The sequence below is a fragment of the Periplaneta americana genome, chromosome 11 (assembly GCF_040183065.1).
Source record: "Periplaneta americana isolate PAMFEO1 chromosome 11, P.americana_PAMFEO1_priV1, whole genome shotgun sequence".
NCBI classification, from domain to species: domain Eukaryota; kingdom Metazoa; phylum Arthropoda; class Insecta; order Blattodea; family Blattidae; genus Periplaneta; species Periplaneta americana.
In genome coordinates this window covers 78720291-78773868 of record NC_091127.1, presented here as the reverse complement: position 1 = coordinate 78773868, position 53578 = coordinate 78720291, and the positions used below count along the sequence as shown (strand labels likewise).

The 53578-nt window shown below is 35.2% G+C and overlaps 1 protein-coding gene and 1 non-coding gene across 2 annotated transcripts; one reads left to right on the top strand and one right to left on the bottom strand.

The window, feature by feature from the left end:
* Nucleotides 1-1710: 1710 nt before the first annotated feature.
* knk (protein Skeletor knk) lies at nucleotides 1711-39646 on the bottom strand. The gene is made up of 13 exons (XM_069839646.1): nucleotides 39481-39646; nucleotides 34571-34799; nucleotides 32700-32974; nucleotides 31839-31911; nucleotides 30514-30688; nucleotides 22810-22915; nucleotides 22545-22681; nucleotides 19312-19447; nucleotides 14234-14423; nucleotides 13176-13276; nucleotides 7833-8087; nucleotides 4296-4403; nucleotides 1711-1939 (listed from the first exon to the last, which is right to left on the bottom strand). The coding sequence occupies exons 1-13, from the start codon at nucleotides 39533-39535 to the stop codon at nucleotides 1728-1730; spliced, it is 2052 nt and encodes a 683-aa protein (XP_069695747.1). The 5' UTR covers nucleotides 39536-39646; the 3' UTR covers nucleotides 1711-1727.
* TRNAY-AUA (transfer RNA tyrosine (anticodon AUA)) lies at nucleotides 6301-6377 on the top strand. Its single transcript has one exon. It is a non-coding gene; the product is annotated as a tRNA-Tyr (tRNA).
* Nucleotides 39647-53578: the final 13932 nt, after the last annotated feature.

The window sequence follows — 53578 nt, the reverse complement described above, 5'->3', positions numbered from 1 at the left end:
TAAGTGTCCCAATATTTTTGATCAGGTAGTTTATAACACGAAGTTCAAGTCCAGACTGCCTGCTTAGCAGACAGCTGTCTTTGCAGATCCTACAACATTGCTTAATCTCACAAAAATACAACAAATTAATGCCTATACCCTACTTGGTGTAACTTGTCTCAGAGGCAATAAAACGGAAGACTCAGAGAATGGGTGGAGATTGGGAAAGCTGGTTTAGTGAAGGGTTGAAAACACAAGTGGTCCCTTTTAAATGGTCGGTTCCTTTTTGTGTATGGTGCAGTCTTCCCTTCCCTTTAGTATTCTGAATGTTGTGGCCAGTGACGGAACTTTGGCAGTGTATGTTGCCGAGTTGATTTTTCGAAATATTTCTAAGTGTAGAGGATTGGTATATCATTATTTTTAATTTAATTATATTATATTTTGTGATTTTGATTTCGATGTTACTAGCTGTGTAGGCAAGCAAGCCAAGCCATTACAGTCTGATGCTAGGGAAATGTATGTAAAGCCCATACATTCTTTGAAGAAGAATTTGATACATTGTAGAATGGAAGAAAACCAATATCATTAGCAAATGTGCTGGAAAGAATGGCGTTTGCGACTGATGTGTCAAGGAGAACAGTTTATCGTATTTTAAATGAGGCAAAATTAGCAGAAGTGGAAATACTCTGTCAATCCTGGAAAAAGAGGCTTAACAGGTCACAACTTCAACGGTTATAGATTCGTTTACCGGCACTGCTGTTTGCCATACAATTTATAACTTATATAAATCGCTGTTCTTGCCAAGTCTCGATGATATGAGGAAGGCTCTGAAGAAAGCGGAATTATTTGATGGTAGCAAATGGGCTCTTTGTCAAATATAAAAAAATGTGCAATTTGGTTACATAAAAAATAACGTACCGAAACACAATATTCAATTCAAATGTAGTAAGACTATGGTATTGTTTACAGCTGCAGTGGAAAAGTGGTAGCAGAACGTTAGAAAAATGCTTGTGAACATGTTAAGAATATTGAGGGTTTTTATTGGAAGAAAGACGGTATCATAGATAATGTTATTATAAATTTAGAAAATCGGGCACAGATGAGTATGAGTGTGAAAATCTTTTTTCTACCGACACATTAACTCCAGTGAGTTCTGCCACTGTACGGATGGATGGTGTGACTCCCCTTTTGTCTTCACCATAACCATAGAGAGGGTGAGTACTATTTCTCTTTCTCTTCAGGCAGGAATTTACTCAGGCATCCCCATCTAGGAGTAATGTGCTGAAACTGTAGTTCTTTTTATCGCCACTATGCACTATGGGAGGCAAACTACATATTACTGCATGATGATGATGATGATGATGATGATGATGATGATGATGATGATGATTAATGAATCAATGGTTGAATGCTTGTAGGTAAAATGGGAGCATCCTGTCAAAACCTATCACTGCAACATCATCTTTATTCATAAATTTCACTTATACCCACCAGAATTCGAACCCAGGTTACTACATGAAAAGCCAATACTCTAGCTGACTATCACTTATGTAATCCCACCATTCTGTCTATCAGTCAAGTAGCCAACCTGCCTACCTACCTTTTGATTGTTTTGTTTGTATTTGCCACACAATCTGTTTTAAAACACAATCTTGCACTTCACATTATTTCATAACATATTCTGAACGAACTCAAGGCAGGTTTTAGCATTACAATGAAGAACTTTCACCATTTAGCTATAATATTATTTATTGTATCAAAAAATATGCTACAAGAATTGCAGCAAAGCACGAGAATATCACAGCAAGTGCAGACGGTTCAGTGGAATGGGAAGCTCTGTCCCTTGTGTAGCTATCAACGATATGGATCTTCCATCCCATATTTGCATGCGTGTAGCTGTTGTAGTAAACCACATCTGGCCACGTTGTATTTGGAGTTACTTCCAAAATAGCAGGTTCACCTGCAAAAGAAATGAAAATCAGTGTCCTTCTTGGTGTAGAATAGAATTTTGTTTTTGACGAATATTGACATCTTGTCCCAAGGAATCTGAATGTTTATGATTGTTCTCTTAGAATAGTAATATACATTGTTCTGAATGATAATTTAGTTTTCAACTTCACAAGTTTCTTTTGTAATAGTTTTATTAACCCTTTGCGGTCGGATTTAAATACCGGTACCACAGTCAGTCTGCGCGAGAAGTGTGTCGGATGCTGCCCGCCGTGGGACTGCAACGCGGATATTGCAGTGGCGGATGTCACCTGACATGGGACACGGATTTAAATATCGCAGTCACTTTGCACGAGAAATGTGTCGGATGCTGCCTGCCGTGGGACTGCAACGCGGATATTGCAGTGGCGGATGTCACCCGACATGGGACACGGATTTAAATATCGCAGTCACTTTGCGCGAGAAATATGTCGGATGCTGCCTGCCGTGGGACTGCAACGCGTATATTGCAGTGGCGGATGTCACCCGACATGGGACACGGATTTAAATATCGCAGTCACTTTGCAAGAGAAATGTGTCGGATGCTGCCTGCCGTGGGACTGCAACGCGGATATTGCAGTGGCGGATGTCACCCGACATGGGACATGGATTTAAATATCGCAGTCACTTTGTAAGAGAAATGTGTCGGATGCTGCCTGCCGTGGGACTGCAACGCGGATGGATTTAAATATCGCAGTCACTTTGCGCGAGAAATGTGTCGGATGCTGCCTGCCGTGGGACTGCAACGCGGATATTGCAGTGGCGGATGACACCCGACATGGGACATGGATTTAAATATCGCAGTCACTTTGCGCGAGAAATGTGTCGGATGCTGCCTGCCGTGGGACTGCAACGCGGATATTGCAGTGGCGGATGTCACCCGACATGGGACATGGATTTAAATATCATTCCTTACAAATAATCACTACATACTTCGTGTATAACAGTATATGTTTACTATGTTTAGGCCTGTTATATGTATGCTATTATTTTTCCTGTACTTAATTTCCCTTTTATGTTCATTCCCCACATTTCTCTATTGTGGTGTTTTCTTTTTTCTTTTTTTCACTCTGTGTGTTTGTTATGCTTTGTCACTGAGGCAGTCCCGTTATTGGGAAAGCTGAAAGAGTGTATTTCTTATTATTGTTACACAACTACGTCATAGTTTTGTCATTACTTCATTCCGAAAGGTAATAGAATATCTGAGGTTCTCTATTGCATCCAGTAGAGCGCTCTAGTGTGCCATGTTAAGTATTGATAGTATAACTGGCTCTGATCGATTACCACACTATATTTTGATCGAAGAGTACAAGCTACAGCAATATTATTCTAATTATTCTGTTCTCTTTTGTTCTTCTGTGGTTATAAGGCAACCATCATCATAAAATGCCAGTCGATACGAACAGCTGTTAGAGGGGCGGCCATTTTTTCTCTATATACAATGCTTAAACAAGGTGTTTCGTGTATATAACTACTGCAAAGCAATTCCCATTGTATAGTTACAGACTGTTCATAGGTCCATTGCTTATGCAAGGTTTATTAGTAACATTTTCTGTCCCAACTCTGCATAAGTCTCGTATAAAAACTATACACAGTTTATTAGTAAGACCGATAAAGTATATAATGATCACTACAACTCTGTCATTTCTTCAAATTGATAGTTTAGCAGGCATTGTCAACCTAGTGCTCGCGAGCACCATGTTGCTCTTTTAATAACATTTGGTGCTCTTGTCATGCAAGTAAAAAGTCCTCACGAGCACGAACTCTCCTGATGTCCATTTTTCAATTCAAACTTTGTTGTATCAGCCAGAACAAATGGCATTCTCATTTATCCATTATAATATGTTAGAGACCTGTTAGGCCTTCTCATATTTCATGGTCAGTGACGCCTTTTAATTTAGTGTGAACTAAATGAGAAAAATCAATATTATTCAAGAGAATATATAACCAATCTTGTTCTTATCAAACATAACAGCTGGAAATTTAATTAAACTGAATGAATATTTATATCGGAGGAACTGTCGATTCTTCTGGAACATACTCTTTTCCCATGAGGTTTTCTCATCATCATTAGCTATGTAACATCAGTAAAACCTAAATAACAAATTGAAACAGTTAAATAGTGCCGGTAATTAGTAAATTAGATGATAATTATAATTTGGAATTTATTGTTATATTTCCTTCAAAATTATGTAAAGGAAATAAAATATAATAATTAATGACAACATTTCAGTGTGTCAGTTAATGACTGTACTCCAAAATCCATTCTATATCGTTTCTACTGCTGGAGATACCAACTTGTGTCAGAAACACTCTTGTTGACAACTTACCTTCATCACATGAAAATACAAGGGAACGATTGAACTTTTTGAATGTTGGAAAGTCATCATCCAATCTTCTATCTCTACCATTATGACGAGCAATGCACAAAGGTCCAGCTAGAAAAGAATAAAACACCTTTAAATATCATCATTTGCTCTAATAGAGACTACATAGTTCATTGTAATATATATTACAACAAATAGTCGTTGTTTTTGCATTAACTCCTATGTGACATATTTATTGATTTTCAGATTTTTGCTCTGTTAAATAACTTAAATAGTGATACAGCAAATAATAAAATCTCCTATATGTAATTACATTTCTTTGTTTCGAAAATGTAAGAATTCACAATCTCATACGTACCACTGCCATAGAATGAATAAATGTGTTTTTTCTTGTTACTGAAAAATGTTATATTTTGCACATAGGAGTTATTGCAGAAACAACGACGATATGTAATAGTGCAAAGAATTTTGCGAAGAAGATTGAGAAAAAGAACAGTGAACAGTGTAAAAATTAATGTTGGAGAAATTGGAGGTGGATAATAATCAGTTATTTAACGATTTCACATCAATTTTGTGATAACATAGTGCCATCTGCTCCACATTTTTCTGTCTAGCATTATTTTCTCACTTTTTAGCATTGTACATTTAAATTTCAGATATTGGGATGCCAGTTGTCCTCTAGCATACCGTTTTAAGAGTCACTCTTGCTTTGACATGTTGATAGACTGTTCATTTCTGCAGTCTGGTTATAACTTCGAAATATACACTAGTCAGTATTATCAGTATTGTCCAATTTAAATAATTTTTTAATCTGGGTATGCAATGATTATTTTTTAAACTTAGTAACACTATGGTTAGTGTGTCTTTTTGTTTAAAAAAGTGCCAGTTTCTAACTTTATATAGTATCAGATCAGTTATGTTGGTTGATGTTGATTGTTTGAATCATCAGACATCACTTTGTAATATTGCATGTTTAAGGTGAGTTCTTTTTAAATATTGTCGAAGGATAAGGATATCATGGTACATGCTAGGAATAGCAAAACATACAAATTCAATAAGAAAACTCTTTTGTAAACAATAATTCAAGGTATGTAGTAGTTTAAATTAAAAAAATATATATATTAAAAGATATTAAATCCAGACATTTGAGATGGGCAGGGCATGTAGCACGTGTGGGCGAATCCAGAAATGCATATAGAGTGTTAATTGGGAGACCGGAGGGTAAAAGACCTTTGGAGAGGCCGAGACGTAGATGGGAGGATAATATTAAAATGGATCTGAGGGAGTGGGATATGATGATAGAGACTGGATTGATCTTGCACAGGATAGGGACCGATGGCGGGCTTATGTGAGGGTGGCAATGAACCTGTGGGTCCCTTAAAAGCCATTTGTAACAAGAACGAGGAAGAAATGTGTCCCTCAGAATTTGTCAGTATCCCTCTTTTTTCATCTTTGCAGTTGGCCACTCTATGAAAGAAAGAAAGGGAAGTTTTTATTCCCCACCACCCTCTTTAGTTAAATAATCCTATAATATATTTGAATTAATGCATAATTATCACCATTTAATACGAGAAAAATTCGTTCTGGCACCAGGAATCGAACCCGGGACCTCTCAGCTCTACGTGCTGAGTGCTCTTTCCAACTGAGCTATGCCGGGACACGATCCACGGTGCCGGCCGAACTCCTCTCGTAATGTTTTACGGCCTTACTACCTGCACTTTAGACTATGTAAGTCATACATGCAGGAGCGCATATTTAAATGACTTTTATGGCCATATTCAACATCAGTTTGTGACAACTGCTAACAGTTAATACATCACATATGAATGAGAATGAAAATGAATATGTGATGTATTAACTGTTAGCAGTTATCACAAACTGATGTTGAATATGGCCATAAAAGTAATTTAAATATGCGCTCCTGCATGTATGACTTACATTGTCTAAAGTGCAGGTAGTAAGGCCGTAAAACATTACGAGAGGAGTTCGGCCAGGACCGTGGATCGTGTCCCGGCATAGCTCAGTTGGAAAGAGCACTCAGCGCATAGAGCTGAGAGGTCCCGGGTTCGATTCCCGGTGCCGGAATGAATTATTGTCGTATTAAGTGGTGATAATACACATTGGCTACTTCATAGTAGTCGTGTAATATTCAGTGAGGTAGGCGAGACCTCATATATAATGAATATGTGATGTAATGCATAATTGGTATATGTGAAAAGTAAGCAGCTTGAAATGTAACTCGGCTTATTATGGTAATTACCAAATTGTTATAATATTTGTATAATTGTAGAATATTTCTACAGTTTTCCTCTATTTTTTATTTTTCTAAAGTACCTGTGGCATAATGCAAGAACTTCAAATAGAACCCATTATGCAGTTCATCGGCAAATATCAACTTCAGTGGAAGGGTCATCTCGAATGAATGGATCGATGCAGAATTCCAAAAGCACTGTTTCATTACCATCCACATGGCAAAAGATCTCTAAGTCGTCCGAAGAAGAGATGGACTGAAAATTCTAGTTTGAGACCATAACAGGCCACCCGGCCTAATACTTGTTAGGAAGACGACGACGACTAAAGTACCTGTGGCATTACATATACTAGAATAGCTGAATTAACATCTTACTGTGGTTTCCATTATTAATAGTCATTACAGATGACTGAAGTTTATTTCAACTTGCAACACTATATTAAAATAAGTTGAATAATTTAAGATGGCCACTTGGTGACAGCAAGTGCACTAGTCTATCGATCTGGAGCTCTGTTTGGGCTGAGTACATGGTTGGACTTTTTCGGATATTTTCTTCAATTGTAAGGCGAATATCAGGTAATCACATGACGAATCCTTGGCCTCTTCTCGTCAAATACAATTTCGCTGTTACCAATTATTCCATCAATGCTAAATTCCAGTACCTAGTAGTTAATACAGCGTCCCTAAAGAACTGACAAAATTAAAAATGTTATACCGGGTGTTTCAGACCACCCATATCAGCCTTTTTTTCTCGAAAACTATGTGTTACTGGTTGTTCATAAAACAATTTTGGTAACCAAAACCTATGTAAAGAATCAATTGGTGGTAGTTCCATTTCCCATAACAAACCGGAAGTAGGGGTAACTGTGGTCAACTTCGAAATTTCAAATGAGAACATTGAAGGTACCATTGGAAACTACTTTTAAAAAGAAACAACTTTTATTGTTTACTCACAAAGCAAAAGAAACGGTATCTTTTCAGAAATGCTGTATGTTGTTTATGTAAGTACACTTTTCATAGTAAGTGTTCAAAATGTATGCCACCCTATCAAAAGCCCTATGCTCTTCTAAAGAGTAAAAGGACATAAATCATGTAATCAAGTCACAACATTCATTGAGGATATAGTAAGACTACAATATTGAGGATATATCGAGACAGATTTACAATGAATATTAGTCAAATTTTATGCACATTCGCATGCAGTGATTCCAGGCTCTGATTAATTATCTTCATCAAGATTGAATAATTTCTCTAACTAAAATCCTCGTTAAATCATGAATCAACAGTACCTGCTGTAGGACGAGGCTGTCCTCTTCTTGTGAATTCCACTCCTGCCAACACTCTCACTTTTTTCTGGGCTTCTTCACTGAGTCTCTCAAATCCGCCGTGGGGTTCATCAGTTACAATGAAAGGGTGGTAAGTCTCAGCACTATGTGGATTGTTACCTCCATGAACTTTGAAGGCATATGTTAAACCTCGTCGCAGCCACAGTTCAGGTATCAGATAGCCATTAATATACCATGCCAGTCCAGTTGAAGTCATGCCTGTGGATTATCAATGAGTTATGAAATATTTCAATACAAATCAGTGATATCTGAAACATTGTCCAACACATGCAGTGGTGGCACAATAGTTGCTGCAACCCCTCCAGTTTGGAAGAATCTGGTTAGTAAAGACTCTGATTTAATTCCTCCCCCCCCTCCCATTCTCTGTGTTCTGACGTCAGGGTTGCATTTACGTATATAGGAACGGTCGCACGTCACTACTTTTGCTGCGCAACTTTTGTACTGCAGCTGCAAAAGTAGCACGCTGCATGCTACTTTTCGTGCAGTGCAACCCGAACACTGCAAAAGTTGCAACTGGAGGTTGCGACTCTGTTTACACACAAGGCGCTACTTTTGCAGCCACAGTCTAGCTGCAGGTTTCCATCTCCGTGTTGACTTTTCAATATATATTTTGTGGTTATATTCGCATTATTATGAAACTCGTGTGATAGCTTTCTTATGTATTATTTGCTTTTTCTGTCCTAACTAATATTCAGAAATTGGCATTATTTTTACTATAAAGCTATTAAAAACGCCTATATACTTAAATGATAACCAACAGCATATTAACGTAATCAATGTTGGCAACCCTCCTGTTTGAAACTATGCTATGGAAAATTAAAAAAATGAATTATGTCATCAGCAAATATACTCAGACTATGGTGTACATTTAATAACTGTTGCAAATAATTTATTTCCATCATATCTAACATTAAAATATACCCAAACAGTAAAAGTATCATTGGCACATTTGGGTGGCAACACTGGTCGCAACCACAGCAAAAGTTTCAACAAAACCGATATCAAACATGCTGCAGCTGGAACCCTGAGAACCCTGTTCACACGTTACTACTTATAAGCTGTGCGCAGCATGAAAAAGTAGCGGACAACAGGTTCGGCAGCCGCCACTTTTCGGGTTGCATCGTTGTTCACACGTCGCAGTACGAGAGTTGCACAGTTTTCTGTATTGCAGCGCTGCAAAAGTAGCGAGTTGACCGTACCTTATGGAGGTCTAAAGTAGCATGTACGTAGGAGACTTCAGAAACCATAAATGTCACAGTTCATCTGAAGAAATGTAAAACTTAAGCAACTGTTTGATTTTACACAAATGTAATAACAAAGTGAAAGAAATAGGCTGCATAGAGACAATAAAAACGCTAACTATATACAAACTTTTCTAGCTTTCTTTACAGTAAACACGTCAATAATGTCTTAAAGTCCATTTCACTTTTCATGTTAAGTACCAGTAAGGAAAGGTATGTTAGATGATTTTGGTTCATGGTTGTATGGAGCTGATTTTTTATTAATTTCATTTTTGAAAATAACCTTTCTGTATTACAGTTTGACACCATGACTATTAAATACATTCTTAAAAGTATTTCAATGTTGGAAAATATTGCTATAAACTTGTGTTCATTGAGGATTTCATAGAAGAACATTTTCTTCAAAAGACAGTCTTTGTAGTTTTCTTTCATGTTTGGAGGTATCACTAGTGCTTCAAACTGTTTTAGTTTATTCTCCAAGGACAGTTCGAGATCATCTTATCCTTGTATTCAGTGACAAGATTGGTAGCTGTAGGATAATATCACTGATGGATGTAAAACATGGAGCTGGCTCAGAAATGTAAACTGTTTTATGACAGTATCATAAGCAGATAGTCTGTCAAACAAAGATGATGAAAGTTTATAATTTACAAATATGAAAATTTCTTCCCGAAACAGCTCCCTTTGTGATAACTGGGTTTCTGGAGCTTTGCCATATTCTAGAGGATTAAGCCTAACATTTTTCATTTGCTGGCATGTATGTTCTTGAGCATAGTCTTTTTTGGCTAATTTCCTGAGCCTTTTCCTCATACTCTTCAAATAAATCTGTCTTAGATTTTACAAACGATTTAAGAGATTTAAACTGCTGGTACTGCAGAATGAAAAAAACAATTTTGGATCTTGAACCTTTTGTCTGTGGCATTGAACCTTTGTAATGTCATTCCATAACATACAGTGTGTTCCGAAATGATTACCCTGATTTTAGACTGTTATTGCTTTCCACTGATGTCACTGATTTCTAATTTTCCTTTGTAAGTGAGATGATGCACTCTTAAAGTTTTGGTGGCTATGTGCTTCAGTTCCCAATTCTGCTGCTAGAATCACTGTAGCTGTGGAATATGTGACATGGCTTTGCTATAGGAAAAGGCACAGTGTGTACTGTAGAAATTTCACGAAATGATCTCTGTGAGGGAAGTATAGTTACATTCCAGGAGAAGATCCGAGTAAGGAATGCGAGTTTTTCCCCCACTCTTATAACCAACCTCCAACACAGGATCAGCCGGCCAATGATACCACCACCATACACCTGCTCCTTCAGAAGTGCTGAGTTACTAGCTTACCGTCTCCTCTTACCCCGCAAGAACATTTCCATGGTTTTATTTTAACAGTATCGCATAATTCCATGGTTTTATTTTAATAGTATCGCACATTTCCATGATTTTATTTTAATAGTATCGCATATTTCCATGACTTTATTTTAATAGTGCCACACTCTTCCATGGTTTTATTTTAATAGTATCGTATACTTCCATAGTTTTATTTTAATACTATTGCACACTTCCATGGTTTTGTACTATCGCACATTTTCGTGGTTTTATTTTAACAGTATTGCACATATCCATGGTTTATTTTAACAGTACCGCACATTTGCATGGTTTTATTTTAACAGTATTGCAGATATCCATGCTTTTATTTTAACAGTACCGCACACTTCCATGGTTTTATTTTAATAGTACCGCACATTTCCATGGTTTTACTTTATTAGTATCGCACATTTCCATGGTTTTATTTTAACAGTATTGCACATATCCATGCTTTTATTTTAACAACACTGTACCGCACATTTCCATGCTTTTATTTTAATAGTACCGCACATTTCCATGGTTTTGTTTTAATGGTACCGCACGTTTCCATGGTTTTATTTTAACAGTATTGCACATATCCATGCTTTTATTTTAACAATCCTGTACCGCACATTTCCATGCTTTTATTTTAATAGTACCGCACATTTCCATGGTTTTATTTTAATAGTACCGCACATTTCCATGGTTTTGCTTTAATGGTACCATACGTTTCCACGGTTTTATTTTAACAGTATTGCACATATCCATGCTTTTATTTTAATAGTACCGCACATTTCCATGGTTTTGCTTTAATGGTACCGCACGTTTCCACAGTTTTATTGTAACAGTATTGCTCATTTCCATGCTTTTATTTTAATAGTACCGCACATTTCCATGGTTTTGCTTTAATGGTACCGTACGTTTTCACGGTTTTATTTTAACAGTATTGCACATATCCATGCTTTTATTTTAATAGTACCGCACATTTCCATGGTTTTGTTTTAATGGTACCGCACATTTCCATGGTTTTATTTTAACAGTATTGCACATATCCATGCTTTTATTTTAATAGTACCGCACATTTCCATGGTTTTGCTTTAATGGTACCGCACGTTTCCACGGTTTTATTTTAACAGTATTGCACATATCCATGCTTTTATTTTAATAGTACCACACATTTCCATGGTTTTGCTTTAATGGTACCGCACGTTTCCACAGTTTTATTTTAACAGTATTGCACATATCCATGCTTTTATTTTAATAGTACCGCACATTTCCATGATTTTGCTTTAATGGTACTGCACGTTTCCACGGTTTTATTGTAACAGTATTGCACATATCCATGCTTTTATTTTAATAGTACCGCACATTTCCATGGTTTTGCTTTAATGGTACCGCACGTTTCCACGGTTTTATTTTAACAGTATTGCACATATCCATGCTTTTATTTTAATAGTACCGCACATTTCCATGGTTTTGTTTTAATGGTACCGCACGTTTCCATGATTTTATTTTAACAGTATTGCACATATCCATGCTTTTATTTTAATAGTACCGCACATTTCCATGGTTTTGTTTTAATGGTACCGCACGTTTCCATGGTTTTATTTTAACAGTATTGCACATATCCATGCTTTTATTTTAATAGTACCGCACATTTCCATGCTTTTATTTTAATAGTACCGCACATTTCCATGGTTTTGTTTTAATGGTACGGCACATTTCCATGCTTTTATTTTAATAGTACCGCACATTTTCATGGTTTTGTTTTAACAGTATTGCACATATCCATGCTTTTATTTTAACAATACTGTACCGCACATTTCCATGCTTTTATTTTAATAGTACCGCACATTTCCATGGTTTTATTTTAATGGTACCGCACGTTTCCATGGTTTTATTTTAACAGTACCGCACATTTCCATGGTTTTATTTTAACAGTATCGCACATTTCCATGCTTTTATTTTAACAGTACCGCATATTTCCATGGTTTTATTTTAACAGTATTTCACATATCCATGCTTTTATTTTAACAGTACCGCACATTTCCATCGTTTTATTTTAACAGTATTTCACATATCCATGCTTTTATTTTAACAGTACCGCATATTTCCATGGTTTTATTTTAACAGTATTTCACATATCCATGCTTTTATTTTAACAGTACCGCACATTTCCATCGTTTTATTTTAACAGTATCGCACATTTCCGTACTTTTCCATGGTTTTATTTTAACAGTATTGCACATTTCCATGGTTTTATTTTAATAGTACCGCACATTTCCTTGGATTTATTTGAATAGTTTCGCACATTTCCATGGTTTTATTTTAATAGTACCGCACATTTCCTTAGATTTATTTGAATAGTTTCGCACATTTTCATGGTTTTATTTTAACAGTATTGCACATTTCCATGATTTTATTTTAATAGTACCGCATATTCCCATTATTCTATTTTAATAGTGACGCGCAATTTCAATGATTTCATATTAATATTATCGCACATTTCCATGGCTTTATTTTAATAGTTTCGTACATTCCCATGGATCTGAATATAATTTTTAAAAGCCAGGAAGCAGATGGAAATCTGTGGAATAAATTATAGATTTATACCTAATGTAGGAAGTATTTCAGCAAATAGATTTATTGATTTAATTATTTGAAATATAAACGAATCGAATGTTCGAGAAAGGAAAGCAAACCTGTAATGCCTTGATAACCCCTTTTTCCTCCAGAAGGTCCTAATGTCGCTGCAAATGTACGGATTGTTCGGTCAAAGATCTCACTTTTTTCCCAGGGTTCTCTGAAATGAAACAAAAAGTGAACATAGTATTTTATTTTGACTTTAGTTATCAGGTCATGCTTTAAAAATCTGCAATATCGACACTAAATGTACCTAATGTAAATGAATGTATACTTCCATTCTTTAGGACCATGGATATAGACTATGATATTACGTAAACTTCTTATTGACATTAACTGATTACTTTTTAATTCAATTTATTACCAATCACGTGTACTAATTTGACAGAAAATAAGTATCTTATATCTAATATCAATTAAATTTGAGAAGCCTATAAATTTTCTGTCAGTGGATAAAGGTTGTATTTGAATTTGAAACATTTCTATAATTTATAGAAGTTAGAAATTAAGAGTTGTCATTTGCATTAACAAGTGAATTATCTCTTAGTACATTATTACTGCATATATTTTACAACTATAAATAACCAAAGAATGACTTCAAAATGTACAATCTCGCGAAAGAGTAACATACTTTATATTTTAGTGGAGTTTACAATTTTCTGAGTTCTTTCTTATCACACAGTTCATTTTTAACTAATTATATTTTACCAGACTGCAATAAAAAAGCTGGAAGATGATACTGTACTTTATAGAATTTAATATGAATGAATGAAATTTAAGTGAAATTATATGGCGAGTTTTGAAGAAGTAATATTTTGTGCTTACAGTTTAATGTGAAAATACACGAGAATTAAATTTAAATAAAATTATATATTCAGTTTTGACAAAGTAATTATTTTATGTTTGGATGAAGTGAATACTGATTCTTTTTTAATATACTTCATAATCGCATTATAAGATCTCATTTCAGCTTTTCAGTACTTTATATAGGCTACACATACCATACATTTGGAAAAGTAAAAAATTCACACACAAAATCCAAATTACTGTAGCTGCAGTTCTGCTACAATCATTTTTAGAAGGAAGCATTATCATAGTATTACAATATGGTTAATACCTGAAACTCTCTTGGGAACGTGTGAAGGCAAAGCAATTGCTTTCTTTCTCCTTACGGTTCAGTTCTAGTTTCACATTGCCTTTTGGATAGATGTCATGGAACATAGGTTCCTTATGGTGATTAAGTCGTCCAATAGCCCATACCACATAAGATGATCCTTCTGTTGGGTACTCTTTGTCGCCAGGATCAGCTGTCGTCACGAAAAATTGGTCAGGTTCATGTAATAAATACGATTGTGAAATGTGATGGTGAAAAAACGGACAGTAATCAGAGTTTGAAGTGAAGTTTACATGGAGAAGAAGAAATGCTTTAATTTTGTTTAGAACATTTACATGTATTTTCTCTAAAAGAATATAATAATAAATAAGGCCAGGACTAGCTTTCGTCAAAGATGATATTTTTCTTTATTCTCCTTCTCCATATAATTTCAACTTTTATGACTCATGAGACGGACTTGTACACTGGTGGACAAAAATCTATTTAAATTGGCCAGTAAACAACAGAAAACGGAGGAAAGAATCTTTAACAGTATTGTAAATGAAAATGGGACATAATTGTCTTGCACCTTATACATTACAGATAGTTCTTTACTGATGACAAGTGCATTGTAAGTCAAGTTAATCGAAAGTCACGTATAGTCACGTATAGTAAGTGTACAGTACTATAAATTTGATTTGCAGTATTTGTAAGCCAGACTCACAACTGCTGCCTGACTTATATTTAACAATCACAACCACCATTGGAAGCAATCTAAAGTGAAGTCTCTTTGGAGCCTTCGTTGTAAATGTTGTTGATGTTGTTTGCTAATGCTGAATTTCTGACAATGAAATCATTAATTCTCTCGCTCTCCAGTATTTTTCACTCAAGGATGCCAAGTTGATAGTGGCTGGGCAGTGTTGAAGATGATTTTGATCCATTTTCTCTTGAAGATCACATAAGGGGCAGATGGGTGAAGGAGATGTTCCAATCCTGTGGAGATGCTTGGCCAAGCAGTCGTGGCCCGTAAACAGTCCAAAAATTGCAACTGCATTCTTCCTTGGGTATCCAGGGACGTTTTGGGTTGAGACAGATTCCCACCTTTTACTTTTGGAAGTTTAGAGATGATGATTTGTTATAATTTTATGGTATTGTAAAGTAATTATTATTTTTGTTATATAATAGGATAATTGTGTAGCAGGATTTTAAATAGTACCACAGCCTTTTTTGGCAAGATAATTAGCAGCGTCGTTGCCAGTCAATCTGCAGTGTGCTGGTATCCATTGAAAAACTATTTTTTTCTTTAGATTATTGAGGTGAAATAGACATTTCCAGCACTCAAGAATTTGTTGACTTTTTTGTGTTACAGTGGATGTTATAGCTAAAATGGCTGCTTTTGAGTCAGAAAGAATTATTGCTTGCTGGAATTGAGCTATTCTGTATAGAAGATTTTGAAGTGTCGTACATATGGCCTTACTTCTCCATCAAAATTTGTAGTACCAAATCCAAGGGGTTTGTAAAAGGAGAACAGATGGCATGTAGCTCCAGCACCTGCTCCGATTTGATTTGTTAGCAAGGAGCCATCAGTAAAAATATGGAGCCATTGTTGTTCTGGAAATCTTGTATGGATTGTTTCTAAGGCTAATGATTTCAGTACGTCTTTCGGAGTGTCATCTTTTTTGACATCCTCCAGTAGATCTGTATAACGTTCAATATCTAGCATTTGTAATGGGTTTACTGTTTACTTTAAGATGTAGATTTTCTTTGTTAGTAGGGAGAGTTATCTGTTTTTTGATATCGTGAACTTTAGAGAGAAAACTTTCCTGTGTTTTGAGATTTGTTGTAAAATTTTTTGTCTGCCAGGTGTTGAAGGGGAGTCTGATTAACTTTTCATGCTGTATAACAGCAGTCTTTTCTAGTTCGTATTGAAAAGGTTGTTGGTTTGTTAGTATTTCCATAGCTGCTATTGGGGTAGATTTTACAGCCCCTGTGATTATTCTGAGCCTTTGGTTCTGGAAATATTGGATTGTGTTAAGGTTTGCTCTTATAAGAACTTCACCACAATATGTGAATAAAGGTTTTATATACACATTATATGTTGTATTTAATGTATCTCTTGAGCATCCCCATTTTTTCCCTGACAGCCTTTTCAATAGTGACAGGCGCCTTTCAGCTTTTTGTTTTATGTATTCTAAATGTGTTTTCCATGTAGGTATGTTTAGTTTCATTGTAAATGTGAATGGTCATTTAAATCGACTATACTCTTCAGTCCTATATCATTTGTAAGAAACCAGACACTAGGATGCATTAAAACTCTTTCTATTCATGTAAGAGAAGGATAAAAACTATTTTTTACATGTATACTTCGTAATTTAGATTTACATGTATGCTGTGATAAAAATACATATATTGGCTAGAAGGATAATGAAAAGAAGAAAACTAAATTTTACAGTTTTATCAGTACTCTTGAAGGATGTTATGACGAAATGTAGGTTTCATTTTTTAAATTCAGTAATATAAAAATAGTGCATTTCAGTAAACTTTACTTCAAAATAATGTCACATTTCAGATCAGTAGTATTTAACTCTTAACATTCTTCTGTTCTCGAGATTACATAATATGTGTATGCCAGTTTGAATGAAATACAGAAAAAGTAGCAAGTTAAATTGTTTCAGATTTGATAGAATACAATATCAGTAGTATCATCATCTTTTGACCTGTTCTGTCCTCTCAAAGAAACTGGTCCATCCATCTCTTCATAGGTCTTCCTCTCTCTATTCTCCCTTTAGAGTATATTGTAAGATCTTTTTTGGGAATGCAAGAATCTGTCATCCGTGACACGTGATCACAATAATTTTCTTGATATTTTTTTATTTTATTATTTAAGTTAAATATGTTCAATTCTTCTCTTATTGCCTCATTATATTATCTGACCTACAGTAGCGTGCAAATTAATCCGAACAACATAATTACTTATGCAAAAACACTCAAATGGGATAAAAAAAAGGATCTAAGACATACCTCAGTAATCTATGTGGCCTCCCTTGTTCCTAATAACAGCTCTGAGATGATTTGGCATGGATTCCACTAATTTCCCACAAATATTCTTCATTTCTTCATCGCGAAACCATACACCAATGAGGGCAGAAATCATCTTCTCCTTTGTAGAACAATCCATTTTTTGCATTCTTCTTTTGCAAATTGACCACAAGTTCTCAATGGGGTTGATGTCGGGTGAGTTGCCTGGCCAGGGGAGTACCTGAATATTCTTCTTGTTGAAGAATTCTGTAGTTTTTCGAGACGTATGGCATGGTGCCAGGTCTTGTTGGAACACACCTCTGCCATCCGGAAATGATTTTTGCAGCTGGGGTACGATTCTGATTTCCAATAAGTGAATATATTTGTCAGAATTCATCATTCCCTTGATAGGTATTAATGCTCCAGGCCCTTCATGTGTAAAACAACCCCAAAACATTACTTTAGGGGGGTATTTGGGTGCTTGTTGGAGATGAGCTGCTGTTACTTTTTCGGATCCTTTCTGTACGTAAGAAACACGGTGGCCGTGGACATCGAAATGAGACTCATCGGAAAAAAGTACATTCTTCCAGTCATTCACTGTCCAGTGTTGATGTAATTTTGCCCACATTAAGCGTTTTTTGCACATAACATGGGTTAGCAGTTGCTTCTTAATAGGCCTACGAGCCCTTCGAACAGCTTCCAAAAGCCTACGCCGCACTGTTATGACGTGAATATTCGCCCCAGTGGTAGCCATTAACTCGCGGGTTAAGTCGACAGCAGTTAGTCTAGGATTTAATTTACTTTTCCTGACAATATTAAATGATCATCTGCAGGTGAAGTCTTCCTTTTCCGGCCACAGTTTCCTTTTTTCTGGGGTGTATTGTTTTATGATCGAATTAACTGTAGCCAAACCGATTTGCCTCTGTGTCATAGAAGAATGTTCTGCTAATGTTATAATTTTAGACCGTTTTCGTGGAGTTGTATCCATTTGTGAAGACGACAGAATGTATACAGGATTGCAGTATTAAGTCTTCAACACAACTGAAATGCTTATAAGTACAAAACTACAGGCAAAATGTCACATATTATAAAAAAAATAATAACGACAGACCTTCAACAATGGAATTACACGTACTACAGATGTCAATTAAAGCGGTATGAGCAGCTGTGAGGCCAACAATGACAGAAAATGTAAAAATATGTCGTGTTCGGATTAATTTGCACGTTACTGTATATCCAGCATCAGTTCTCAAGAATCTCAGTTCTGATACTTTTATTTTATGTTTTTTACTTTTTGTAAGAGCCCAGCATTCCAAGCCATAAAGAAGAATTGGAACTGCTAAGACCTCATAAAGTATTAAAATCGTATCTTTTCGTGTTTTGTTTAAAAGGCTCCTTCTAACTGTCCCACATATTTGATTAAAACTCTGTAATTTCTTTTGTAGGTCTAGTTCTCTTGTGTTACCAATTTCACAACCTAAATATTTAAAATTTGTAACTTGTTCTATTATAGGTATGTACTGTTATTGATTAAAATTTTACATTGTAGTTAAGTTTTTCCCTGGAAAGCTGAAATTTTTGTTTTTGTTGAAGATGTAGTTAAATTGTAACGTGAGGCTATGTTTTTGTAGCTCATATACTAATTTCTGGAGACTGTCTTCTGATGGAGCTAATAGGTTACTATTTGATTGTCGGCAAATAAGACAGTATACCAGTAGTACTGAATGTAATTGATGAATTATGGAATAAAAACTACATATGGTACGTATAAAAAAATAGCAGTGCAATAAATTTTGCATGAGTATAGCCAGCCAGCTCGACTGCACCCTGATATCAGAATGTTGTTATTTTCTCTAATTTCTACTGAAAATGCTGCAATCTACAGTACCTGAACTCTGGAATTACGAAAGCTTATTAATCCTATAGTGAATTGTAATATGTAACATATGGATTGGAGAAAATATAAACACATTATGTGCAGTAAATCATGCTATAAATTTTAAGATTATCCAATTAAATAATTGATCTCAGAAATCTTAAGCTTGTTACGAAGTCATCTGGATGAGATTAATTTCAATACTTACATGATATAAGTGTGCGTCGGTATGTTATGATGTTGATACCATTTTCACGTACAGCTGTGTGCAGTTGGTTATTATCAATACCACCCACTAGATCGTCCTTACAAACACCTTTGTACTGCCCCAGAACTTTACCACACTGAAAGAAATGCACAAATAAACAGTTCTTGCATAATAATAGTAATAATAATAATAATAATAATAATAATAATAATTGGGGAGCAAAGGCTAATTGGGATTTCCCGGTCTCTGAGCGGGTCAAAAACCCTGAGATAACTAATATTTAACCCTAGCGGTGAATTTCAGTGAAGTCCAGAGGGCCTAATTAGTCAAATACACTCTTCTCACCTCTACACTGGGGCTCCCTGGGATCTTTTTAAAATGCAAAAGAGAGAGTGGTGTGCGGGAAGCAACGGGAAGCGACTGCATTTATCTTTTCCAAGAAAACTGCAAACATGGCATGATGAGTCTTTTCAGGGAGAAATGATGAACGAGAGAAGAGTTCGGGGTAGAAGAAGATATCAGATGATAGACGACATTAAGATAATGAATCATATGAGAAAACAAAGAGAAAGGCGGAAAATAGGAAAGATTGGAGAAAGCTGGGTTGGCAGTGAAAGACCTGCCCTGGGCAGAGCACTAAATGAATGAATGAATGAATGAATAATAATAATAATAATAATAATAATAATAATAATAATAATAATAATAATCATCATCATCATCATCATCATGTCCCGTTCAAGGATTGGGTCCTCAACCTGTTCTGAGGCTAAACTTGGTCAGACCATCTTGTTTTAGGGTGTCCAATGTCTCTTCATCTGCATGGTCTGTAGTCCGAAGCTTGACATGGATCAATTATTTATTTTAGATTAGAATAGCGAAAACCTTAAATGTTCAGCAATATTCAAGCAGTTCTACACTGAGTGAATAAGCTTACAGTTGCATTTTAGTGTTTGTGTCTTTGAGATAATGTTTCTTTAAAATGTGAAGAATTCAGTAGTGTATAGGCTTCGAGACTTGTGGTGAGAACATTGAAATGCAACATACGAAATATTCTTTACAACAACGAGTGTTTCTGTATCATACATTTATCAAAACTGAGTCAGTTGGTACGACAATAAGACTGATTCATGGTGAATTTCCTGATGCTAATGTTCCAAGTAGAGAAACTGCTCTAAGGCCTTTGAAAAATTTGAGACAGTTGAGAACATTACTTGAAAAGAAAAGAAATGTCAAATGCCGGTTTTTAACAGAGCAGAAGCTAGACGAGATAAGTGAATGATTAGAACATAAACCTCTTGCCCAAGAGACTGGAGTGCCCAAATCAGCACAAAATGCTACAAAATTACGGAAATATAAACCATGTAAAACAATCTCAGTACACCAGCTTATTTCTAGAGATAAAGGCAGTGGATAAATATTTATCACTGGATTTTACAATCAGTTGAAGATGGTGAGCGTGTATGTGCTGAAGGAGATCATTTTCAACATTTGCTTTAAATAAGGTAAGATTCTCTAACACAGTAAGAAGAATAACACACAACCATTCCTACTAAGAGACTGAACTGGACTGCCAAGCATGCAGGAGACAGTTTGCCGCATGTTGCATGACCTTCTTGCCAGTCGCCCTAGATTATGTAAATGAATGCTTTGTATTATTGTCATTATTATGTCCCGCGCCATGGCGTCATGGTCTAAGGCATCCTGCCTAGGACTTGCATTATGGAATGCGTGCTGGTTCGAGTCCTCATGGGGGAAGATATTTTCTCATGAAATTTCGACCAGTGTATGGGACTGGTGCCCACTCAGCATCGTGATGCACTTTGGGAGCTACGATAGGCAGCGAAAATCCAGTTTCCCAAACCATTTATAATAGCTGGGGGGATCATCGTGCTAACTACACGATACCTCCATTCTGGTTGGATGATCGTCCACCTCTGTTTCGGCGGACTGAGGTCAGCAACCGGCTAGTCGGTCTTGGCCCTTCATGGGCTGTAGTGCCACAGATCATTATTATTTTTATGATAATAATTCATTGATGGCTCTTTCCTCTGTTCTATTCTTAATATTTTAAGAATAATTAATTCAAGGTGGTCAATCACAAGTACTGGTACAGATAACATTAGATCTACTTACCCTTGCACTTAGTATTATGACAAACTAAAGCATAATACCAACACAAGAAGAGGGACATTAGGCCTATATTCAGTCTCCAAAAGAGAAGTAAGTTTCTGTTTCTCTGCCAGGAATCAACCTAGATGTACTGAATTTTAATCTTAAATTTTCTCACTTGATCTAATGAAGCTATAAATTATTCTTAAATTCATTCATAGTGTTCTACCCAAAGGCAGATCCTTCACTGCAAACTCAGTATATTTCAGTCTTCCCTCTTTTCTGCTTTTCTCTTCATCTCTGCATATGATTCATATATCTTAATGTTGTCTATCATTCGTTATCTTCTTTTGCCCTGAACTTTTTTTTTTCCCTGTCCACCATTCCTTGCAATGCATCCTTCAGTAGGCAGTTTCTTCTTACCTAGTAACCCAGCTAATTTCTTTTTCTCTCCCTGATCAGTTTCAGGATTATTCTTTCTTCACCCACTATTTCTAGCACAGCTTCATTTCTTATTCCATCTGTCCATTTCACAAACTCCATTCTTTTCCATATCCACATTTAAAATGCTTCTAGTCGTTTCTCTTCATTTCGTCGTAATGTCCCTGTTTCTGCCTCATACAATGCCACACTCCACACGAAGCACTTCACTTCACTTAGTTCTTTTTCAGTGGTCCTCCTTTTGACTTTTTGGCAATAGTTCATGTTACTACTTATAGTATACCCCAAGTATTTGAAGTGTCCACTTGTTCCACTACCTCATTTCGAATTCGCACGTTTATCTCGTTTATATTTCTTCCAATAACCATGATCTTCGTCTTGTTTACATTAACTTTCATCCTATGCTGCTCACAACTGTCATTTAGCTCCGGTAGCATATATATCCCTTAGTATTGTCCATTCTTCTGCTAACAACGCCATATCATCAGCAAATCTTATACACTTTATTCTTCTTCCTCCTACTATCATCCCTTCCATGTTCTGAAAACAATTCATCACTATATCCTCCAAGTAGATATTGTACAGGATAGGTGCCACTTCCCTCTGACTTCTCCTATCCCAACTTTGACTCGTTTATATCTAAGAATTTCACTTCATTTCTGCAATATGCTGATACTTACAGGAGCTTTGGCTGTTATGTTGTAATCTGTAGCATACCCCAAGTAGCCATCAATGTATGCAACAGCGACATCAGAACCAATCATCTCACTTTTGTTTTCAGCAGCACTAAGACCAAATGCCATGTAATCATCTTCGGCTGAAAGCAGAAATATAATTAACTTATGTAGTAATGTCACTCAAAAATAGATACTAATTATGTTGAACATATCGTTACTTCAATGTAAAGTAAATTTTCTATATAATGATAAAAGGAATATTGCTCACCAACTTGTCCAGCAAGTTGTATGGTGATCTGAGGACCGAATATCTCCCAACTAACTTGCAAGTCCTTATGAAGCTGGAAGCAGTTTGGCAAAGCAGTTGTATGAGGCTGTAACAAGAATAAAATTAAAGTTCATCATAATATTTTCAAGAATATATCATTAATCATTATACACAAGCCTGCTAATGTTACAGTATATCTTTCATATAAAAATAATGTTAGTGTACATTGTTTCTCTTAATCCTGTTGTTGATATTATAGTTAAGATACTATTTTCATAGATTTCATATGAGCAGAATGCAGTAAAATCCCTCGTATCCGCCACCAAAATAACCGGCAATACCAAAACAACTGCACTTTTGGCTGGGCCAAAAAATATGTTTAAATTTGTTACACTGCCACAATCTGGGCCATCAGATTTGCCACATTAGGAAATTCGCACGAACTTTCATTTTCAGTGAATATTCGAACCTAAAATTAGTGTATTATTTGTATTGTGTGATGTGTTTTAATAAAGAAAATCCACACATTTTTTATATTTATTTAATTATGTTCAGGCCGTCAGTGTAGCCACATTAGGAAGTTTGCACGAACTTTCGTTATCAGTAAATATTCGAACTTAAAAGTAGTGTATTATTTGTGTTGTGTGATGTGTTTTAATAAATAAAATACACATAGCTTTTATGTTTATTTAATTATGTTCAGGTCGTCAGACTTACTACATTAGGAAGATCAGACGAACTATAATTTTCAGTGAATATTCGAACCTAAAATTAGTGTAAGCTAGTATTTGTGTTGTGTTTTAATAAGGGAATTCCACACAGTTTTTACGTTTAATTATTTTCGGGCCGTCAGTGTTGCCACATTAGGAAGTTTGCACGAACTTTCGTTTTCAGTGAACATTTGAACCTAAAATTAGTGTATTATTTGTGTTGTGTGATGTGTTTTAATAATGAAAATCCACAGAGCTTTTATGTTTATTCAGTTATGAGCAAGTGATAGAGAAATAAGCTTCACATGGCTGAAGTTTCAATATTTGGCACCATGAAATACGAACTTTTTTTTTTTGTATAGGTCTAAACCAGTATTTTTTCAATTATACGGCAAAATCTCGTATCCGGAACTAACCTTGTCCCTTTGGTGCTGGATAAGAGGGATTCGACTGTAATAATAATAATAATAATAATAATAATAATACATAAAACAACATAAAAAGCAATGGAGAAAATTCTCTTTGCGGAAAAATGAAAATAAACATTTTTCACAACATTCTTACCATTGCCACAGTGTTTCCAAGTGGCTCAAAAGCTGGCCAAAAATGATTTTTTCGCTTTTAATTTTATGATGTTTGCAATATACCCCAACTATTTCCAAGGTCTGGCGGTCATAAAACAGCCACCCTCGTAGCAGGTCTAATTCTACACAGTTGTATCCGAACCTTTGAAAGTAGTGCATGGAGTGTCGTTTTTGCTGTGTTGTGATTGTGTGTTTTTCAATTAGAATTTCAATTATTATTTTTTGTACTTCTGTGGTTGATTTTCAGGTAAATGTTATTATGGATTGTTAGAGTTATGTTTCTGAATTAAGAATACGTTATTGTTGTAATGATTAAGTATATTATGATTCGCTGAGGAATCATAATCATATTATGTAAAATTTTATTTTGTGTTTCCTTATGTTCGGTCTTTATGCAGACCAGCAAAAATTGCCTCACGTTGCCCTGTGTTATTTCCTTGACCAACCTGTAGCCTGACATGTTTACTTGATGTTCTTGAAAGGTAAAATTGCCCATATTTGCCCCTTTTGATAAAATTTAGCTAAATATATGTATTGGCGTATTTCAAATTAATCGTCTAAAATACGAATATTCTCAGTATCAGTTAATTTCTTCTCTACAGCAAAACTATGTTCAATTTGGCTCTCAAATAGTTATAAAAGTAAAAAGTAACAAATTTTTAGTCATTTATTTTGGTTTCAGAATGGAGTACCGTTGCAAAAGGAAAGAATTGTTTGATACTTTACAGAAGGAAAAAAGTGGTCGTAAGAAACAGAAAGATGTAGTATTGCAGTTTCTTATTACAAAAATCGGTCTAGAAGTCTCCCATGATCAAATTAAATCGTTAGAAAGACATGTTTCTCGTTTTTGCATTAATTTGTTTCGCAGAATCGATAAATCTAACAGGATGAGTGTTTGATTTTAAAAAAAAAAAACGAGCAGTGGTTAGATAAAGAGTTTGTATGTGACTTAAATGCTATAAAACCTACTTTACTCTACAGAAAAGAAGGGGACCACAGGCAAAGTTTGAGGAGAGCAGTAGTAGGTCTAAGCGTAGAAAAACTCAAAATGTAAGAAAATCTGCAGAGATTGCGATAATTTTAACATTAGCTGCAAAAATAAAGTAAGTGCAGAAATAACCGGCATTGACAGGAATCTCATTCACAGATGTGGAATTATACTTAAAACCATATCCTATGGATCTCAAATAGACACAAATGAATTTGAAAAATATGCAACTGAGAGTGCCAGATTATTTGTCTCACTGTACTCTTGGTATCCCATGCCTGTCACTGTACATAAAATACACATTCATGGTTTGACTATTATTTCCGAGGCATTACTTCCAATTGAATGGTGAATTTACAAAACTACTTATGTCCCTAGAAGTAGTTTTGAGAAAATTAAAGAAAACTGTTTTTGACTTCGCTGAACCATATATTGTTACAATATAATTTTTTATATGTAAGAGATATGTAAGAGAAAAATTTTTAGTATAAAAATTCATACTTTTGTACTCTTCTTCAGGTTGTAAAAAAATTAATTATCTTCAGGACTGAAGTTATTCTGCAAATTAACTTCAATTCTGCATCATAATTATTAGGTTATTGACACATAAACATGTTTAACTAAATGTATTTAGCCTATACCAAAATCATAAAATAACCTTAATGCAATTGTTGAACAACACTATTTTGAACAATTTTTTAATCACAAGAGCACAGACCTTTGATGGAGAAAAGTGTGATGTTGAAGAAATGTTTCTGAGCACTTATTGCCATTAAGAATTTGATTAGTGGGCTGTTCTTATTTTGTCCCGGATAACTATTGCAGAACAACCACCGTTCTTTAATATACTGGATGTGACATAGTTATCGAAGTAGTGTGCAGGAGAAAATTACATACCTCATTAAGGCGTTTCTTGGCCTGTCCCTCATGGTAGACACAAAAGGACATTTCACTAGTTTTCATGCCGTGCACAGAGAAAACTGAGACGGTGAGCTGGTGATAGCAGTACATATCCTGAACTGGTGTTAGGCAAGCATACATTTTTCATGTATTCAAATGTGACAGCAAGAAAATCCTCTCTCTCTAGATACTTAACTTGGCTCCATTTTGCAATACTTTTTACTTCAGCTATAAGTTTAGCACGATTGCTGAACATATTGCTTTTCATTTTCATGCTCTGTTTTTCAAACGTAATAAATTTTCTCAACTGAAGAATACCAATGACAACAGACAAAAAACATTTTGTCAGCTGATTGTATAATTAAAATTACATATTATGTAACTTTCTTCAGTACTTGACAGGCAAAACAACTTAAGACCAGGACTAAATTCGTTTTACCCCTTAACCAAACATTCTGCTGCTAAGGAAAACTATACAACAGTCGTGGATTAAAGTCATTCTGTTACTAAACGATGACCCTTGCACATAGTAACATAATCATGCTCTCAGCTCAAAACCCCCAAAATGTGGACTTAAGTCGTTTTGCAAATTTATCATTCAATTAGACAAATGTCGGAAGAAGCACAAGAAGCAAGGTATAATCATCTTAAGCAATTTCGTGAACTGTATGCCAGAAAGATTTCAAGAGAGACCACTAATCGGGATGTATTCAATCGACTCCTTGCCACCTCTGATCCTTTTATAACATCCTTCCGCCATGAGAACCGAACAAAATACAAGAAAACGATACTACATGTGGAAGTCATAAACCTATTGAGTTCTGAAACAAACAAGGGACGGCTCAGGCCTACTGCAAGCGCAGTCACAACTTTCGGAGGGGAGGACAGTACTAATACTAGTAATAGTCATCAATGAACATTCTTTACCCTACTAATGTGCTAAAATGTTTCTGAATCTGTATTGCGTACGTGCTCACTTAGAATTTATTATTTATTAAGTGCCTCCGTAATAAATATAATAAACAGTGTAGTTACTTTAACTGTAACAACCATTAAGAAGTTACTATTAAACAGTCATGAACATAATAGTAAAATGTTTGTAATACTTAATGCACAGATTAATTCAATGAATACTAATTATATATATTATATATATATATATATATATATATATATATATATATCAAGTGTTAAATTAAGTGCCTTTATTATGGACGGATCTACCGCTTCACTGTTCAAGTATACCCAGCAGAACGCGAGCCATCAGTTGAGAAACACTGTCCTAAGATAAGCAAGTAGACCTGATATATTGTTAATATGGTATTATCTTTCAGTTGGTACCAAAAATTGGTAAAAAAGTGTTAAAGTGGCTTTTAGTATTTTTGGCCAGCTTTTATGCCTCTAGGAAACACTGTGGCGTTGTAAAGACCTTACAGTTTAAATTCATCAATCAATTATATATAGGGTTTTTATTTAAAAGATTCCCAATCTAAATAACTACACTCAGGGACAAAAAAAACCGGACACTTCTATATTTGCTTGTATTTTGTTGCCAATTATTTCAAAATGAAACAAAACCCATTTAAACAAAATAATGTTTCATTTAGCACCTTATACGACAACATTTGAAAAAAAAAAAATCTCTGATGAGAAAATTTACAAAAAATTACAAAGGGCGTATAACTATGGCATCATTTGGTCTAACTGTTTTTTCATTTTATGGTGCCTTAAACATTAAAAACTCTTTTTAGTAACGGGTATTACCCCTCTGGCTTGAATAACTGCATCCATACGTCTTGGCATGCTCTCAATTTGGTTAGCAATGTCTTCTTGAGGAATAAGTTCCCATTCTTCACCAAGTGCTCGCTTCAACTCTTGTAACGATTCTGGTCTCGGTCGTGTATTCTTAACACTCCGTCCCAGCATTCCCCACACGTGTTCAATTGGGTTCATGTCTGGACTCCTTGCTGGCCATGGAAGAACGTGGATTCCCACTTCTTGGAGATAATCTCCGACCGCATGGGCAATATGCGGCCGTGCATTATCATGCATTAAAACAATTATCGCCTACAAATTAGCCAAATGGCACAACATGATCAGCCAAACATTCATTTATATACCTATCAGCTGTTAGTCTTCCATTTTCAACAAAAACCAACTCTGTACGAGCATCCATACACACTCCTGCCCAAACCATCACTCCACCACCTCCATACGGCACATTTTCGGAAATGCAACACTGTGAAAATCGTTCTCCCCTCCTTCTCCAAACTCTTTCACGTCCATCAGGTGAGCACAGATTGAAACGGGACTCATCGGTGAACAGAACACAGCTCCACTGTCCATTTCTCCAATCCCTGTGATCATTTGCAAAACGCAGTCGTTCAACTCGATGCATCCTGAGAAGTCTGGGACCAGTTGCAGGTCTACTTGATATCAGTCCACTTGCTTTCAACCTCCTTCTAACTGTTTTGGCCGAAATTGGGCGTCCATGCATGTTAACAAATTGCTGGGCTACACTAGTAGCTGACAGGTTGCGCTCCCTAAGAACTCTCAACACCATATACCTGTGTTCATTTGGGTTTGTAGCTCTTGGACGACCCGAACCTGGTCTTCTGGTATATTCTAGGGTCTCTCTATACCGTTTTATGGCATCATGGATTGTGCTTCTAGCCATATTCATAACATTTGCAATGTAACATACACTGCGTCCATCATCGTAAAGGGCTACAGCTCGAGCCACATCTTCAGTTCGCATCTTGTTTTAAGACAAATGTTACAACCCCACTTAAACTCAGAAAATGTAAAAATAAAGAAATAACGAATGATAACGATAATGAAGCACGAAATGGTTGAGACAAAATTGTTATAGCTGAGACTCCGAAAGCAAAATTGGAATATTTGATTGTAATGGCTTGTTTATAAAACAAAAAACAATCAACAACAGATGGCTACCATAATATTGTATGAGAAGATAATGTTTTGCAAAATACTAGCAAATATTAAAGTGTCCGGTTTTTTTTGTCCCTGAGTGTATTTATTTCTGTTAATTTTAATTTAAACAAAAACACACGTCAATTTAGATGTTGAGGGAAAAGTTTAAAACCAGTTTTAATTGCATTTTAGATTTCACCTGCTCACCTTCTCCAAACCCCGTTTGAAATTTTAAATGACACCCTAGATTATGATACTTAAATCTGAAAGAGTATTCAATTGTTTATACATCTCATTTAGTTTGTTTTCACATCTTTTGTTTTCCAACGTCGCCTGGTAACTTGGATTGTTGTCATTTTTTATTGTAGTTGAAAAGAATAAAACTACAAAGACTATTGTTGATTACAGATTATTTCAGGTAGTGACACAAACCTATATTAAGGAATATTATTCTTAAAAATATTAAACAGGATAGAGGCAGTACTGTCATGGAGGCCATATGGATTCATACATCTCATGGGAACTACAATTTTTTTAATTAATTGTATGGGGAAAAGAAAATTTTGTCTTTAAGGAGCCATACGGCATATGAATGCCTAAGTTTTGTACACAGAGATCTGTATAGATCTTAGATCATTTCTTGCTATTCCTAATGTATTTTGTTTGATATTCATAAACAAAAATTATCCACCTCTGCAACACTGGAATCCAAAATTATATAAAATAACGGTTGAGAAACAAGAAGTACTGTACTGCAAATATACACGCCAAGATTCATCGAGACGAGTGTGCATCTATGGTGGTGCTACATGGTGTATTCTTTAAATCAAGCTTGTTGTACAATTAAAATGTAAAGCAAAACAATTTCTTCACTTCTTCTTTAATATTAAAAAAATCATTAAATGACAGTCAGAGAGATAGAGAGAGTAAAATATATTTCAAGGGAGAAAACAAGGGGTGGGGCGTATGGCCAAGAAAAATTACCATGACAGCACTGGGTAGAGGGTAATAAAAACCGAAGTTTTGATTTACGTTATTTATGTATGGTTTTGGTACTATGGCAATGCTGTGTAGAGGAGTTCCGAAATAGGCTGTGTTACTGTCTAGCCAACAATGCAGCACATTTTTAACATTTAATTTAGTAAATTAGAAAATTACCCAAAATAAACTGTGTTTTCATTCTACATCCAACTGACAATATCAACAATCCAGGTTGCCAGGCGACGATAAAAAGAAAAGATATGAGAACAAATGAATGAGATGCATAAACAATTGAATACTTTTTCAGATTTAAGTATCATAATATAGGGGTGCCATTTGAAATTTCAAAGCCGGGTTGGAGGGGATGAGGGAGTGAAACTTAAAATTCAATTAATAGTAGTTTTAAATTTCCCCCCTCAATATCTAAATTGACGCGATTTTTATTTAAATTTAATTGAATTGAATAGTTATTTAGACTGGGAAGTTTTGAAATGGAAGCTTGATATAATATATATTCTAAATATTTTATAAAAAAAAAAACATACAAGTAAAATGTACTCATAACCAAATACTGTATAAAGTTTCATCATTATTCAGTGATACTAACCACAACTTTAACAAGTGATGGTGGAACGTTCAATCCATCAGGAATGATGACAGATCCATAGTTCTCCTTACTCTCCACATCAAATATGCTAAACCAATCAATTTGGAAAATAGTCCATTCTCCTGGTAGCTGAAGTATGATGTCCTCTTTTTTGTATGCTCGCAAAGGGTCAAGGCTGAAGAGAGAGTAAATTATTAACTGTTTTGTATTTGTTTTACTTCAAATATTAACTTAGAAGTAGAATATATTAATGACATGTTTCATATTACTTACAGGATTTATTATTGCAGAAATCTTGTGAAATCAAAAAATCTGTTAACTAATTAGAATGCACAATTAACATATAATGTATTGACATAATCTTTCCATCCCAAAATTTTAAGCGTCTGTTTTGGACTTCTTTTTATCCTCACGCAATTTTGATACTTTTAATCAGTCCCAAATAACAGAAAGTAGGAAACTGATCAAGTATATGGGATTGTATGTGATCTCACTACTCTTGTGCCTCAACACACCCTTGGTTGACTGGCCTTGAATTGGATACCAACCTCCCCACCTCCAACAAGTATTCGATAATCGGATTTTGATTGACTATTAGATATTTACACTTTATTATTTTTATGCACTACATATACAACACAAAATGATAAATATGGTTACATTAATGTTAAACAGAATGTTGTTGTTTTCTAATGCCAGGCGTTTGACAATAAAGTCATTTGACCTCTTGCACTCCAATATTTTTCAAAGATATTATCATGACCAGCCACTGAAGCACAGATTTTGAGGTGTTCCGAATCCATTTCTTGGTTTGAGTTGCACAATGGACAGTTAGGGGACTGATATATTCCAATTCTATGCAGGTGTTTGGCCAAACAATCATGGCCTGTTGCCAATCTAAATGCAGCTACAGACGATTTTCGTGGTAAATCGGGAATTAACTGTGGATTTTGATGCAGAGAGTTCCATTTTTTCCCTTGGGATTGTGTTATCAAATTTTGTTTGTTGAAGTCTAAGTATGTAGATTTAATAAATCTTTTCTCAGAGTAATACGTAGATTTAGTAACAGGTCTGTAAGTAGCAGTGCTGCCCTTCTTTGCTAAAGCATCCACAATGAGTGGTATCCATTGGAATACAATTCTTTTATTGAGTGATATTAATTGAGAGAGCATTTTAGTTATTTCTGCTGTTTGAGATGAAGGGTTAAACAGAATGTGTCTACTGTATTAACATTAATCTCGTTTAAGTGAAACAAGAAACAAGAACTCATGTTTCAGATCTCAAAATAATGTACCAGTACCGAATTGCATGAAAAGGGTACTTACTATCCATACTCATCAGGAACTTTAATGCCTTTGGAAGATGGTTGAGGTCCAAGTCCGACCCAGAAGTACGTATCTGTTAATGGAATATAAATAAACTGCCAGAATTAATAAATTAAAACTTGATGTATCAAATCAATTTCATATTTTTACATTTATATTTTAAGTAATTTTCAATAGCAGACATTTCCTGTCTTTCATTATGTTATGCTCAAATAATCTGGTAAAATTTCGAACTCCAGGAATTCCAGTGGTTATTTGATCCATAGATAGTTCACTTTATGGTATATGGGATCGTATGGAGATTGATTTCAGAGACAGGAGCTTTTCTTTGCCACCTCACTGGTGATATGAATGATTCTGAATTTGGGGAGGTTATAGAATTACAGTAAGGAAACATAAGTACTCCAAGAAAACTTAATTTTTTTTGTAACTCTCGCTTTATTTCAATTTGGGACTATTAATGTTGAAAATGTTGACATAATTAGGAACATTAAATCCAGACGTTTGAGATGGGCAGGGCATGTAGCACGTATGGGCGAATCCAGAAATGCATATAGAGTGTTAGTTGGGAGGCTGGAGGGAAAAAGACCTTTAGGGAGGCCGAGACGTAGATGAGAAGATAATATTAAAATCGATTTGAGGGAGGTGGGATATGATGATAGAGAATGGATTAATCTTGCTCAGGATAGGGACCAATGGTGGGCTTATGTGAGGGAGGCAATGAACCTCCAGGTTCCTTAAAAGCCAGTAAGTAAGTAAGTAATGTTGAAAAGTGAACATTAGCTGTTCAGCTAATGACGTTCCAGCAAATGTGTAACTACGAACCCAATTCAATAACCAACCTTAAAAACGAATACTCACCTTTTCCTTCACCGTTGTATGTAAATTCTGATATCTTTATTGTTTTTGCATCAATGATCTCAATTGTTTCAGATTCTACGTCATGGGAACGACCTGTGAGACGTGAGATTTTCTGAGCTGCAGGTGGTTCAAACTCTTCTGGTATGTAAACATCACCGAAAGTATTTTGACTGGAGAGGTCATAGATAGCAAACCATTTAATTTCAGTGATTTTCTTGTTGTCTGGCAGAGTTAAGGTGAAGTCTTTATTAAAGTAGCGGTCTAAAACATTTGTCCTGTGGAACAGAAACCATTAATTATTGAAATTATTGAAACTAAACATTAAACAGTATCCTTTTTACATGTCTGCCCAAAAATATTTTAAGTGTAATTCTGATAAAATTCGACTAAAATAAAAAAAAATAGGTTGATAATTATAATAATAATAATAATAATAATAATAATAATAATAATAATAATTTAGAATTATAGTGTAATTATTTATGTAACTTGTGATGTGATATTTCAAGTTGTAAAATTATAATTATTAATATCAAGGACCGTGAACACGAGAAAAGTCCGGAATAGAAGAAGATATCAGATGTTAGACAACATTGAAATATATGGATTGTATGTGGAGACTACGAGGAAGGCAGACCAGACCAAAGCAGCACACGATATTAAAGATCTGATCACAACAGTATGCATTCAACAAACTCACTTTGGTCTCAGTCCCCAATGTTATTTTTATTTTATTCTTAATTCTGTGCCTCTTACTGCACATTTTGAGATAACTGATATGGAAGTTTAGTGGTATAGTAATGTATATTTATTGAACCTGGTAGAGATAAGGCCATCAGACCTTTTCTTCCCCTCTACCAGGGGATTGCAACTACAATATTAAGAATACAATTATAATTACAATTAATATTAAATTTACAATTACAATAAAAATCAAAGTACTAAAAGATTACTTGATTAATAGAAGCTAGATAATTTATAGTAGAAGTTAAGAACAAAAAAAGATTTTTTTTTTACTAAAATACAAATTAAAACTAGAATAATAAAATTATATAGTGATGAAATTACCGGATATTGAAATATTTTGTGCTGGAATAAGACAACTATTTACAAAAAGCTATGTCTGAACTAGTCTCAATTATTGACCAAGTGCCTAGTAAGTTTGTGTTTGAATTCAATTTTATTTCGACAGTCCCTGATACTAGCGGGTAGCAAATTCCAGAATCTTGGCAGGGCTATTGTAAAAGAGGATGAGTATGAGGAGGTGTGATGGGAGGGTACTTTTAGTATTCTTTCATGGCTAGAGCGTGTGTTCAGATTGTGGTAGGAAGAAAGATAAGTGAAGTGAGATGACAGGTACGAAGAAATAAAAGAGTTCAATATTTCAAAGAGAAGGAGAAATGAATGTAAATTTCTTTTCGTATCTAGTTTAAGCCAACCTATTGGTTCCATTGATGGGGTAATATGATCATATTTACGAACATTGCTTACAAAGCATACACACAAATTATGAGCATGTTGAAGTTTTGTTTTGTTGTCGCTGGAAAGGTCAGTCAATAAAATGTCGGCATAGTCAAAATAGGGCAGTACAAGCATCTGCACAAAGGACTTCTTTTAATCAATGACTAGTGAATGACTGAATGACACTGTCTTCTGTTTTAATCAGCACTTAGACACTAGCAAATTAACATAATTAAATGCAGTGAAATAGGAGAATTTCTTTGTTGCCAGGTTGTAAGTTGTCCCCTAAATAAAAAAGAAATGTCAGAATTAATTGATTTTAGCTGTTGTCATTCTTTGGTACAGTCATCTTATTATTTTAAGGTGTACAGCCAATTATTTTAGGAATAAATTCCGTGACTTTTACTCACTTTCCATACTCATCAGGAACTATGAAGCCTTGTGGTCCAGGACGATTAGCAGCTCCTGCCCAGAAGAATGCGTCTGCTCCATTGCCATCATAGTTAAAGTTCGTAAGAAGAAATGTGTACTCATCTACAGCGTAGATGTCGCCAGACACTTGATGATGGTACGAGTTTATCTTCCCAAGATATTTTCCTTGATAAGCTTCTTTCTCTTCACCGCCAACATGACATACAACTGCAAGTTAGAACAATTTTTAATGTACTCATTGTTACAAAACATAATTTGGTTTAAAGAAAAACGTTTCTTTTTATAATCCATCATTGTTACAGATTAGACGTAAATAGCCTACCAAATCAAGTGACGAGAATTTACATCCTTCTCTTATTAATCTTTTCACTTCCAGAAATATCTATGTATTTTACTCAACAACTCTGCTGTTTTTTATTATTATCTACTATTATTACAATTGTATCTTACAAGCATCTGTTCGTACTACTACTAGGGTTGCCAACTTTTTTTTTAAGAAAATAGGGAGACTGAGGAATCGACAAAATTTCACATATAAAATAGACAAATTATTCCGATCAGTTACTGAGAAACAGCTTTATTGTACACTTCGGCAGCTAGGCTTAAATTAAGAGTATTTTGAGACAGATTTTGTCTCGTGTAATAGTTCAAGTCGACTACAGTTTTCAGCTCTGATTTGACTAAATATCTCGTGCTCATGTTTCGAACATCTGTCCAATTATTGTTCATGAGATGAAACACCCTCTTTGTATGACCATTACCAGTTGCTATGCTTAGAACAAAACTAGCCAGTTTTTCCAAATTTATACGGTAACATTAACACAGTTTGATTTTAAATGAGTGAGCACTAAAACCCATTCTTGGCAAGCATTACATTCTATAAAGACTGCATATTTTAATGCATCTGTTGAACAACAAAGTTCATCATATAATTAATCATTATTCACGGCAAAATCAAATGTTTAGAATAAAAAATTTTACATTATGCAAAAATAAGGGAGAAAAATGCTCGAAGAGAAGAATAATACAGGAGCCAGGAGACTGTTAAACATTAGGGGCAAATACGAGAGAACCCGGGAAATACGGGAGGGATGGCACTCCTAACTACTACTACTACTACTACTACTACTACTACTACTACTACTACTACTACTACTACTACAGTACTTTTCTTTCACATTGTGGCCAGCACACAGTGGCTCGCATGCCGGCCACAGCAGCTGGGACTCCCACCGGAACAGTCATAATATCCACGCAGCTGAGACTCCCACAGCCCATACATAAGATTTGCGCATGTTTGTAGCAACACCAGATTGTGTGAGTGAACAACTGTCGCACTGAAGCCATTGTCTAATTTGTTTCATTCCTGTTCCATACAGATATGAAGTCTTTGCCTAGTTTGTTTCGTTCCTGTTCCATGCATATAAATGTACGAGTTTTAAGTGCTAATTAAGTTACGAGTGTTATCAGTTTGTTTCGTTCCTGTTCCATGCATATATAAAGCCATTTTCAAGTTTGTTTTGTTCCTGTTCCATGAGTATAAATGTACGAGCTTTAAGTTCTAATTATGTTATGAGTGTTATCAGTGCTTGCGCAGTTTTCCATAATGCCTCGACACAATTACACATTACCACAAAGGATTTTATGTACGACACATATGTGAAACAAACTCTTGTAGGGAAGTTAGAAGAAAATTTGAAACACAATTTCCCGGTTTACCTATCCCACACAGAGAAGCCATGCTGAGACTTGTGAACAAATTCAGGGAAACAGGATCGATTTGCGATGGAAAGCAAAGAGTAACACGATCCCCTGATTTAACTATGCGATTTTTGTCTATGGGGGAACTTGAAAAATAATGCAACAAACCCCCATACATTGGAAGAACTGAAAGAAAACATCAATCGAGAAATTGATTCAATTTCGGATATTGAACTCTCGAGTGTGAATGAAAATTTCCTGAGAAGATGCCAGAAATCTGTGTACCAGTATGGAGAAGGACAACATTTCCAATGTCTCTTATGATAAGGTATGTGTTTATTATTATTGTAATTGTAACTGTACGAGAACGTGAAGCGGTAGCAAGGATATTATAACTGTTTCGACGGGAGTCCCAGCTGCTGTGGCCGGCGTGTGAGCCGCCGTACGCTGGCCGCAGTGTAAAAGGAAAGCACTGTACTACTAGGTTGATGCATAGTACGATTAAGTTCATACCATTTTTGTTCATCATCACAACACTATATTGTTAGGAGATTGTTTATCGTTTGTCATTTGTTATTTGGAGTGTTGTGCTTGTAAACATACCTTGAATTTTGCGAATTTGAATAAAATTTGTGCTATCTGTGGGCTAAAGAAGATGGAGTGTCCATTGGAAAAACATTTCCGACACATTCTTCTGCTTGAATTTAATAGACGAGCAAAGGCAGAGGAGGTGGTTCGAAACATTTGTGTCATGTACAGGGAGAATGCTATCAGAGAAAGCACTGCAAGAAAATTGTTCTGTCATTTCAACACATAACACCTGTACAAAAGTTAGTATTCATCCACAGAAGATGATGCTATGCGTCTGGTGGGATAAAGAAGTTGTGGTGAACTACAAATTGCTTGCCAGGAATGTAACCATAACTGCTGACATTTATCTCAAACGCCTTAGGGCCGCAATTGAAGAAAATCGACTGGGAAGACTGCATCAAGTGCTGCTGCAACATGATAATGCAAGTCCGTATTCCGCTAACATGACAAAAGCAGCTATCAAGGAATCGAGGAGCTTGATTGGGAGGTGATTCCACATCCCCCATTTTCTCCCAATCTTGCACCCTCAGATTTCCACCTCTTCCGTTCTATATCCAACAATCTTCAAGGGAATTCCCTTGATAACGAAGATACTTTACAAATTTGGCTTGATGTCTTAACTCCAAACCAGTTTTTTTAGAGAAAATTAAAAAAAACCACAAAAAAACAAATTCACTCCATTTTGAGCAAAGGTCAGCATTTTCTTCATTCCATTTTGCTATTTTCTCTAAGTTACATATTTCTTCAAACAAGAAATTTCATGAAATATATATAGGCCTATATATTTTTTTCATTCAGGTCAAGTTCGTCTACTCGTATATTGGAATAAAAATAATGGACTGGCTCTTCAAATTTTTACCTTTCTGGATGACATCTCAACAATATATATTCCACATATAGGCCTAGGCTATATTATCTTGTGGATGAATACCACAGACACTAAAATATTCACCAGCATTTTCATAAAATTATAATAATTAACACTTAAGTTAAAATCCGGGGATATGTGGGACAAATTATTAAATTCAGGGATGTTCCGGAGACGAATTCTGTTAAGAGAGAAATAGCAAAATTCGGGGACTGTCACCAGGACGGCTATGTTTGGTAGGCCTAACCTTATAACTACTGCAGAAAGTCATAGCACACAAATAATGTAAGAGAATATATTATGATTAATTTGTCTTCTATTCATCTCAAATAAAAAATTTTATCATAGCGTACTACTACTACTACTACTACTACTCTACTACTACTACTACTACAACACTACAATACTACTACTATACATAATGCTACTGCTACTATTACAGCTCCTCCCGATTGCTAATTATAATAATTACATTAAATGTCTGAATTTTTGTACATAGTATTTAAGCATTATGTTAGGGTATTTTATTTTTTTAAAATATACTGTATCTAAACAAGCGTTCTGAGAGATTGAGAGGCCACATCATTTAAAGCTTTGCTAGATGTTACACTAACATTGTTGTAGACTAAGATTTAATAATGGTGCCGTCGGGAATATTACTCGGAAAAGTAGAGACGTTATCTTTGGTTCATTCTTCATCGGATTAGGAAAAACTAAGTTTACATAAAAACAATAACAAAAATAGAGTGTAATAGGTACTTTCGGAAAGACGAATTAAATTTCATAAATTAATCACTCGCCTAATTAATATTTAAAAGGTATGTAATAAACAATATAAAGTTATTCAAAAAATTCTGTTCAGTGTTTTTATGGGTGCTTTATTATGAAATACTTATGATACCAGTAACAACTGTTTCATCTGTGTTGGGAAGATCGTTGTTTAGACTTGTGTCATATTTTTAATAAACAGAAGACTTAGTTAATAGTTTTTACACACCTGTCCGATCAGTAGTTTTAGTTAGTTATGTAAAATTCCAGTAATAAACCGAAATGTAAAATAAGCTTATGAACTCAGAACTTAAAACTCGATCAGGAAGTTCAAAGACGTTTAACGGATGTTCTATGACTCCTTTCACAATTACAAGGTTGACTCATACTGTAACTGTAACGTAGGCTGCGGACTTTTTGTTTCTTCCAGCAACGGGAGAACCTTCAAACTTAATTGCAAGTAGACATATATTTTTAAAAAGTATGTTTATTAAAAGTCATACAGATCTTGTAGCGAGTTGCATAGTTAATTTCGCCTTTGAATATTCGCAGTTTCTTACACGAAATCTTCTCAAACATTCACAGTTAATCCGCGAGTGAACAGGGTCTCTTAAATGGACAGATATCACGGGTAATATAGGCTACGTTTATTATATTTTAAAAACTTGAATCATTTAAATCTCCACACGAAACTGTTTTAGTCAAATACCGTTAAATCTACAAAATTCTGATTTGCACTATGCCCCAATGCACTGTACAACATTCTGCAAATATAACGAATGGGCAAGCTTCATACTGCCGAAAATAATGTTTCGTCAAACACTGAACATAATTTTATAATCGCACTCACGAGGACAAAGAAAATACAAGAACACAACATTTCCTTGAGCCACATTTGCATGACCTGATGAAAGAAAGTTGTCTTGGCTTCTTATACTTGTAGAAATCATGCTGTCTTACCTAAGATGAATATATTTAACACATTGGTTATTGTCCGATCATGTATAAATGTCATATTTGATAGAAACAACTGGAGAAAGGCATTTCTCCTTGTCTTCTTTATGTTCCAGCTGTTTGCTTCTGCACAGTCTCACCTAGACTGACTGCTTTACTGCACCTCTCAGAACTTGACTGACCAAGATTTCTACTGCTGAATCTCTTCATGACGGACAGTTTGGAGCAGCGATTGTCAAACTATGGGTCGCGATCCGATTGATTGCTTAAATATTTATCAACAATGTACAAATCATTAAACAAATTAAGATTATCCATTACTAGTTTACCACCTTGATTCTGTGGATAGCGTACGCGCTTCCCATCCAAGCGATTTGCGGTTCGTTTCCCGGAGTGGATACTGAAGAGATTTAATTGTCGTTCACAGGACTGGATGTTTGTCTCTTGTCGTGTTGTCTCAACAGTGGTCTGAGCCGTGCTTACCACACGACGAAGGAGGCCAGCACTGTGTGCCCATATAGTGTAGGTCTGAAGATATACCTTCCCCTACACCGCGCTGGAGATTATCCATTACTAGAATAGGTGTTCATCAAAATAATTTCAAAATTAAATACAATATATTTTGACGGTCTTCGTCAGTATCAGTCTTTCTTATATAATCAGTGAATTTTAGTATCGCAACTTTATAAGTATGGATGCATTTCTTAAATCGGAGATATTAAAAATAAAGGTACAAGTTAATAAAACTCCCGATGCGACCTAGTTTCGCGGCCAGACGCGCTAGCCGTTACTCCACAAAAGGATATAGTGCTTGAGGCACAGACTCTTCGCACAAAGTGTAACAGTGGCTGAAATTACACCCTCTTCGAACACTATGGCCCATGACACTCAAGACTGACTATTAACGCTGGCAATTTCATACTTTTTGCCAGCACCGTGAAAACCTCATCAGCAAGCGAATTTTTCAGCCAGATATTTGCCCCGAAAGAGCTCCAAGATGGCGACAGAAGAACTAGCGAGTAGCGTCAGAAGCAGCAGCGTGTAAATCACGCTTAAAGGCTTGTTTTGACCCATTGTACATGCTGATTGTCCAAGTATGACAGGTGGGCTGGGAGGCATTCGTGAATCCAATACTGACAGATTGGCCATCCTGCCTGAGCCCTGGCAGGCCATCCTCTGATAAGTCCCAAGTCCTACCCATATCAGCATCGGAAACCCATATTAACCCCCCCCCTCCCCAAGCCTTCGCGCCAGCGTATTTCCAACTGTTGCAGTTGATACATAGATGAAATGAGGAAAGGTGAATGAAGTGTGTTGGTGCAATGATAGAGGGAAACGGGAATACTCCGAGAAAAACTCTGCAACGTCTTTGCTCATCACCCCAAATTCCCATAACGAACTAGCGGGAATTGAACCGTGCCACCTGGGGTTAGAAGAGGTAAACAACTTTTGTAGTTGGAGTATTATGAACTTACGACCTTCCAAAAAAAAAAGGGCATACAATAATGAGGTCATATATTATAATCTGAGAAACCTTTGTTTAAAATAGTCATTATTACGGAGCGTATTTTGTGCCACGAGGCTGCAAGGTTAAGTATTATTGGAGTTTTTAAGTAGACTACGCGAGTGCATATGCAAGCGAAGTATTTGACTGGCTACTCACGAGACTCCTATTTGGTCAAGTTCAGCAGAACAAAACATGTCCGCATTAACAATTACATTAATATTTACAATTTAAATTATTTTCACTACGTAGGGGAGACTCGTCCAATTTGGCAATATTTGTATTTTGACACAGTTTGTAGTTACATATTCTGAAATTAAATATTCCTCTATTATGGAATGTGTTTAAACATTAAATCCCAATAAACCTCTGAAAGAAAATTCTACAAATCTAAATTACTTTACACATAACACACTAATAAATAACAAATTACATGTTTCCAGATTTGGTACTTCATCAGGATAAATTGGCAATAGTACAGGGGTAATTTGGCAATAGGATTAAAAAGTAAATTTTTCAAAATAAAACAGTGGTACAAGGTTCATAAGGCTTAATTTACTGGGACAAGAAGTCACTAAATATCATTAAAAAAATTGAATGGATTTTTCCGACCACTCTTTTTAACTATATTGAAGGGTTGTCTTCTAATTTCTTTTGCCGATAGCCCAAACCCAAGTTCTTGCATTTTTATTACATATGTCACCAGTTTTTGATCTTCCTCAACGGTTAGAGCTATGGGTCTTCCTTTCTTGGGAATGACAACGTCATCGGGTCCTGAGGATGCATACTGAAACCTCATTAAGTTGTTAAAGGGCACATTGTACTTGTTAGAAGCCTTATAAGTCGACGATCTATTTTTCAAAATACTCCCAACAGCAGCCCGCAAATCATCTTTGGAATATTTTTCAGAATAATGTCCTCGTTCCCTGGCATATCTGCAACACACCACACACAGTGCTGCATTGAAGACTGTAAAAATCCCTCACACGTCCCTACTCTTAGATTTTACCATCGAGTACACATTCTTGTTCAAAGGGAGCAGCAATATATCACTATAAAGGAAAATGGCTAATTCACACTACCCTGGAGAAAACCTTTTTTGCTAAGAAGAACATAAAACGAGCTAAGGCCTGATGTCTTATTAACAGAAAATATTAATTATATAAATGGCTTACCTTATAATATGGAATCTCAGCTTTTGATATATAATACGTAGGTAATGAACAACACTTTCTTTCCGTCTTTGTATACACACGTCCACACAATCACCACGTTCACAGGGAGTATTCAACACTTCTTTCTATTAGTAACAATATCTGTCACTATAATGCGCGGATTCGAATGAAACGAAAACTAAAAGTACAGTCAGATGTTGCACTCTATGAAGGTGTCATTGAGCTTCTTAAAACTGTGGAGGAAATATGGCAATAAAGGAAATACAAGAATATTGCCAAATTTGCCGAGTTTCCCCTACCTACACTGGGATACGCTATTTTTTTTACTATTCACACTATCATAAATAATGTAGACCTACATTGATCACACATTATTTACACTTTTATGAACAGTGTTGTGTATTGTAATGCAAGGTATTTTATTTAATAATACTAAACAACAACAATAGTATAGCCACAGTCTAGTATATACACTCACGAAGCTTGAGTTTATGAGGGTAAGAACAATAGACTGTGTAGGTACTATTTCGCATTACCTGTAATGAGGCGATAGTAGCGATTCTAGTGGTTAGCAACTATCCATGGATGGATATTTACTACGTATTGAGCTTCGTGACTGTATATACTAGACTGTGGTATAGCCTACTTATTTTGTAAGTGTATATATATATATGATCAATGTAAACCTACATTCTTTATGATAATGTGGATAGTAAAAACAGCATAGTGTACATAGTGTAAAGAGGCTGTCAGGTATTAACTACTTTCAGAAGTCGATTGTCTAAAAATTGCTTTTCGTCTCTAGAATATAATCTTTATTCATATATTACTTTTTTAGAATATGATTTTTATTTTTAATATATAATTTTTCCTTCATTATGTTAATCATTCCTTTGATCTAATTTATCTTATTTAACACACCATATTGTATTGTTTAACTCTTATAACTGCATGTGTCTAAACACTGTTACATTTTGCTCTTACTATTATTATTGTTATTATTATTATTATTATTATTATTATTATTATTATTATTATAGTCGCCCTCGGTGGCGCAGGCGGTATAGCGCTGGCCTTCTGTGCCCAAGGTTGCGGGTTCGATCCCGGCCTAGGTCGATGGCATTTAAGTGTGCTTAAATGTCACAGGCTCATATCACTAGATTTAATGGCATGTAAAAAACTCCTGCGGAACAAAATTCCGGCATACCGGCGATGCTGATATAGGCTAATCTCAGCAGTTGCGAGCGTCGTTAAATAAAACATAATTTAAATTATTATTATTATTATTATTATTATTATTATTATTATTATATTATTTTCTGTATTGCTTTTATTTATAATATTTGCTATGTATATATTTTTATATTGGTTCAGTGGAAGAGAAGGCCTAAAGCCTTAACTCTGTCAGTAAAAGTAAATCAATTAAATAAATAATTTAAATTGTAAGAAAGGTCATCGTAGAATGTATTGCGAGCAATTTTCGGGATCTGTTTTGAATCCTGAATAGAATGTTAGCTACATCACAAACAAGACGCAAATGTTGCCAATAGTACCTGTGTCGCGCGCAAAACATGAAGTCACGTCAATATAGTCTATGAACAACTAACCTTATTTCCGTACGCCCTGGGACAAAATACGGTCCCTAGTCATTATAATAGTTATTATTACTGCGTAGGTTTATGACAAAATATCTGTCGTTTCAGGACATCATTTTTTAAAGTACGTAACTTATATAGTTTGATATATAGGCCTAAAGCAGACCGTATACATTTCTTACATTATTGGTCACATAATAGCCAATCTCGCAACCCTGTCTTTGTGTAGCTGGTTATTTGCTTCCTGTTTATGACGTGCTTAATTAGACGATTTCGAAAATGGAACAGGTTATGAAAGCGTCAATGTCGTTGTAGAGCTTTACATTTGTAAACTTCAAACCGGACAAGCACTCATAAAAGGTTCGGATTTTTACACTTTAGTAATTGCACTTGAATGTGTTTTAAAACTAGTACATAGAAGGTCAGGAGGTTAGTTACACCTTCCTTATTATGTTGAAAGAAAAACTTGTAAAATATTGCAATAAGTGAATCATCACGACTTATACTATTTTACTGGAACTGGCTTGATACAAATGTAATGAAACTTAATACAATCTACTTTATTTGATGAATGATACTGTTCTTTTACCGAGTTTTGCTGAACTAAAGATCAATAAGTGCTGAAATATTATTCGTACACACATACAATATTAAATACATCAAGTTTATTCTGTTCATATAGAACAAAGAAACGTTGGTACCGGTGCTATGGATGGATAGATGAACAGATGGTGAGCGGGTAGGCATGTAGATCGATAGACGGTAGATGGGTAACACTGACTTTTGGATCAATTGTTCGGTTTTCAGCTATGTCAATAACAAAATAATCCTTCTGCTACATCATCATTGTGCAATTAAGAAAGACCAAATAGACCCTACATGTGTAAGCCATAACCATAATCACAGTAAAATTAGTGCAAAAATACAGTAAACCTGAAGCATACAGACATATTGAACGCCCTCTTGACTAAATACGAGGATGACATAAAGAAAATTAAAATAACTATTATACTTTTACTACGTCATACTACTTTTGACCACTAAAACTGTATGGAACAACGTGTTTAAACCAATCATGACTGCTTATCCTACAAATTTTATCACCTTCCTAGCATTTATTTGTTTTTATCACCTCCCTACCATTTGTTTCTTTATTTGCCAACATTGTGTTTCAATAATCGTACCGTTTAAAATAATTCATGTTTATTTCATCATTCTCAATTAAAACTTTTTTATCATTTACCTTGTTTATATTATTTAAGTTATGTTATAGTTTCTGCTGTATGAGATTATGGATAGTAACGTATCAGAGATTGTTTAATGGTATAATGATAATTGAAGAGGAGTGCAATTGTTTTAATAAAAATGAAACTGAATCAACAAAACCTTCTTGACTGGTAATCGTCTATAGAGCTCAATGAAGATTGTGTTTTTATTAACCAATGGCGGGTACTAGACTTACGTCATTCACCCATATGAAGCCAGTTATGTAGACCAATTTACCGACAGAGTCGTTGCCCAGGGTGCGCCATAGGAGGCTGGTCTACACTACACCTGCGATGAGATGATTACGGAGATTTGTTGGGATGCCACAGGGGAACCGGAGCTTCCCGGAGAAAACCCCTGTGTTATCTGGACCACGGCCTTGCTCAACACAAGTCAATGAAGACTGTATAGTTGCCACAACTGGTAACAGGAGAACAGCTAATCATAACACAGTACTGCCATCTAGCGTAATATTTGTAATGATGAGATGATACTAAAATACATTTGAAGACAGTTTGGTATTTTCGTAAGTCGTTAATGTTTTATTGTACAAGAGTACTTTATTTCTTCTAATCTTTATATACTTTTTTCTAATCATGTAATAGTCAATTAAATCCCCTCGAGTTTTGATTTTCTCTAGATGAATCAAAACCTCTAGTTAGATCTGTTGATAATAATGCTGTACGCTGTAATTATGCTTAACTGAATAAAATTGGATTCGCGTATACTTCTATTACGAGCATGGCATATTTTATGCGATCTTGCATATTCTTATTAACAGAAGATTAATACATTTTATACATTGCTAAGTTTCGCAGTTGTACAGGAATGCCGATTACTTCTGTTACGTGGTTGTTGTTAAGTACAGTATTGTGTGCGTTTCTGCAGTGGAATTGACGCCCACCTTTCTCCTTGGAATTCCTTTTGTTACGCGAAGCCGTCGACCGCCACTGGGCAGTTCCCCGGTCTGTCTTGCGGACTGTCTGTCAGTACAAAGCAGGTCAGTCACTTCTTCACATCCCGCTCTTCTCCATGGTCAGTAGCGCATCTAACATCTTTACTACTGCCGTACATAGCAACGCTATTTGCATTTGGAGAAGCCACATCACATGCATTGTGCTTTGTACCTTCATGCATTGTACTGTATTTGTAAATGAACAAAATTAAATTTAGAACAGCTACTGGTAATGTGTATCGTCGTTGTTCCTGTAATAACTCCTATGTGACATATTTATAGATTTTCAAATTTTTGCTCTATTAAATAACTTAAATAGTGATACAACAAATAATAAAATCTCCTATATCTAATTACATTTCTTTCGAAAATGTAAGAATTCACAATCTCCTATGTACCGCTGCCATAGAATGAATAAATGTGTTTTTTCTTCCTACTGAAAAATTTTATATTTTGCACATAGGAGTTAGGCCTATTGCAGGAACAACGATGGTATGGAATCAGTGGCGTATACTGGTTTAAGGGTCTGGGCTACCACTGACCCTATTATTACACAAAATATATTTTTAAAATCCTATAATAAAATTCCTTACCTATTTATATGTGAATTCCAGACGTCTTGATTGGGACGAAAATACTTTGATGACTTCGTCATTGAAATTACAGTTGGGCCGCTTGCGAAGTTTCTGTAGAAATGACTTTTCAATGGACATCAGTGCCAAGCCGGATAAACGTTCTTGTGTATGAGTTGATCTACAGTAGGATTTTATTCTTTTCAACGCAGAAAATGTTCTTTCTACCGATGCTGACGTAGCTGGTATTGTCACAATTAATGTTGCCAATTTAAGGACTTCAGGAATAACTTGGTTCAGCTGGTTTTCATATATGGCAGATAATATTTCATGGATAGGTTTGTTCGAAAAATCAAAGACTTCTGCTGAATATATTACACTTAATTCAGTTTTCAAACGTACTTGATCAAAGTGACTGTTATAGGACTGAAATAATTTGTTTAGTGCCTCATTCGGGAAGTTTTCTCTATAAGCAGAAAATTTTTGAGAATCTAGAAGATGTGTGAACTGAAGCTTTCCATAATCAGAAAATCTGTCAGTAATTTCCATGTGCATACGATCTAGTATGCTGTAGTACAGCTGCCTGTATTTCAATTCATCATCTCCTTTTCTTCGCTTTAATGGTAGTTCCATTGTATTGTCTGAAGAATTTTCATTTTCCATATTACTCCATATGGACGGAAACCCACTACGTCTGAACTCGGATATAGTATGTTTTAACTTTGATACCTCTTGCAAGCAGTATGCTATGTCTAGACTTTTTGTCTGAAGAATATTGTAGAGCACATCTGTATGTGCGAACATTCTAGCATAGACTTCAAGAAGAAATATATTCTGAAACTGTGTGAAAAAATACAAATATCCTTGAGCCTGCACAATTACATCATCATCCCAGTTTTCTTCAGAGTCATTACAAATGATATTTTCAAAGAAAGCAGTCAGTTGTTCTCTGTATTCCTTTACTGTATTTACAAGCCGAGATGTAAAATTCCATCTAGTTGGTGCTACTTTTGGGAGTTTCTTTTTCATAAATTCCTTGAGTTTTCTGATCTTTTAGGAGATGATGAGAAAAATGCAGCTAAACCCGACAGTGTTTTGAAAAAAATGCGGCATTCTGGAATGGATAAAGTAGTTTGTTGCAAAACTAAATTGAGAACATGGCTGTAACAATGGACAAATAGTGCTTGAGGATACTTTTCTTAAACTTTTGTTTTTAAGCCATTAATATTTCCCGCCATAACTGAAGCATCATCGTATGTCTGTGCAATTAACTTATTGCCGACATTGTATTCTGCTATAACACCTTCCACATGCTGAAACAAAGCAGCAGCAGTTTTGCCCGAACTGACATTTGTGAATCCTATAAACCGTTCTTGAACATTGGCAGTACTGTCGACGTATCTTAAAACAGTGGACAATTGACTCTGATTAGAGCAGTCACTTGTTTCATCAACAACAATGGCCACAAAAGGTGCTTCTTCAATTTCAGATTTTATGTTCTTTATCATAACCCCACTTACAGCAAATATTAAGTCATTCTGAATTGCGGGAGAAGTACCACGGAATACTGTTGAACTCTCAAGATGATTGGCCAGTAAATGGTCAAATTCACATAAGGAACTTAAATATTCAATATAATTTCCTCTATTGTCTGATTCCACACTCTCATTATGACCCCGAAAAGCCAATTCTTGTTTTCCTAGAAAGCAGACTGCGTTAATAAGACGCAGTAAAATCTCCCGATTTTTTTTCACAAGAGCATTGTGTTGGTTGATGTGTAGAACTTTTTGCTTATCTAGCTGTAAATCAATTCTTGTCTTCCCAAAGTTTGCAAAGTTCATGCTACTATAAATATGAGCTTTTGATTTGTCGTGTTTTAGGACTGCCGTTCGAAGGGAGTTCATATTAGAAAACCCCTCTTTTGACCACACATTAGTTTCGCGGCTAAATAACAAACATGGCCAGCAAAATAGTTTAGACAGTTTAGAACTACCACACAACCAATTCCACTTACCATATGATGTTGAAGTGAAATGGCGTGTGTACTCTCGCTGTTTTTCTTTTATGTCCATGGACAAATTTAATTCAGGAGTTGGTCTTTCCATTTTCACAATTTCAACTTTCTCGTTGTTATGTACGACGGTTAAAAGGCACTTTTAATAAACCTTCTATTACACAGTCATTTTCAACACAAACCTCTCCAGAAACTTGTTCTGCCATATTTTTCACAATATCACTTAATTGGGAAATTAAAAACTTAATAATTCACAATTAATATAACTCTTAGACACTCGAACAAATCACAAATTTAAAATACTGCACTGCAAGAACACAATCACATTAATGAGCTAGCGTACTAAGCATATTGTTGCTTCGCGCCTTCCAAGAAACCGATCACGAGAGCGGCAACTCACCCTCCTACAGTGCACGATGGAAACAGGAGGGAGTGGGGGACGGGCAGTTGTGCGACGTGAGCGGAACGGTCACAGGCTACCCTTCGCGGCAGCGGTTTCTCCAGTGATGCCGCCTTGACAACTTGTTTCTTTTCGAGAGCAGAGAGCGCATATAAATCTAACAATTACTTTAATTTTAATTACTGTGGTAAAACTAATACGGTAATACAAAATGATTACATTATGTTATATTATAAACTTTTTCTTTTGTAATTTCCTTGGGCTACCGCCGGTAGCCCCGGTAGTCCGCAAAATACGCCCTTGTGTGGAATGAATACAAAATCCAATATGAATGAGTAGGTTAAACAAATAATGAATCAACTACGTAAAAATGTATAAAACTGCCAAGTAAATCAATGGAATGAATGTTGAAGAAAATAAGGAAATATATTAATAAAATAAAAGATTAATAAATAATTATAGAGGATTGATTCAAACGAAATAATCAATAAATCAATACAGTAACTAGTCTAATTAATAGTTAATATAGGGTCATTCCATATCAAATCAACAAGGCGCTCAACCCGACCGACTCAGATTTCTTTAAAAATTTGAGGGTTTGTTTTACCTGCCGCGCTAACTAAAACTGCCGAGTTTCATATGTCCTGTGCTTTTCGTTTTCTGTCAGTGGCGTTTGAAATATGAAGAAAAATCATATTTTTGTAAGCACGCCGCTTCAATTAAAATTATATATCTCAACAACGTCTCCAGATAAATTTACAAAAATTGGGTGATACATTCTTAATATGTGATAGTTTTTATTGCTTATATGGGTATTGTTTTCTGCATGTATTCAATTACACTAAAAAACATGGTGAAACAATTTTCATATATTCATATTTAAAAATGCGGGAGTTTTATTTTAAGGAAAAAAATATATAGTACGCCTCAAATAGTGATATAATGAACTGATAAGTTTCAACTTGGAATCATCATAGGTTACAAAGATAAAAATTATTATGTCACTGCAAGCGTAAGCTAACCATATAAGTCGCGATAATTATGTCCCACACATTCGTTGTATTTAATTATATTTGATCATATTCTTGAATGTCACTATGTAATTTAACATGTAGTACATAATTCCAATTTTTTTAATTATTACCTCAAATAAATTATTGTCACATGGATTTTGTTAAACCTGAAGTTCTGTAAGAAATACTTACCTTTCACTGCTGAGATGAAATAGCCTGATCATCTTTCCAGACAGGATGCTGCGTTGTTTCAGCTGCATTTTAAAACTGCTTAGCAAGTATGATACCCATCCTAAACAGCAGGACTGTATGAAACTTGTGTTCCAGGCTCTGCGGTGGATTTTGCAAATCGAAGAGCAAGCATTTTTTCCTCTTCAGTATAGCTTTTTTCAGTCACATAAACGGCATTGTCCACATCTGTGGAGTAACGATCAGCGCGTCTGGCCGCGAAACCAGGTGGCCCGGGTTCGATTCCCGGTCGGGGCAAGTTACCTGGTTGAGGTTTTTTCCGGGGTTTTCCCTCAACCCAATATGAGCAAATGCTGGGTAACTTTCGATGCTGGACCCCGGACTCATTTCACCGGCATTATCACCTTCATCTCATTCAGACGCTAAATAACCTAAGATGTTGATAAAGCGTCGTAAAATAACCTACTAAAAAAAATAAACGGTATTAATGTTTGGGAGATGATCCCTTGTCCGGTCGTACAATTCCCTAGGTGTAGTTATTTGTTTATCGGATGGTCCTGCAAACTAGCACAAGCCGCAAATCTTTTAAGTGTCCCACCTACAACGTCGCATGCTCTTTTGCCAAGCGATATGCTTGTGTAATGTGAGGTTCAGGAAATGTCTTGCTATTTTTATACTGAGCAGAGAATCCATCGGAGAAAAACATAATTTTTCTGGTGAATTACAGATGTTTGTTTTAATGACTCCATTAGATATTTTTGAAACAGATGTACAGCTGTAGTGTCATATTTCGGGCAGTGTGAAATCATTACCAGATTTTTAATAGAGACTGTGTCGGATGACGATTCGTTATGATATATTACGAAAGTATGAATGGTTGTCTGCACATTAGTCCTGTGATATGACTGAATTTCATCTTGGATTACGAAATAATAGTTCTCAGCGAAGTCGCATAACACAACAAGCTGGCATGGCTGTAGAAATGATTTCATATCACGTAGAAACTTACTTTATTCAGATGATATAAATGAGTGAGTCAGTAAATCACCAAGTTTCTCCAAGAGACAGTCGAAAAATTTGTCTGTGGGTTTCATTATGGTCTCAAGCGTTGATCGGTCAGTCGTCATCCATTGCTTGTAGGTCACTGATTCACTGAAGTTTTATTCGAAACATTTCTCTAAACCCTCTCTTATTTTGAATGGTTCAGGACATTCTGTACATTTCCTGAACAAGCAATTTATATGAGGAGAAGTCACACCATAGTAGCCAAGAAATGTTGATAAGTTGGAAGGTATAAAGAAAAATTTTCTAGAAATCCACGTAGATCTGAAACTTTAATAAATTGCTTCCGGCATAAGTTTTACATTCTGATAAGGACACAAACACAGACAGTATAGTTCCACTAACTCCAGCTAGAATACAATTTCTTGGTCTAAGAGCTGAAAATTTGGAGAATATTACCTTCATTTCAGGGTTAGAATTTTTAAACACTGCATATAATTCATTTCTGCTCATGTGATTTACTCCCTGATTCTTTAATCACAACAAATATTTCTTACCAGGCATCATTCTGCTTATCTCGTCAGAACAACAGAATTCTTTAACTTTGCCGGCAACAGCCGCGAGCAAGGGTTTTCCAGGTTTCGGATTTGGTGAACACAAAATTCCCTTTCCCTTTGCCAGGACTTTTGCTTTCCGAATTATGTATTCGAAAGCTGAAAGAAACTCTTTTTATATTATTTACGCTCCAGCTTTTAGGTAGTAGTGTTAAAATGGTGATTTTCTCACTTTTACCTGAATTTTGAAAATTTTCCTGCAACTGAGACAAAATTTCAGAATCAGAAAGGTCCTGGTTCCTCGGCGTCTTTAATATCGAAGACTTTATCTTTTACAATATTTTCAAATTTCTGTCTCTTATATTTCTCTGTTGTAGCCTTTTTTGTTTAATAAAGAACACATCTTGGTCAAAAAGACTTGTATTTAATGAACTTACATTTGCTGTAGAATCGACGTATTCTTCATTACTAGAGTCATTCTGAGGATTCTGCGTAATAGCATCATATTCTATTTTTATTTCTTTGCGACACTTAGCGCACACCTTTTGTTCCTGTTTTGAATCAGGAAATACATTAAGCATCCACGATATAACAATTCTTAAATTTTCCCTCTAATTACAATGCCCTGATTACTCGAAGGGATTGCAGCAAACATAGGCCTATAATTGAATTTACACAAATAAGGTCAAATTCAACAGTGTTCATAAATGAGATATTAAGCATACAGAGAAATAATTTATTACAGTTGTATGAACACTTTTTTTGTGTTCATACAAATGTAATAAATTATTTCTCTGTATGCTTAATATAGGCCTATAACTTAAAACGCGACTCCATTATATCGCACAAAACTACCACATACTACAAAAACTAACGACACTGCACTTGAAACAGATCGCACGTTTTGTATAAATTGAAGACTGTATAAACTGCCACTCATGACGGCCTGACAGATCGACGACGCAGATAATCAGACAAGTACGAACTCGCGCGCATGCATTGTTAGTGTAAGATCGGTTTAAGTGCTACAAACCAATACATTGATATATATTTTTTACTGATATTCCTGAAACGTTTCAAAAATGAAACTTACACCAAGGGGAGAACACTCTTACCTCTATAACATACATTTTTCGCGAAATAATTTATGTCCCGCATTTATAGATATTCAATGTTAAAATGTGTTTCACGTGACCATTCAATAAAGAATTCATTACTTTGATGCAAACATATTTTTATTGAAACCTATGATCCCTTAGCTTTAAAATAAGCCCAAGTTTAAGATTCTACCTCAATTAGAAGAGAAGTTATTAATTATTTTTATTGACAAAGTATGCGACATTTTTACATTTTTTCTCGTATTGACTGAATTGCTGTATGGATATCGTGCATTATTGAGAGCTAAAATTTTACATTATTAATTAACTTAAGGTTCTTTACCATCCCACCAAATTTAATGAAAATCTGAGGTGATCGGGTTGAAAAGTCCACTTTTTTGTGTTGATTTGACATGGAATGGCCCTATAAATACATTAATAGACAAACTATTGGTTGAAGGATAATGAATTGAACAAACAAAAATGATAAATAAATCAGTAGTAAATAAATAAATAAAGAATTGAGTAAGTAAATAAATATGTACTGTGTGTGTGTGTATATATATATATATATATATATATATATATATATATATATATATATATATAAGTATGCGGTTGAATGAGTCAATGAGAAAGTGAATAATAAGTAAATAAATAAGTGGATAGATAGATAGATAGATAGATAGATAGATAGATAGATAGATAGATAGATAGATAGATAGATAGATAGATAGATAGATAGATAGATAGATAGATAGATAGATA

Excerpts from the sequence above, each read along its gene's own strand:
- knk (XM_069839646.1), bottom strand. The coding sequence starts at position 39,535 with ATGACATTTATACATGATCGGACAATAACCAATGTGTTAAATATATTC. Across the intron at positions 32,975-34,570 it reads GTTCCTGATGAGTATGGAAA|GACAAATGTTTTAGACCGCT; the intron begins GTGAGTAAAAGT and ends TCTGTTCCACAG. Across the intron at positions 31,912-32,699 it reads ATACAACGGTGAAGGAAAAG|ATACGTACTTCTGGGTCGGA; the intron begins GTGAGTATTCGT and ends TTCCATTAACAG.